This window comes from Gouania willdenowi, chromosome 5 (genome assembly GCF_900634775.1).
Source record: "Gouania willdenowi chromosome 5, fGouWil2.1, whole genome shotgun sequence".
Classification (NCBI taxonomy): domain Eukaryota; kingdom Metazoa; phylum Chordata; class Actinopteri; order Blenniiformes; family Gobiesocidae; genus Gouania; species Gouania willdenowi.
This window is the reverse complement of record NC_041048.1, coordinates 1,882,122-1,954,210: the sequence shown is the minus strand read 5'-3', so window position 1 is coordinate 1,954,210 and position 72,089 is coordinate 1,882,122. Positions and strand designations below refer to the sequence as shown.

The window sequence follows — 72,089 nt, the reverse complement described above, 5'->3', positions numbered from 1 at the left end:
GTAAGTAACACTGTGTTGTTGCTGCTGTTGAGTTTGCACATAGAAGCGCTGCAGTAATATGCTTTTAACAGCATGTTATATTACTGTGATGTTGCTGTTGGACTGTTAGCTTGTTAGCTCCTCTTAGGGAGGCACTTTGGAAAGTTTTGAGGCAGGGCAAAAGAGCAGTGGGGAGGGAGGGATCTGAGAGTTGCGGACTGCACCTTTAAGCGTTTCTATTCGCTTAGATGTAGCTTCCAGTAGGAAGCAATAATCCTCTCAGTAAATCATAAAAAAGAAAAAAGTTGCTGATTTCTGTGTTTTTAGTTTTATTTACAGATGGAGAGAGAAAATAAGACAAAAGCATGTGATGACATCACGTGTAGTTTATAGTTTAAACACTTGTCTGATGACATGGTTAATATCTGCTGAATAGTTACCTATTGGTTAACGTTAGCGTTGGTTGTTTGTGACGCAGCAGGAGATGCTAAAGATACAAGATTATGAGCTTTTTAACTGAGCGTAGAAAGTGATACAAATGAAAATAATCAACCAATAACTTCAGTTTATTAAGAATAAATGACATTTCCTTGTGAATACATTTTCAAAAAGTTGCTGTGGGACAAATAAAGTTCAGTTTAACAAGCATTTGTAGATTTTTTTAGTGACTCAAATGTTTTTTTGTCTAATTTTCATCAATAACATCAGGCTATTTTTTGCAGGATGAAACATTTTCTGTTTAGACGTATAGTATAAAAACAAAGCGTATATTGTTTTATTTTCTTCAGGCTAAAAACAGAACAGCTGATGTTTTCTTTCCACAGATTCAGTAGTTTTTCCAGAACATCCCATAATAACCAAACTCAAGCATTAAGGGAACAGAGGAGTGTGTGTTGGATGATGCGTTGGGTTTTCAGTGCACGTTGGATGAGGGCGACTCTACTTCTGTACATCCTGCAGCAGTTTGAGGGCGGAGCCGTTCTTTGGTTCCACCTGTAGCAACGAGTTCAGGTCGTCTACGCACGATTTCAGGTTCTACAGGAGGAGGAAATATTAACTGCATGAATACGGATTACACTGATTTTAATCCACTACGCTGTGATTTTAATCCCATACACTATTTTATTAATATGTTGTGATTTTAATCCCCTACACTGCGTTTCATCCGTAACAGTCCCAATATTACTGCTAGTCCCTCATAATACATCATTTTACTTTGAAAGCCTGAAATATCATTCATATCATCAAAACCTTTAGTGTAGCTTTTCTGAGGGAATCTGGGGTACATGAAGATAATTAAAGTGTTTTATTAGATTAACTTGTTTTATTATATTATTTATCATATCCTGTTTTATCAGATTATTTAATCAGATTATCCTGCATTTGATGAGATTATCTTGTGGTCTGAGGTTTGTTGAGAGTGAATTTGTCCTGACATCCGGTCAACCCTGCTCACCTTCAGCTCCTTGTGAGCCTGGGCCCGCCTGTAGAGTGCTTTGATGTTCCTGCTGTCCATGATCAAAGCCTGGTCACAGTCTCTGATGGCGTCTTTATACTGTTTGACTGAGAGGTAGCACAGAGCCCTACACACACACACACACACACACACACACACACTTTATTGACTTTATGGATGGACCCCATAAATGTCTCCCCTTAATAAAACTAAATGATTCTATGATTGAAGGTGAAGTTGTCCCAGCCCCGCCCACCTGTTGGTGTAGGTGGTGACCTCACTGGGGTTGAGTTTCATACTCTGACTGTATTTATCGATGGCTTTCTTATGTTCTCCTTTCTTCACCAGAGCGTTTCCTTCTTCTTTCAAACTCTGAGCTTTCTTTAAGTCTTTGTCGCTCTGAGCTGAGGAGACGTAAACATCAGAATCAGTGTGTGTGTGTGTGTGTGTGTGTGTGTGTGTGTGTGTGTGTGTGTGTACCTGGTTTGGTGGTGTGTGTGGGTCCGTTGTGTTGTGGGTTGATAGTAGCAGTGTGTTGTTGTTGTGTTAGTTTCTCTTTCACAGACAGAGGGACCGTGGGAATAGGAGGAAGTTTCTCTCTCCATGACGGACCGTCTGCTTCTGTCAGAGCTTTGCTCATTCTGGAGAAAAACAGAAATATACTGTATAACACACCAAAGATTACATCAATATTTTCATTTTTTCAGATTATCCTGTGTTTTATTGATAAACTATTTTATTTTGAACAAATGCAATAACACAATAAAGAACTTATTACTGCGTACACATACAGTGTTCAAAAAGGAGTGAATGGAATTATAAACTTATTAGTCCCGCCCCTTTTCCTAAATTACATTTACAAATAATTCATTTCCAGCATCTTGTTTTCCAGCCATTGCTGCTGTAAATTAATTAATTTTGTCACATCTTTATATGATTTAGATTAAATACACAAAAAAAACATATTACACACTTTCAAAATTGTCATACAACTTTAAAACGTTTTCTTTTATACTTCTTGATTTTTGTATCCTCTGTTTCTATGATTACTCGATCAGATTATCCTGTTTTTTTAGATTATTTTATGGACCTGTTGGTTCCGTCGTGAGCTGCTGCGATGTTACAGTCGATCTGTAGAGCCGTTTTATAGTCGATGTAGGCGTGTCTGTAACGCTCCAACGCCTCCAACGCTGCCGCTCGACGCAGCAGAGACTTCACGTTGTAGGGAAACAACTCCAGAGACCTGAGAGGAAGAAGGACCATCATCATCATCAAGTATGGACTGTATTTTTTACGTCGACACATTGTCCCGGCCCTAATCGTGACCAAATATCGTGATACGTGTCGTATTACAACATCCTTGCCAAAACTCACCCCTAGTGGGAAGAAGTACGTACTTGTTTAATCCCACCACCCTATCCATAAATCCCTTTTTTGTTAATTAACGAGCGTCTCATTCTAATAATTAAACTCTTCGTTTCCTCTTATGAAAAGTCATACAAATGATTTCAAAAACACTAAAAAGCACCATAAATGTATAGATAGGAATGTGTCCTCTTCATTAGAAGTGGGAGCCCTATAAATATTGTGGAGTTCTATTAAATTTGTGTATTTGGTTGGACTGAGATACAGTATCTACAACTGTAGGACATTTATACAATCATTGTTTTTTTCCATTTATTTTTGGTCTAAAAAGTGTTTATATGTAGAAACGTTTCCAGTTATTGGTACATTTCTAATGTAACTTTAAATGTGCTGTAGATGAAATAACAGACTTTAAAGGAGACATATCATGGTTTTAAATCCTTCCTTTTTACATATAAATCATACAGTTGTGGTCTATATAAAGCGGAACTGCAATGCTTGGGTCTGAATTCCTCATTATTATAGCTCCACCCCTTTTCTGATGTGCTTCTGAGAGCAACTCGTTTTGGTGCTGTCTCTTTAAATGCAAATGAGACACTTCATACCCCGCCCACTCTCCAGGTTTCAGAGGTGACACTTGGTTCAACTCCACCCTGTTCGGTCATTTTTGTAGTTTGATAGAAGAGATACGGCTATGTAGCGGCGCATAAACTTTTTATTCACACGTTATTTACAAAATGTCAACAACGTTAGACTTGTCCATCCAGCCTTACATGTTCCAGCCAGAGTCTGACCCAGTGGAGCGAGATGAAAATGAAGATGATGAACCTGCAGAACACTAACAAGTGAGCTAACACAAGCACCGAGCTAACGCTAGCGCCAAGCTAACGTCACAAAATGCATTTTAATACAGTCTTTTCTGAGACAAAAACGTCAAAATGAAATGACTAATGAAAACTTTAGACTAAATCACGTAGGCCATATCATCAAGGATCTAAAACGAGCACACAGCGGTAACATATGAAGACGGTGCAACTGCTAATGCTAACAAAACAATGACAGGGACGTCTTATCATCACACTTTTTAGCGTTATTTACAGCTTACCGAAGTGCTCTGTTCATCGTCTCCAAAGATAGAAGGAATTGAACCCTCAATCAGACAAAGTCTTTCTGTAAATCCTTCTTTATACTGGTGGAGGTTGATGAAGCAGTCATCATTGAAGTGCTTCACACACACAAAAATGACCTTATCCACAGATGTGGTACATTTCTATAAAAAATAAAACTCAACCAGGCACTTTGAAAAGGTTCTGATGCTGGGAGACGGTGTAATGAAGCGTGTGGGTTACTACATCCAACAACCCAACATTTTGACTTATCCTCTCGTAACTTCTGCATCCTGGAGCTTGGACTACAAAATAAAAGCGAGAAATAAAAATGGTGGATTGCTCGAAGTGATGGACCTGGAGTCGATGAACTAATTTGGCAGTTCTGCTGCAAATACTGTGATGTAATAGTTCAAAAAACGTAATAGAGAATCGAAAAATCAAAACAGATTGAAAAATATGACCAAAACAGAATATAAAGATATCTACGGAGCACCTGAAGAGACTAATTTAAACTTTTCTATACTTCTAAACACTCTAAATATACAACAAAATGCACTTAAGGGCTAAAAAAGTGGCTTTAGCATGATTTGTCTCCTTTAAAAGCTAGAATTACATTCTAACAATCAGGGAAAGTACATTTAAAATGACTTACGCGTTGCAGTCCTTCACACATTCTCCACAGTTTCCATCCTTCAGGTAACTCGCTGCACGGTTCGAGTACAAAATACCCAAATCCTCAGGATTCTTTTTACCTTCACACAGAAAAAAACAGCAAAGCTACTTTGACTCTATTCATTAAAATCACAGCAAACAGACGTGAGAGAAATCCTAAATAATGACAAATACTAACTAATCTTAGTCTACAGATATGTTAAACCTAGTTTTAATAATCTGCCAAAAAAAAAAAAAACAGACAAAATGATTCCAATAAGTTAAAACATTCCGACAGTAAAAATAAACAAAATGAGTCCAGAAGACACATTACAGAAAATAAACACACAGAATGACACCAATAACACACAAAACTAGAATAAAAAAACATTATAGAAGATACACACAAAAATACTCCCAAAACACAAAAACTCACAACAAATGACAATTAAACTGACACAAAACAACATACATTACAAAAATATATATACAAGAACACACAGAATGACTCAAACAACACACAAAACTAAAATAAATAACAGAATTACTCAAAAAAAAAAAAACATGTTACAGAAAACAGACAGACTCCAAAAACACAAAAATGACTAAAATAATAGAATTCATTTCAATAAGAATGAACAAAATGACTCAAAACAACATAGATTACAGAAAAATACTAAAAATGACTCCAGAAACGCACAAAACTAAACAGGAATAAACAAAAAAAACCACAAAAAATGTACAAAGCCTTAGTTTTTTCCCGCGTTAACGCTCTGATTGGTCATTATTCTAATCATTAATGTTGTTACTTTGACCCTCAGATCAGAAACATTCCCATTCCCGCTGTGATGAAGTTGTGGGGTTTACAGGTTCTCCTCACCTGATTTCTCCAGCTCTTTGATGGCGCGGCTGTAGATCGCCGTGGCCTCCCCGTACTGACCCTTCTTAAAACACTCGTTACCCGTTTGTTTCAAGTCCAACCACGACTTCGACTTCTGTTTGTGAGGCATCGTATCTTTTCACCTGTGGAAACAGGAAGTGCTAGCGCTGTTAGCTTAGCATCGTGGATAGCTGTAAAATTATAAAAAAATAAAACATTAATGCTCATATTCAGCACGTATGCACAGGTAGAGTTCCTCCTCACTAATTAATGTACCTAATGCTAATGCTAACATCAGAATATATGTCTGCTTTCCTTTCCATTACTATTATATCGTCCATATTGAGAGACAATTAATTAGTGCTCAATGTCTCTAAAATTGCATTAATTACTCTCATCATCATGAGATAATTATGAGATATATATATATATATATAACTCAGAATATCATTATTATGATTAATAGGGATGTAACGATTAATCGTAAGGCAGTTAAAAATCGATTCATAGGTATAACAATTCACATCAATGCTGTGAAAATTGAATCGCAGAACTTTTTTTAACCAGCAGAGGGCGCTAACCAGAAGTGTTGGCGGCGAGCGAAATCTGCTAATACTTTCTTTCTGGCTGCCTTCTACTCTTAAACATATTCATAAATGATTCATTACCCCTTTAGCACCGAAAGAATATCTGTAATATTACGTGAATATCTGTAAGTCACGTTTTTCTATTAGCTCTGTCTGCTAGCATAGCATCTCTTCTTCACTGCAAAATATCTGCATGCCAACTGACCACTGGGTTACCAGCGCCCTCTGCTGGTCCAAACAAATATCTGACGTAAATACTGTAAAATGACTGTTTTAAAGTTCAATTGTTAAGGCACAAAATACATTTTCAGTTGCACTTTTAAAAAGAAAAAGAACTATTATGCAGTTTTGTATTGTTTACTATAGAACCAGAATTTAAATAATAAGCTTCTTCTTCATTTGTATTATTCCTTTATTTATTTCATTCAAGATTTATTTTTAGTTAAATTGCATTGTTTTGAATAGTTTATCAAGGGATTCTTTTGACAATGAAAAATAGTATAGTATTTTCCCAAAAAAAAAAAGGAATATTTTTCAGTCATTTATATACAGTCCCATTTTGTAAAATAAATCGTGAGAGAATCATATCGTGAATCGAATCGTATCGGGAGTTGAGTGAATTGTTACATCCCTAATGATTAAGTATTTCATAAGTATATCTCAGTATCTCATTATTATGACTAAGAAGCTCAAGTATAACTCAGTATATCATCATTATGATTTATTACATCATAAATATAACTCAGAATCTCGTTATTATGACTTTATATTTCATAATTATTATTCAATATTAAACAAAACAAATCTTACATTATAAATTCAAAAATACAAAGACGTTTATAACAAACAATAATAAAACTATGAGTGAGGTACGAGATATGTAAATGAGTAATAAAATATGTAGATGAAGCTTTAGTGTGTTATGTAACGGCTTTATATAGTTAGAGGTTTACAGTAAAGCACATTAACATTGTCTTCTGTATAAAATGCGTTTATACTAATATTACATTTGCCTCGTCTTACGAAAATAAAGCTGAAATACATTATTAATAACATCAGTAATTGTTTATATCAGATGTATAAATGTGTATTTTAACTGGTGGCTACTCTAATGCTAATGCTAAATGCCTTCATTACCAGTGTATACTCGTGTTTTAGTGTATTAGCAGCACTGCTAGCTGCGTTAGCTCGTAAATGCTAGCACTACTTACCGGCTGCTACTGGTGCTAGCAAAGGTCTTTAAAGACAAACTCCAGACGGTTCCACAGACCGTGTCGGTGTGAACGTTAACCGGCGGGTGTGTCGCTCTTCTTTGGGACAAACCCGGGTCTATTCTGTCCGTCTTTGAAGGTTCTGGAGCCGGTGAGGACGGAAACAAGTTACCGGTGTCACTCGTAACTTTTCGCTTCGCTTCGTGGAAAAAACGACTCGACCGAGGTGCGTTTTCAACTGTCGGACTTTGTAAAACTTTCATTTTCAAAATGGGATTGTGACTTCATGTGTTGTAAATAAATTAATAATTGAAATGAAATGGGGAGGAATTAAATAGAGAATAATTGAATATACTGGCTTTCCTGGTCCCTGACTGTGTGTGTGTGTGTGTTTTTAATATGGAGAAATAGACAGCTGATTGCATGCAGCATTTGTTCCGCGTTGTAGTGAACGCACCATCGGATGGAGCACAGCAGTTGTTTCAGTTTCTATTTTTAGGAATCAAAAGCTGTGTCACAAACGAATTTTAGGGGTTTTACTTGATTAGTCTAATCCGTTCTTTATATATTACACATTATTGAATATAATTTCAGAGGGAAACTATATTTCAAGATAGAACAACACTGAACATAGCAGGGGTTAAATTATGGAACTGCATAAAGGCTGAAATGAAACAAAGCACTAACAGAAATCAGTTTAAAAAGCTTTTTAAATCATAAATCGTTCGTAAGTCAAAGGAAGAAGAACAACAACTTTACCAAGGACCACAATAATATATAATGTGTATATAATGGTAAATTGAAATATATGAATACTTACTGAATAAAAATATAAAATGGTATATATTGGGATAGAGTATATTATAAATGGAAATATTGCCACACTATATTTTGTATTTAATATGTGATCGATAAATGGTGTGGTAAATATAGAGTTTATTATTAATAATAATGTACATGTCATGTACATTCACGTGTATGAATGTATGTGTGTACGTATGTTTGATGTGCATGTATAAACTATATATATATATTAGTTTCCTAATGATTTTTTGTTAGACTAATGAGTGTTGTTTATTCTGTTTTTTTTTTTTCTTTTTCTGAAGACTCCCAAAATAATTTGAAAAATAACTTATAATGTATTAAAAAAAAAAAAGAAAAACTGGGAAAATATTGAAAAAAAAACAAAAAAAAAACAAAACAAAAAAAAAACGTGTTTCAAACACAATCAATGTACAAGTGCGTTATCTAATATGTAAACCCATGGTTTTTGTTGTGTTGGTTCACATTTTCACTGTTTTCTTCTCATAGTTAGGCAAGGTTTTTGTTTTTGTTTTAAAATGTAATATTAAATTTAAAAAATGTAAAATAATAATAATTCAGCCAATTGTGTTTTAATTTTAAAACAGAAAAACACTGCTAATCCGTTTTTTTGTTTTTTGTTTTTGTTTTTCTATATTTCTGTTTTCGTTTTTTAAAATAAAGTAAAACCAAATAACCACACTATTGATGTTGTTTTGGTTTTTTATTAAAGAACGAACGATAAACAGCAGATTCTAGTGAGTAATGGCTCCTCCTCCCTGCTGTTGCTCACCTGTCACAGGTGAAGATCATCATATTGATTAGGTCTTTATTTCAGCTGTGGATTCTCAGCTCGTGCCTCTGCACGTGACGTCACACTTCTCAGCTCTTCAACGCAGTAGGAGAATCTTTATTATTCTATAAAAGGTGTCACACTAGTGATGAGGCTGACACATTCAAACTGTATTGATACTGTATCGATAGTATCTGTGTAACTGCGGCTCAACACTGACACCTGCTGGTTCTTTTAGACGTCATCATAGACATACTTTATTTAAATGACATAATGATGCAAAAACCAAGTATGAAAAGTAGTATAATTTAAGATATTGTATTTCATATTGGATTATTTTATATCTTGAATAAAATACATTTGATATCTTAAATATACAGTTCATAAGGTGAATAATTAGGGCAAATAAAGTGAACGTTTTGTGATTGTGACGCTGCTATTGTTAATGTCTTTGAGGCTGATGCATGGCCATGATGAGTCACTTTAAACACAATGAGTCATGGTTTCACTACCACAACATTGGTTTTGTGTTTAAACTTTGCAACATGACTCAGCCATAAGCTGAGTTGTGGTTGAAACCAGTGGGCGTGTACTGTAGCTGCTCCACCCAACGTTCTTGAAGCCAAAATACGATGCTTAGGGGCGCTGCCATCTTGCTAATTTGATGTCTTTTGGAGCCAGAGTCTGCGCAGTAGGGTCCGGTGGGAGGAGCCTTGGTTACACGCCCCACCCATTTAGCGTACTGCCCTGATGACTTGCGTAGCCTAGCTACGTCAAGAACATAAATATCTTTACCTCTGAAAATTCTACCAACGTCTTGTTCAGATCATAAAGGTTAGTACAAATCCACCTTTTATTTACACTCTAATATCTAGTTTAAAGGCGTCTCAGCTTTCCTTCACGACGTAACTGATATTCACAAAGAGAGTTACGCAATACCCGCGGCTGTCAATCATCGTCATATATGACGTAAAATCCTGTTTTTCAACCTCAAATAACTTATTTAAAACAAACACAATGTATGGTAATAATAACTAATGATCACAGCAGAGTTTAGGTTTGGATAAAAATGATGTGATGAGTATTTTAACCTCAGCCCACCTGTTATCATTGAGGAGGCGGGGCTTATGACCTATACTGCAGCCAGTCAACAGGGGGAGCTCTAAAAATAAAAACGTCACTCTATGGTTCAAACCCCACAGTTCACCAAAGTGTTTTTGCTATGTCACGGTTTGCCTGTATTTTTTATGTCACGCTTTGCCTATATTTTTTGCGGTGTCATGTTTTGTCCATATGTTTTTGCTATGTCACGCTTTGCCTGTATTTTTGCTGTTAATGCTTTGATGCCTGTTTTTTGTAGTGTCATGGTTTAATGCCTGTAATTTTTTGCTGTGTCATGGTTTGATGCCTGTATTGCTGCTCTGTCATGGTTTGTGTAGTTGCAGCGTCATAGTTTGAGGGCTGTATTGTTGCTTTGTCATGTTGTCATATCACACCCATATGTTTTCAATGAGTGTTTTTCGACAATATGCTATTAATGCATAGTCATAGTTTCATATTGCTGACACATTTAACGTCTGTATCCTTCCAAAATTGCCTATTTCAGTGTTTTTGGGGACAAATGGTTTGAACCTTCAGTGTTTTTTGCTGAGTCGTGGTAGGTTTCCTTTGTCTCCACAAGATGTTTATCTAACTCCTGAGCATGTACTTTAAAAGACACGTACATTAGTTCATTTCCTAATTGAATTGTGTATATATAAAAGTATGTTTTTGTTCTACATTTGCTATGATGCAGCAGGTAAGTCTAAAAAATAAAAAACCTAGCTAAATGTACAGTAGTGGAATAAAACTGTACCAATAACGTTACATCGTTCACCAGCCAATGTGGAAAAGTTCATTTCATACACAAAATATTATAAAAGTTAAAAACTTTGGACTCCGAATGTTACGCGGAACATGAGGAAATGTTCATGTTCTGATGTACTGAAAGTATTAAGAAGAACTGTTGATGAACTCACTCACACGTGCTGTCCCTTAGAGGAGAAAAAGCCAAATGTGGCACATATTGTGCAACTGTTTAATAAATGTCTGTGTTGTATTTGCATCAGCACATTTAACCACATTGTCTTTCTGGTCAGACTTTATTTGAATTAAAATAATCTAGATCTATATTGTATAGCGCCATTTTGGAAGAAATATTGATATGAGTTTTGATCCGTATCGCCCAGCCCTATGTCCTACATTGCAAACAAAAACCAAAGAGCATTCGGCTTAAACTGAATGTTTTCTTTATTTTCTGACAGAGCAGAGAACATTCTCACCACCAGAGGACGCTGTAACGTCCAACACTCATTCTATAGAGTTTAAAAACAGGTTTCTGAAACATTGGGATTTTAGGAATTCATTCATTAATTCAAGCATTTTAATGAGCTATGTACAGAAGACTATTGCATTCACTGGGGAAAAAATAACCAGAAAAACAAACCAAAAAATGAGTCCAAAAAACATTTTTTTTAAAAATAGCCAGAAAAAAAAAAATTGTACGAAAAATAAAAACAAAAAAGTAGTAGGGAAAATTTTTGAAAAACTGTCATGAAAAACATAAAACAATAACATTTTAAAAATATAGCCAAAAAAATAAACAAAAAACACAAAAGCCATTATTCATAAAAAAAAAAAGATTTGTTTTTTCTTCAAGTGAATGCAACACTGTTCCATAGATTAACTCTACATCTTTACTTGACTTCACTTTAGTTTCCCTTTCTCTCACATATCCTCCAATAATATGTTAATGAAGGGTTTCTCCTGCTTTCATTCAGATTTGTTTGATGTAATTCATTAATTTATTTATTCCCTCCTACCATTAAATGTTTTAAAATGTTTTTTTCTCCACTTTCCTACATCAAAGTAACCCCTCATCTTAACAGGACCGCCACCCCCACTACCACCAGTTATACTCCAGTATCTTTAAGATTTACCCTCAATAGTAAAGAAACAATAGGTTCATGAAGAATGTGGGCAGATCAGGAAAAAACAACCCTGAAAACACACATTTTACTGCGATGATGTGAGACTGAGATGTTATGGTGTGACTGTGATGGGGCGGCTGGCTTTGATGTCTCTGAAGCCAGAACAATCCAAGTCGGCCATGAGGAGTCTGTTGCCTTTCTTGTACGGGTAGAAAAAGACTTTGATACGGACTTTGTTGTCTGGTTTTAAGTCGGGAAGTCTGTGGAAAACACGTGATTAGAAACAGTCTGAACACAACAATCCTTAGAAAATATTCTACTTTTGCACAAAAATGTGATTCACATTCATATTTATGTCAGCATTTAGAATAATGACCAATCTCAGCATTTAAACATTCGCCAAATATTTTGTATCATTTTGTTGTTGTTTGGTGATTTTTTTTTTAAGTTATCTAGTAAATCTTTGTGTATTTTTGTTGTCATTTTGTACATCTTTGTAATTTTTGTGCGTTTTTGTTAGTTTGTGTGTTTTAGTTGTAGTTATGTGTTATTTGAGTCATTTTCCATGTTTTTGCTGCTCTTTTATGGGTTTATCAAGTTGTTTTGAGCATTTTGATTGTCATTTTATGGGTTTTTTCATGTATGTTTTTTTTTTGGTAAATTTTGTGCATCTTTATTCTACTTTTGTGTTATTATGGTAATATTTTAAAAGTAAGATTTTAGAATAAAACATTTAGATTTAATCATAAAGATCAACTTCTATCGCAACAGGGGCCACAAAAATATCATCATCACATTAACGTTTATGTGTCAGCATTTAGAATAATGACCACTCTGAATATTAAAACATTTGCTGACATTTTGTATTATTCTGTTGTTGTTTGGTGAATTTTTCTGTTACATTGTATATTTTAATTGCTTTACATTTGTGTATTTTTGTTGCTTTGTGTGCTTTTGGAGCCATTTTGGGGTATTTTTTGTGTGTTTTAAAGTCATATTATTTTTATGTCGTTTCCATTTGTGTATTTTTGTTGTTTTTCCTTTGGTAGTTTTGTGTGTTTTTTAATGGGTTTTTGGAGTTGTTTTGAGCATTTTGATTGTCATTTTATGTATTTTTCCCGTGATGTATGCTTTCTTTGAAGATTTTGTTTATTTTTATTGTACTTTTGTGTAATATTGTAGATATTTTGTGTTTTTTGTTGTAAAAAGCTAAAAATTTACAGTGTGACGATTGAATAATCAAGGAACAACTTTATTTTTAATCACATAAACCAATTGTCTGTAGCATGAGGCTAATTTAGGCTCTATCTTTAAAATCACTTACTTAACGACGAACTCCTCTTTGAGCAGTCCACTTCCAGAGACGGTCAGGGAGCAGTCAGTCAGCGTTTCATCCACAGGGTTCTCAAAGGACACCTCGGCCATTACCCTTTCGTTGATTTTGGCTAGAGAAGGAACCTATAGAACACATGCAGAAACTCACTGATGAGGTCACATTCCACCACACTACGAGTGTTGTGGTGGTTTGGGTGAATGAGATGGAGTACAGCTTTAGGGTTGTTGGTCAGATGTGGATACAGGGTTTATTTGGTTTTGGGGAACAGATCAGTCTGGGATTAGTTTTTTTTCTATAAGAGGTATGAATTATAACAAGGTTGAACAGTTAAAGAACATTCTCTCGCTTTAGTTTTAGTTTTTTTTAAAAAATATATTTGACAGAAAAAATGCATGAATCAAAAATATTTATCAATTGACCAAGTTGTTTTCCTCATTATTACATTAGTAAAGTTGAAGCATAAATCAGTGAGAGTTCAGGATCTCTGAGATTCAGACAAGACTGAGTAAAGATGCTTTGAAGTCCGAGACAAAACCAAGACCTTTAGAATCTGGTCTGGAGTACTACAGTAGTACTGTAGTACAACACTACTGTACTACTGTACTACAACACTACTGTACTACTTCAGTACTACTGTACTACAGTACTACAACACTACTGTACTACTTCAGTACTACTGTACTACAGTACTACAACACTACTGTACTACTGTACTACAACACTACTGTACTACGGTACTACTTCAGTACTACAACACTACTGTACTACTGTACTACAACACTACTGTACTACTTCAGTACTACTGTACTACAGTACTACTTCAGTACTACTGTACTACAGTACTACTTCAGTACTACAACACTACTGTACTACTGTACTACAACACTACTATACTACTGTACTACTTCAGTACTACTGTACTACAGTACTACTTCAGTACTACACTACTGTACTACTGTACTACTACAGTACTACAACACTACTGTACTACAGTACTACTTCAGTACTACACTACTGTACTACTACAGTACTACAACACTACTGTACTACAGTACTACTTCAGTACTACACTACTGTACTACTGTACTACTTCAGTACTACTGTACTACAGTACTACTTCAGTACTACACTACTGTACTACTGTACTACTACAGTACTACAACACTACTGTACTACTTCAGTACTACACTACTGTACTACTGTACTACTACAGTACTACAACACTACTGTACTACAGTACTACAACACTACTCTTAATGCAATACAAGAAGCCACTTAACAACCCGTCATCCTGAAAAGTTTAAGAATTGTGTCAAACAATCAATCCAGTCTGGTTAAAAAACTGTAAAAGAAGCGTTTATTACCAAACTGTCTTAGAACTGAAGAAATAACAAGAGACGTTGCTCGGTTACACTTGTTTACTGTTATTGACTTTAAAAGGTTAGTGGATACTTTAAATACTCAGATTACTCCTAACCTTAAATGGAGACTTGTTCGTCTAGTTTGCACTACTTTCATTTCCTTAACGGTTTCTTTTATTATTTCATATATTGTTATGAGACAGTTTCTAAACCTGTGTTTCTGACTCAATTAGAATTTAGCGCAATAATCTGTATCTATTATTAGGGATTATTCACTTTATAATGTTATAAATATAAAAGTAAAACAATAAATGCTGTCAAAATAGTGAACAGAAAATGTCTCAATGACCATCATTTCTTTTATTGTTAGCATTTCTGCTAACTGTGTGTCTTCCTGTAAAACCGTGAGCTTTCCTTCAATATCACAATAATTATCGTACCGTGAGGTTACTACCGTGATTATACCGTGAGATTTAGATGTTGTTACATCCAGGGGTGAAAGTAACAGATTACAAGTACTCACATTACTGTAATTGAGTTGCTTTTATGGGCACTTGTACTTTTCCAGTCGTTGAAGTACGTTTTAAAAGTAATTCATTACATTTCTACACACAACTGTTACTGAGTAAATTATTATTTTTTGTTTCAAAATGATCAACACATTGTGAAACTAGAAAACATGAAATGACCAGATAACCATTAAATGCAACACATCATAGCCGACCAATCAGATTAAACGTAACACATCTCGTTAAAACAGCATTGAATGGAGGTTATTTTCTCAGTTCTAGAGTTCATAAATGTATCTATTCTTAGTCCAGTTCCAAATGTAGTAGATTGTGTCTCTTCCTTTTTAAGTTTCTACATGAAAGTTTACTGTATGTAAAGAAACTGTACCAAGATTTATTACCAACAATAAACGTGGGGGGGAAGTAACTATAGTAACTTTTACATTGAGTACAGTCGTCCCTCGCAATATCGCGGTTCACCTTTCACGGCCTCAGTGTTTCGCAGATTTTTTTACAGTGCAATTTTGCATGCATTTTTTTACAGTGTATGAACACGCATTGTGTTCTGCGTCCTGATTGGCTAATGCTGCGTTCACCCACCAGTGATACATCCAACTCGCTTCACTGTCTGCTGTAGGGAGGAGCTGTGCTCCTTTTTCTCCTCTCATAAACCACCAGTGAAAAAAGCCGGTGTGATTAGCGGCTAATGCTATGCTAGCTCAGTGCTACAGAGAGATCTTTCACCTGCTACTACCACCTCCTCACTGATTCTCCTCCACACCTAATCCTTCCTAGTCCGGTCCTGGTTATAAGGGGCGTGTCCTACAGCTCCAGGTGTTCACACAGCTTCTACGCCATGGTTTAATGGATGAACAGACCAGTGTCTGTGTTGATGTGACGTCATCATCAACAAAGACTCTGAATGCGTTCGGCATCGATGTCTGATCACTAGCAGTGATTCTGAAGTGTTGTATGTTTGAAAACAGGTTTATGTTTTAAAATCTCTGAATGTTTGAACTTTAAGAATGTTTAAACAAGAGAGAAATGTTCATTCCTGTCTGAGAAAAGTGTATAAAGTGTGTGGTGAGGGTTTTACAGCCTTAAAACAATATAATAATAGTAAAAATAAAACTGACTACTTTGCGGATTTTGCCAATTGCAGGTTATTTTTAGAACGTAACCCCTGCGATAAACGTGGGACTATTGTACTTTTTAACTGAGCTACTTTTTACTTGTACTTGAGTATTTTATGGATGACTTACTTGTATTTGAGTACAATTTCAATCAAGTAACTGTATTTGTACTTAAGTAGCATATATCAGTAATCTACACCTGTGGCTACATCACTAGTGTTTAACTCTCAATCCCAGACCAGGTCTGTTCCCCAAAACACTTTGACAAAATAAACTTTGTGTTCACATCTGACCAGCAACCCTAAAGCTGTACCCCGTCTCATTGATCCAAACCACCACACTAGGAGAACAGTAAGAGTTAGTATTTGCACTGACTGCGATGGACATGGGAGGATCCAACAGAACCACGTCAAACTGGGTCAGGAAGGGCTGATCTGGAGTTTCTTTCTCTGAAACCACGGCTTGGATCCTCATGACGTTGTTGTCCACCATGTGTTCATGGTAGACCATGTATGGGATGACCACGTCCATGAAAAACTCTGAAGGAGGTTAAGACACCAGTGATTAGTTATTGATTACACTATCAATCGGTAAGGTCAGGGTTCACCTTCTCCAGGAGGAAGAGTCTTGGTGACTTCCTCTTCCTGGATGAGTGCAGCCGGTGAGCCGTTGTGTCTCATGGCCTGGACGCTGATGTCGATGACCACCACCTCAGCTTTAAGGCTCCGAGTGCGCAGCTGCAGTTTTAGATAAACGTCGCTTCCATTGATTGGTTGGTTCACCTGCAGCACGCACAGAAACAGGCTTTAAATTGAGTCTTTTTGTTGATTTCGCTTTTAGTGTTGCGTGTTATTTAAGTCATTTTGTGTTTGTTTCCATTTTGTGTATTTTTGTTGTTTTCTTTCTTTTTAGTCATTTTTTGCATTCTCTTTGTAGTTTTGTGTGATATTTGAGTTATTTTGTCATTTTATGTATTTTTCTGTGATGTATGTTTTTTTGTTGTTATGTATGTTAATGGAGTCAATTTGTGTGTTTTTTTTTTTGCCCTTTCATGGGTTTTTGGAGTTGTTTTGAGCATCTTGTCATTTTATGTACGGTATTTTTCCTCTGATGTATGTTTTGTAGATTTTGTGTATTTTCATTGTACTTTAGTTTGTTATTATGGTTCTTTTTTGTAATGTCCTCATTTTGTGTATTTTTCTGGAATGTATGTATGTTGTTTTTGTCATTTGTGTGTTGTTGACCACACATAATGAGTTAACTGGTGGTATTTACAGTACCTCTTGAAAGCCACCAGTCACATCTGGCACTGCAGGAGCAACATCTGCTGTGGTCAGTATTGTCAGTGGCTGCTCAACTTCTTCTTCTTCGGTCTCTGATTCTGTTTCGTCGTCATAATTTGGCTCCGGTCCGTCGCCTCTGCTGTAGTCTCTGGTTATAGCGTGCATGAACACCATCCTCTCCTCTGGTGTTCCTGTCGTTTACACACAACCATGGAGAGAGGGAAGAATTACACCCAACTAACGTAGTGGAATATGTGCCAGTATTTAAGCCTGGTTTAAAAGTCTCTCATTCTGTTTAAGAGCCTTAGAAATATTGATATTATTACATCCTCACTATTGTATTAGTTATTATCATTAATTCATTATAGTATTTTGTTTTTCTGTCCTGCGTTAACTACTCCCACACCAATTGTCCCATTTGGACAAATAAGATATTTAAGTTATTCTAAGCTAATGCTAATCCTTAACTAAGGCTAATATAATTTTAATGCTTCAATGCTGAGTTTATCCTAATGCTTTGCTTATGCTATGCTAATTTTATTGGTATAAAATGATTATGCTAGGTTAGTGCTAATTACAGATGTAACGATTAATCGGAAGGCAGTTAAAAATCGATTCATAGGTGTCAAGGTTCAAATCGATGCTCTGAAAATTGAATCTTTTTTTTAAACATATTTACTTTATATATTTATCACTTCTCTTGTCCAGAAGTGTTGGCAGCGGGCGGAATCTCCTAATACTTTCTTTCTGGCCGCCTTCTACTCTTAAACATGTTCATAAATGATTCCTTACCCCTTTAGCACCGAAAGAATATCTGTAAAAGTCACATTTTTCTATTAGCTCTGTCTGCTAGCGCATAGCATCTCTTCTTCACTGCACTTATCTGCATTCCAACCGACCACTGGGTTACCAGCGCCCTCTGCTGGTCCAAACAAATATCTGACGTAAATCAGTGCAAAGACTTTTTTTTTCCAATTGTTAAGGCACAAAATAAATTTTCAGTTGCATATTTAAAAAGAAAAATAACTATTATGCAGTTTTGCATTGTTTACTATAGAACCAGAATTTAAATTAATAGGCTTCTTCTTCATTTGTATTATTCCTTTATTTCATTCAAGATTTATTTTGAGTTAAATTGCATTGTTTTGAATAGTTTATCAAGGGATTCTTTTGACAATGAAAAACAAAAAGGAAAATAGTACAGTAATTTCTAGTAAAATAAAGGAATATTTTTCAGTTATCATTTGTCTACAGTGCCATTTTGTAAAATACATTGTGAGAGAATCGTATCGTGAACCAAGTATCGTGAATCGAATCGTATTGGGAGATGAGTGAATCGTTACATCCCTAGTGCTAATGCTAATTAATGCAATGCAAAGTTTAAACTAATGCTTTTGGTAGGTTAATGCTCAGTTCATGCTAATGCTAGGTTAATGCTAACAATAGCTAATGCTAATTTTAGGCTAATGTTAATGTTATGCTAATGCTAGGCTAAGGCATGAGGTGATTGCTATCTGCTCCACAGTGACACACACCTTCTTGAGGCTTGTAATTTTCAGTGATGTCCTTCCTGTATTTCACGCCCGCATAATTCGTAGAGATGTTCTGTCCGATTTTCTTTGTGTCGGAGAACAGACGCCACTTATCAACGTCCCCGTCACTGAGAATCTGATGGGAACCAGTCAACCATTAATGGATAGAAATTAAATTTCTCTAAGAGATTATAGACGACATCATCTGTTCAAACCAATCAGATTAAAAACACATGGTTTTGACATCGACTGATGGAGACCCTCAGTCTAATTTGTGTTACCCCCAAAGTAAACACACAAAATAACATCAAAATACAGTTAAACTGCAAAGGTGCAAACAGAGTACAAATATTACACAAAAATGGCAGACAAATAAACAAAAAAGGACAACTATAAAAAAATAACTGGAAAATATACAAAACGACAACAACAAAATATCACCAAATGATAAATATACAAAATGAATACAAAACACAGAAAAACACAAAATAACTTCACCAAAAATACAAAAAAGGACTCCAAAAACATACAAAACAACAAAGAAAAAACACACAAGACCACATAAATATACAGAATGACAGAAAATATACAAAATCAACACACAAAAAAAAACTGACTCCATAAACAGACAAACACCAAAAACATATGAAATGACACCAAAAACTACAAACTCAATGTGATCATTATTCTAAATGCTAACATTATTATTGATCATGTGACCATCAAATTAGATTAAATCACATTTTTTGTGACCCTCGCTGTGATAAACTCTGCCTCAGATGTTGAATAAATGTTAGAAATGAATGCTACGAACCAGCCAATCGATGCAGTCTGCATTAACCTCAGCAAAAACAAAGGGGGTGTCATATTGCAGATGAGTTTTTCCTTTCCGGATGGCTTTGACTGGAGCTGGACCGCAGCGGAAAACACCTGTGGTGGAGAACGTAAAACTCAACGTTTAGATCCTAATACTTAACGATAATAACAAACAGGAGCCGTACCGCCGCTTGTTTCCTGTGGCGTTGGATCTAAAACCTGCCATCCATCATAGTTTCCATGTTCAGCCAGGTCAGGACGTTTAAACCAACATTCCACCCAGATGTGGAAGTTCCTGAAACCAAAAAACAAAGCAGTCTTTGAGGCTCTGAAGGGAATTATTGGTATAGCGCATTTCATACACAAGGCAATTGAATGTGCTTTACACTAAAATCAGTAATAAAAACATTTAAAACCAACTGTACAAACATTTACTCGGTGCACTGTTTAAGGGAGCGTAAAGGTCCCTTAGGAAAGCTCTTCTTCTCTGCTTCATTGTCTACCAAACAGCAGAGTTGTAACTGTCACCCCCTGCATTCAGATTTTTTTTTTTTTTGGGTTTGAGGGCGACCGTGGCTCAGGTGGTAGAGGGTCGTCTTCTGATCGAGTGGTTGGGGGTTCGATCCCAGTACCTGACTATGTGTCGAAGTGTCCTTGGGCAAGACACTGAACCCTAAGTTGCTCCCAGTGGTCGACTAGCGCCTTGCATGGCAGTCCTGTCCCACTGGTGTGTGAATGTGAGAGTGAATGGGTGAATGAGCTGATATGTAAAGCGCTTTGAGACTGTTTCAGTGGTGATAAAGCTCTATATAAAATCAAGTCCATTCAAGTCCATTTAACTGTTGTAATCCTCTTTCTGTAAACAAAATAGGTTCACATCCACATATTTAACTTTTCCTGTTTTTTTTAAAAGCAACCAAAAGCAGCACAAGTTGTTATTATGACTGAAACATCTACTAAATGATCTATAAATCAGGCTGAATGTTTCACTCCAATAGAAAACAATGGGATGTTTACAGGCAGTGGGACCGTGTGACATCATCAATCACATGATTTCAAGATGGAGGAACACATTGTAAAATGAATATGGTGCATAATACTGTATTTTGTTAGACATAGATCTACTAATAAGGACTTTTCAAAAATTTTAGGCCAAACTTGTAAAAAAAAGTAAAAGTGGAGGATCATTTTAATGAATTGTAAAGAAAGTGAATCTCACCAAATGCTGTCGGGGCTGGGTCTGCTCTCCACTCCATGAACGCTGTGGAACGTGTCGATGACCAGGTTTCTGTCCACGTCGTGAGCAGAGTTATAGTTTGTGACCGCACGGCACGGGATTCCCAGCAAACGCATCACTAAAAACAAACTTTTTTACTCGGGCTGTACATTGTCATCACTGTGACGACACGATACGATTCACCATTTGCATATTACGAAACAATATATATCCTAATAATAAACAATACGATATACATCGCGATATATCGCAATATCAATAATTACAAATTTCACCTTTACAAGTACAAAATAAAATGAACTAGAATTTATTTCATTCTTTAAAACTTGCGAGAACAAGTAAATTATAACTAACTGTAGTTCAAGTAAGAAAATATCAAAAACAAGTAGTATGTTTATCAAAATGTCAAATTAAAGTTTAAATTTTGCTTCTACAACAGATTCTGACTCTGTTAAGGTGCTAAGTTACTACATACATCTATAAAAGTGCCCAGTATGTTTTATGAAAATAAAACTAAAATGCTGAGTTGTGAGGTAGTTTAACAAGGTCTGATGGTGCGTTCACTGACACCTAGTGACCGGGAGTTTAGGTGCTATGTATATGTTGGCACAATTAAATTGTTTTTCTCGTTAAAAACAAGATTAAAAAGATAGATTTTGACATTTATTGGATCAACAAGTTAATCGCACAGTAAAATATTGCGATACATCGGCAAATAAATATTGTCTTACACTATTATTACCCTTTTATAACTTATTAGTATTTCTGTGAGCATGTTGGTTCCTCTTTTAATCCCATTTTTGGTGGAGTAATGAAGTGTGTGTGTGTGTGTGTGTGCGTGTGTGCGTGTGTGCGTGTGTGCGTGCGTGCGTGCGTGCGTGCGTGCGTGCGTGCGTGCGTGTGTGCGTGTGTACCTGAGCACATAACGCAGGCAAACACCCAGCACTGTCCATATTTGACCTCCTGACCTCCGCTCTGGAACCACCTGTTGAGAATAACGTAGCTGCCCGTCCAGTGAGAGGGGAAGATGCCGTCCCTATAATCACCGTCCCATCTTCCCTTCAGGACTCCTTGGACGTCCTCACTGTTGATCTGAAACAACACACACACACACACACACACACACACACACACACACACACACACACACACACACACACACACACACACACACACACACACACACACACACACACACACACACACACAGTCAGGTGACCCTAACTTCATTATAACTACAGCCAATCAGTGTTCACGTATCATGTCAGAGTTTAGTCTTTGGCTGCTTCCAAACAGTCCCTCCTATCTCCTTTCCTATCCACTTTTCCTTAACCCCGTGGATGAGGTCACAGGGTTAAGGAAAGGAGTTAGGAGACTTCCTCAAGGAGTTAAGGAAAGGCCATCACATTGGTGAAATAATCCAATGGTGGTGAAGGTTAGTGACATCTGCCGTGTTAAAAAAAAAAAAAAAATAGACTGAAAAGCACATTTAAAAAAATAAGTAGGATTTTATGAAATTGTTACATTTATGCAAGATATATGTCTCTAAAATGTTGTAGGTAATACACATGTACAACCACACAAAGCATTCCTCAGTGAATAAAATATGTTGGATAAAACATAATGTTGCTAAAAACGTCTCTGATCCAGAGTCTTTGTGAGTTTCCGTGAACACTCAGATGAGAGGGTCCCTTTAAATGTTGTCACCACAAGGAATTGTGGGTCAACATTATGTGGTCTCCTTTAGTACAGGATGTATCAGTGTTTCCTAGGTTACAGGAGATTATAAAGGAAGCATTGAGCCTCCTTTCCTTAGCTTTAAGAGAATTGGAATGTTCCTTATCAAGGCTGCCACTTAAACACTTCCAGGGTTAAGGAAAAGTGGATAGGAAAGGAGATAGGAGGGACTATTCGGACGCACCTTTTGTATCTCTGCTCCTATAGAAAGTCTCTGGTGAAATAACATTTCAATCAAACAGTTTAGGGCGTGTGCGACTGTGCACGTGTCTCCCACGCATTAAATACACAACAATGGTGGCACCCGTGCAGAAAAGCGTCAGTGGTGAAACAGTGATTAAAAGCACTTTTAATGGCAAAAAACATTTGGAAATAATATACAATATTCACTACATTCACAGATTTTGATTTTAAATGAGCTTTTTTTAAAAAAAAAATAATATTTAGAATGCTTTAACGTTAAAAATTTGAAATAGTTTTTGGCCTGTGTCATGTTTTAATTAACAAATTTTTTAAATGGGTAAAAAAATAAAAGGTCTTGGCTTTTCTTCTTCATATCTCATATAAATAACATAAAATGTGAAATAACATATTTTAGAACACCAATAACGTTCTTTAATAACGAAGCGCTGGGAAAGAAAACATTTTCTATTTTTCCTGATTAAGGTTCATCAAGGCCCCCGTCATAACGTGGAATTTAATTTTTAAATATGCTCTACTGTGTAAAATGTAGCTAATTATTGTCTCCAGTGATAAAATGGCTACGACAGCATAAAATAAGCCTGCTTTAATAAATTACAAGAAAATATAGTATTTTATTAAGCAATAGTACTGTTTAAAAAATAGCCTAAAAAGGAACTATAGGTGCTCTTGTACCCCTGGAGGTATGCGTACCCCTGTTTGGGGTAGTATCTCTAACTAGGGATGTAACGATTAATCGTAAGGCAGTTAAAAATCGATTCATAGGTATAACGATTCACATCGATGCTGCGAAAATTGAATCGCAGTACTTTTTTTAACCAGCAGAGGGCGCTACCCAGAAGTGTTGGCGGCGAGCGAAATCTGCTAATACTTTCTTTCTGGCTGCCTTCTACTCTTAAACATATTCATAAATGATTTCTTACCCCTTTAGCACCGAAAGAATATCTGTAATATTACGTGAATATCTGTAAAAGTCACGTTTTTCTATTAGCTCTGTCTGCTAGCATAGCATCTCTTCTTCACTGCAAAATATCTGCATTCCAACCGACCACTGGGTTACCAGCGCCCTCTGCTGGTCCAAACAAATATCTGACCTAAATACAGTAAAATGACTGTTTTTTTTTTGTTAAGACACAAAATACATTTTCAGTTGCACTTTTAAAAAGAAAAAGAATTATTATGCAGTTTTGTATTGTTTACTATAGAACCAGAATTTAAATAATAAGCTTCATCTTCATTTGTATTATTCCTTTATTTATTTCATTCAAGATTTATTTTTAGTTAAATTGCATTGTTTTGAATAGTTTATCAAGGGATTCTTTTGACAATGAAAAATATTATAGTATTTTCCCCAAAAAAATAAAGGAATATTTTTCAGTCATTTATATACAGTCCCATTTTGTAAAATAAATCGCGAGAGAATCGTATTGTGAACCCAGTATAGTGAATCGAATCGTATCGGGAGTTGAGTGAATCGTTACATCCCTATCTCTAACAGTAGTAAAGCAGCCCCACCATGGAGCTGATGACCCTGCTGACGTGTACGGGGTCACAGCGAGCAGCAGCATCCGCTGATGGATCCTTCTGGAAACTCAGGCTTTTATCCAGAAGCAGAAAACAAATGTCCACCATGTTCTCCTCAAACTGTGCAGAAAGAGACAAAAATATGGTTAAACAAAAAGAGCAACGCTACCATAAAACAGATCAAAGCCGAGATTAAGAAGTATGGAAACATATAGTTGTCCTTTCGTAAACATGATCACATCTACATCTAAGAAGTCTGTCATTACACAGAAATATATTCACCAATTTAAAGGAACGGTGAGATTATTTCTCCCATTGGTGTGTGTGAATGAACTAATATTGTTAAGCGCTTTGGGACGACCTCAGTGGTTATAAAGCACAGACATTGGTTGGTTAAATGAACAACATGTTGGTATTTTAGAGGAAATTCTGTAAATCAAAGTGTTCCACTGACATAAATAAATGGTTACATTTCTTCTATTTTAAACATTGAACGAAATGGAGACAATTGAGAAAAAACAGCAACAAACTATAATGTGGCAACAAAAAAAAATAGTTATACTGTTTATTCCATTGTAACTATTTAGTAAAAAAAATATTTTGTGCATTTTCCTGTTTTTTTGTAATTGTTTGTTTTAAGTGATTCTGCTTTGTTTTAATTTATATATTGTATAGTATATTTTTCAGTTTTGAAAATTAATGACAAATAAAATTTCAAATTAAAGCTAAATGTGTGTGTGTGTGTGCGTGTGTGTGCGTGTGCGTGCGTGTGTGTGCGTGTGTGTGCGTGTGTGTGCGTGTGTGTGCGTGTGTGTGTGTGCGTGTGTGTGTGTGTGTGTGTACTTGTCCAAAGTCCCAGTCTTCACTCAGGATGTAGTCTGTGGTGCCTTTGTAGATCACGCCTTGTTCACTTAACACGTATTCAAGCTTCTTCAGCTCAGAAATCAGATAAACGGAATCATCTACAGAGTCCAGAAAAAGTACAGTACTTTTATTTTGAAAGACACTTATTCATCATATATATTTTAAAACCTAATAATGACATTAATAATATAATAACAATACTAATGATGATGATAATAATATTGATGATGATGATGATGATACTACCAACAATAATAATAAGCTTAGCATTAACATTATCATTAACTAGCATTAGCATTAACCTAGCATTAGCTGAACATCAGTAATAAGATAGAAATATGTTTGCTTCACAGAAACATCTATATTATGTATAATAAACGTACCTGTGCACCAGGGGTTGAAAAGCACCACCACAACCACTTTAAACTCCTCCTCCTTATACGTGATGGTCAGATTGTATTTTCCGATGGGGCAGTCAGCGGGGGGCGTAATGTTCAGGGTCAGAGCACCCTTTAGTAGCGATGAGTTCATCAGTAGCTTAGCTTCCCAAACCGCCTTCGCTGACATTGACCTTTTCACATTTTCTGGAATTCCAAAGAGTGACAAAGTCCCAAGTTCCTGCTGTGGATCCGTTCCTGTACGGACACACAGACACGAGGTGTTCAGGGACTCCTTTAACCCTCCTTTTATCCTTGGGGTCACTTTGACCCCATTTAATGTTATTGTAAAGTGTTACCAAATAAGGTAAGTTGACTTTGTCGTTGTTTTGCTTCATATTTCATGACTTTTCCTTAATTTGATAGATTTTTATTTTTTTTAATGTGCTGAACACATTGCATGTATTGGTGTTCCTCTGGGGTCAATGTGACCCCAAGCTGTTTTAGCTGTGTAAAACTAGTCTTTCTGTGTGTGACCCATGTATGACCTGAAGGTGGCGCTGCAGGAAAGGTCAAAGGTCATCATCACTACAACCAATAGAGATCACACTTCATACTAATGTTGTCAGTAATTTTGAGAAGATTTGGATGAAAACTTTTCAAGATAAATTCATTCTAATATAAAAGTTTGTCCTGATGGTGGCGCTAGAGAACAGGTCAAAGTTTCATTATCAAGGGATGATTTATTGATTCAACAAATAAACAAAGTGTCTGACACTAAAACTTGGTCAAAAATTTTCTGAAAATCATTTTCTGGAGGAAATTTTTCAGATTTTTGTGTTTTTATGTTGTCTCGTGTTTTCGAAACCTTTTTGTGCATTTACTGTATGTGTAACTTATTGTGTATTTATGTTTTCATTTTGTATCATTCTCTGTTAATTTTGTAAAATTGTGTATTTTTGTTTATGTTCCTGTCATTTTCATTTATTTTTGTTGTTTCGTATTTTTGTGCATTTGTGTGACAGGAGTCACATATCCACCCACTGTGACACTGTGTACACACTTTATGTATGTGTATATATATATATATATTACCCAGATGTTGCACATTTATGTAAATAAATGTTTTCACACTTTGTATCTTAATTTCTTCACATTTATCTGTATATTTTTTATCTTATATTCTTATGTCATTCAGCGTGGAGAGAAAACAGTTTTTCATTGTACAGGGAAATATATATCTTTCCACACATGACAATAAATGCTTTGAATGTTTAATTTAATCTCATCTAGGAGCTTCACATATCTCCACCCAAACAAAGCTAACTATGCTATCCACCCTGCCGTGCACCCATGGGTGTGTTTAATGGAATTGTTTCCACAGGCCTTTGAAAGTAAAGCCATGAATGAAGCTCAGGTGATGAACAATGCAGCTGTAATGTTGTTTTAAGAAGACAGACTGTCATTAAAATGATTAAAAGCACCTGTAAAATGACTTAATCAGGCTTTATTTAACATGTCACTCATGTGTCAGTGATTAGATCTCAAAGAGCAGGTATTAAAGGTATATAAACAAAAATGTGTTTAATGTATATATATATATATGTGTGTGTGTGTGTGTGTGTAAACACATTAAAAGGACTTTTTAGAAAGATTTTATACCTTGGGACATAAACTACGGAGAGTCGCTATTTATTTTGTTCAGGATGTTACATACGTTCGGTGATTCCAGTTAGATGTTGCTAGGCAACAATGTTCCGCTGGTCTACAGTTTCTAAACAATGGTGGATTGTAAAGCAATTGGTTGCTATAACAACAAGAGAAAACCCCACAAAAACATTTATTTTGCGTCTCTGAGCCAAATAACGACACTAAGTCAGAGTTATCCAGACGTTAGCGCTACAATATCGCGACGGGTTACACACTGAAAACGTTTACGTTAGGACGAAAGTCGGGGATATGCATGGACCACTTCAAGCCGAGCTGCTATGAAAGGGATCTATGGGCTAAGCTAATGGGCTAAGCTAATGGGCACCAAGTCAAAGTTACGTCTAAAATCAGATGTGGTCACGACATCATTTCTTCACAGAAAGTCCTTGAATGCATCTTGTAAACGTACTTGTTCAGAGCACTACTACGTTTCTGCTTACATGGATGGGTGTCATGGCACTAACCACACCCCCACCAGAGTGTTCCCTCTTACTTTCTTGATGCTAAATGTTGCGCTGTTACCTTTTCATCCATGAACAGAAATCCTTTCACGCAGCTTTCATCACAGTTTCTAACCATATTTGTGCACTTCCAACACCTAACTACTCAGCCATGACTCGTTTCTGCTGCTAACAGCTCTGTCCGTTAGGTTCATTCTGCATGTTAAGTCGGCACAGGGCCACATAAGAAGCAGGAAGTTGGTGAGAAAGGTGATGTTTAATCTTCTCCGAACAAACAACCTGGATGCTGCACTTTATCACTAGACATGGCTGCTTAGCGCCGAGAGCTAACAGAAAAACTACACTTCTCACTGTGTAAACAGACCTGTTGCTGCGTAAGTTAAAGAGACAGGATGTGCCGATGAACGAAAGTGTGAAATATCCTGACGATTCTCAATAATTTAATGCCCGACAGCATAAAATCTTTCTAAAAAGTCCTTTTAATGTTGTTTTTTATACAAACAGATTTTGTTTAATGGAAATAGATGAAACACATTTTTTGTGATATACATTTTCACTACAGGTACAGATTAAAGATCCACTACAGAGAGAAGGAAGGAGGAGACCCACCTGTCTGAGCGCTGAAAGTTAGCGGCTCCACGTCGGGGTTGAAGGCCTGAGTAAGTCTGACAGTAATGAGGAAGGGTTGTCCTCGTCTCACTATCAGCTTCTCCTCTGTGATCTCATTGGTGTGGTGGGCAAAGTTATTGTCCCGACATTTCAGATCCACTTCTTTAAAAACTGTACGAACAAAAAGATACGCTGAGGGTTAACGTTAGAGTTAAATACTCACATCCTCCAACGACTGAATAATTAAAGAGAATAGAATGTTAAACGATGTAATAATGTCTAGATTAAATGTTAAGTGTTTCACACATCATGTGCTATAAATGTTCAACTGCTCACCTGATAATGTACAACTCTGCACACGCAGGTGGCCAGAGGAAGACTAGGGCCTTATACAATTCATTTTATTTATTTTTCCAAAATTTGTTTTATTTTTTTTCCAAATTTCATTTTTTAAGCATTTTTTTTTTTTTAGAATTTTTTTTTTTTTTAGAAATAATTTTTTTCTAAATATTAGTTTTTAACTCCTGTGAGGAAACCAAATAAAAATGAAATAATTCAACAAAAATCAAAATCAAAAGGTAAATATAAGTTGTACTGACATGGATTATTCTGACTGCTCCTTTTTAATTATTTATGTCATATAAAGATGTATGAGAACAGCATTAATATCATCCACTCTCAGGGATCAATAGTATTCTGAATCTGATCAGGTTAATTGATTATGTTTTAATTCAAATTAACCTAATTTAAATCATCCCGATGACATCATTCCAGACTGTAATAATTAAACAAAAATAAATGGACTCAAGGATACATCAGTTATTTCACCACTTGGGGTCAGAATCTTTTACAGTATCAGAAGTTATCAATAATCTACGATGTTTCATACTCTACAATCCCTGGTATCGATGGTCTCGTCCACAACAACAGAAGAACTTCATCCACAGATCTTCTGTAGCTCTGATCAGATGTTTAAACACTGAGCAGGTGAAGATGATTAAAGCTGAGTCATGTTTTCACAGAGTGATGCAGCGATTCACAGACACAGTAAAGTTAAATAGGAACTGGTGGTTCTGTATTTAGGAGTCAGTTTTTTGGCAGTTTAGACGGTGTTTTGGGGGTTTTAGATCAGTGGTTCCCAAATGATGTGCCCCGTCACACTGGTGTGTGGGTGTGCCGTGGGATTTTGTGACAATCATACATTATTGCAATATACGACTACACAACATTAATTATTTTCATTTACTACTTTGTATGCACTTATTTCATAATACTGTGTCAAACTCTATATCTTAATTTTTTGGTCTGCATCCACTCACTCGTAAAATTAAAAATTAAAAAAAAAAAAAAACAGCAGACCGGACAACTTCGGGCCAACCAGACAGACATTAAAAATACAGAAATAAACCTTTAAATAGGAAAAAAAAACTGCAGTTTTGGAGAAACCTCAACCATTAAACAATAAACTTAAATCCCTCACTTTGTCCATGTTTCCTACATCCAACACATGACACTAATGAACAGGTTTATAGAAAACATTTAAAGGATAAATAAATGACATCAGAATTCCTTTATTTTTGTTACAGCCGCAGAAAAAAAATCACAAATAAAAGAATAAAAATATTAACAAGATGAAAGAAAGAATAAACAATAAATAAGTGTATAATTAAGTAAAAGAGTACTCAGTTTAGGTTCACAGTGAGTTAGTACTTGACTAGTGAAGTAGTGTCATTAGTAGAACTAAGACTTATATGCAAATAATAATCATGTTTGCCATCGGCAAAATATTCCAACCAATCAGGGAGCTGGATTTAGTTATAATCCCTCCTACTTTATTAGCATTACTAGTGAATCTTTTGGCTATGGTGCGACTAGTGACTGAAAACATTGTACTCGTTGTAAATATATATATATATAATAAATTAAGTTCCATTTGTGGTAGATTTGGTTTGTTTCTTGTTAAGTTTCTACATGAGATGTTTACTGTATGTAAGGGAACCAAGATTTATTACCAACAATAAATGTGGGGCTGAAAGTAACTATAGTAACTTTTACTTTGAGTACTATTAAATTGAGCTACTTTTTACTGATTTTAATGACTTACATGTACTTTAATCTAGTAGCAGTACTTCTACCTGAGTAGAATATATCTTTACACCACTGGCTTTTTGTGATGAAAGCTAAGCAGGACATCATGGTCCGCTAATAACAGATGAAGAGGCTAAATCTCCAAAGCCAATGAGACGAGACAAAAACCAAAAGAGTGATATTATCTCTAAAGAGAAGAAGTCAATCATCCAAACACTGGATCAGAGGAAGGAGGAGACGTTAAATCTGGTTTCATACTTACAGGAGGGTTTGGTCTGCGCTGCCATTGTTGCAGGGTTTTGATTGTTTCTCACCAAAGTAAAGCAGTTGTTCACTTCTACTCTGCAGCTTTCAAACAGGTGACACAACCTGTGGGTTTAAAGTATGTGTGTGGCCCATCCCAGTCTGAGATATGCTGAATGATTTAACCATTTCCTGGAACAACAAAATCACATTTATGTCAAAGACAAATGTCATTGTCTCACTAAACTGTCTTAGCCGTGGCTAGAGCAGAGATAGACCACTTTAACCAGGGGGTCACATGATCAACATTCATGTCAGCATTAGAATAATGACCAATGTTAGCATTAACAAGGGAAACAAAGAGTTTCTGTGTGTTTTGTCATCATTTGTTTTGTTTTTTTAATCTCATTTTGTGTACATTTGTTGTTGTTTTTCTTTTTTTTTGTATTTTTTTTGTATTTTCCTTGTAATTTTGGGTGTTTTTAAAGTATGTTTGTGAATTTCTGTTGTTGTTTTAGGGCCAGAGGTGTAAAGAGTACTAATATAACCCACTCAAGTAGAAATACAGTTACTTGATTAAAATTGTATTCAAGTACAAGTAAATCATACATCAAATACTCATGTACAAGTTAAAAGTGGCTCAATTAAATAGTACTCAAAGTAATTATTATACTGTAGTTACTTTCACCCCCCACTTTTATTTTTGGTAATAAATCTTGGTACGGTTCCCTTACATACTCATGCAGGAACTTAAAAAGGAAGAGATGAGATCTTCCATTGATAATTTTAAAACAATAAATAATAATTTACTCAGTCACGGTTGGGTGTAGAAATGTAATGAATTACTTTACTTCTTTTAAAACATACTTAAGTACCAGTAAAATTACCGATTTAGAAATATACTAAAAAAAAGTACAAGTACCCATAAAAGCAACTCAGTTACAGTAATGTGAGTACGTTACCTCTAATAATGTGATCAATAACACAGGAAACAACAAAGGGTTTCCGTATGTTTTTGTCATCATTTGGTTTATTATTTTTTTTATCTCATTTTGTGTACATTGTTTTTTGTTTTTAAATATTTGTCTATTTTTTGAGTCTATTTGTGTATTTTATTGTTGTTTAGTAAATTTTTCTGTCATTTTGTGTGTTTTCTGTGTATATTGCATGATGAATCTGTATATATTTTGTCTACGATCAATAAACCCTGGAAGCTCTAGTTTTAGCTTAATTAAACTCAACTCAGTCAGTTATCCTGGATGAGTTAATCCTACTTTAGTGCAACAGGCCTCAGCATTAGTTAGATTCATCATTAAGGATATTTTAAAGTCATTAGTGTAATTACCTACTTACAAAGTCTTTAAAGAAATGACTGTAAATTTCCCATTTAGATTCTCTGTTGATAATGTTCTATTTCATTCTTCCTGACCGCCAGAGGCAGTGCATAATTATGGATTATATCCTTGGTGGACGCGTAGGTCGAGTGTGTATACAAACAGTCACATGTGACCCAGGATAACCCTCCCTCTCCTATAAAGGACCGGTGTTATCCTGTCATCATTCATTTTTTATCTTCTTGCAAAGTAAGTTTGCGTTACAAGTCTAGAGACTGTTATCTACGTGCACGCAATACTTCCAGTAGTCAATGACACATCACGTTTTGAGTCTCGTAACTGTGGTTGGAGCTGCGTGCCAAGGCAACGTCCTCCAGAGGCTGTGTCTGGTTGTCTATTAGGCTGATAGTGATCAGGAGTGTCCGGTTGGAGCAGCGTGTAGCTTCCAGCTGATCTGGTCACCTGCCTAAAAGCAAAAACGTGCCTCGGGACGAGAAACAATTGTGCACGAAGTGGACTTTGAACGGTAATAAAAACAAAGTTAGGTAATATACTGTAGCGTGGAGTGGCTGCGTTCCTGTTGCGATGTTTTGTTTTTTCTATAGGTGGTTGTTTGGCTCCCGGTCTTTTTTTCAGTTACTTGTATGACGTGAACTCGCTCTCTTTTAAGTAAGGTTAAGCGATCATCATCATCATCCTTAAACGACAGATCTACGCAGTGAAGAATGAACTCGCTCCGAACCCATTCAGTGAGTTGGTTTGGTGTGAGTTGTATTACAGCCTGTCTTTAAAGGAAGCAGGCGTATTAATATTTACCTTTGTTGAAGTTAATCTCATTGGTGGGTAAAGATTCCATAAGCAGCAGGAGTTGGTTTTGCAATGCTGCGGCCCGCATGGGTCGTCTGGGTACTACACTCTCCCACCACATGTTGTCTTCTACAGTCACTGCAGGACCCCAATAGGGACCCCTCAAGTACTCAAGGCCTCAGTGATGCTTCACTGCAGTCTTTCGCCTTTATGCTACACCGAGTCCAACATGGCAACCACAGTCTCCTATTGGTGGCCCCAAACTGGCCCGTTCGGCCGTGGTTTCCAGTCCTACACGGGCTCCTAGACAGGGTCCCATGGAAACTCCCGAAGAGGCGAGACCTCCTTTTCCAACTGGAAGAACACATTTAGCATCCGAATCCAGACCACCTACAATTATGGGTTTGGCCTCTGAAGGGCCAGAGCCACTTTTAAGGGAACGTGTCTGTTGTCGATACCATTTTAAACTGTAGAGCAGCTTCCACTAGATTACAGTATGCAAATAGGTGAAAATTGTTCACACAGTGGTGTAGCCAACAGTGGGAGGCACCAGAGCAGTGCTCAGTGCCGATTATACTACGTTTCCTGCAAGCGTTACTTGACCAAAATTGCTCGGCCTCAACCCTGAAAGTCTATGTTGCAGCCATCTTGGCCCATGGAGCAAAGATGAGGAATCAGACTATTGGGTCAATGACGTTAGTTACTCGCTTCCTAAAAGGGGCGCAGTGAAAAAAAAAAAAAACCCATTCACGCAGTACGGGTACCCCCCTGGGATCTACCGGTTGTATTACAAGCGCTCTGCAGTCCTCAGTTTGAGCCCCTTGAACAGGCTGAACTAAAATGGTTATCGGCCATAACATCGGCTAAGAGAGTGAGTGAACTCCATGCACTCTGTTTCACCATCCTGCATGCGCTGGAAAGCAGATGGTTCTGGGGTCACGCTGTTGCCAAACCCCTCATTTCTACTAAAGACGCTACCGCCCCCACACGTCAACCAGGCAATGGAGTTGGCGGCATACAACCTTGCACACATTACCGGCGGGGAGGATGAAAGTGCACAACAGCTCTGTTCGCTTCGATTGCTCCAAAGGTAGCAACATCCACATTTCGCCGGTCAGACGCAGGGTCAGTTTTCCACAGTGGGCCCAGATAGGGTTTAGCCTTGTCAGCAATGCGGCTTTCTAAGTGGGTTGGGGAGACGATTGCTGGTGGATACAGGGCCAAGGGACTTCCTGTACCTCTGTCAAGGGTCATTCAACCAGGGGGGTTGCTGCATCCAGGGCTTTATTGAGAGGAGTGCTTCTTAATGAGATATGTGCGGCAGCTTCCTGGGCTTCACCGGGCACCTTCACCCAATTCTACAGGGTCAACATAGCAGTACCACAGGCCTTTGCTGCAGCAATGCTACCGCTACTGCCTATTGGTCCACAGTGAGGTGAGTGCAGATTTGTCATGACAAGGTTGGCATAAGTCATCCATAACTATCCACTGCCTCTGGCATAAAACAAAAGTTACGCATGTACCTACGGTTCTATTAACTCTGGATGACCGCCAGAGCTTCTCGGTCAGAATCAGGAGGGATGAAAAGATTTTCACATGAATGATGACAGGATAACACCAGTCCTTTATAGGAGAGGGAGGGTTATCCTGGGTCACATGTGACTTTGTTTGTATACACACTCGATCTATGCGTCCGCGGAGGAAATAATCCATAATTATGCACTGCCTCTGGCGGTCAGGAAGAATTCATAGAACCTTAGTTACATGCGTAACTTTTGTTTGTGTCCTCCAAAGTGGTCTGTGCCAACATTGCTGCTCATTTTAGGATGTTGTTGATTAATACTGCAGTAAATATCTAGTGAATGGTAATAATCATGTTATGGTTGTGGCTGATTTCATGTATTGCATGACTTGCATTAACACAAAGAGGTTGTTATGTAACTGTGCAGTATTATTACATAAGACTCCCAAAGTGTCAATCAAAGAAGCTTATTTAACATAAATCACTGCAGTGTTTTTATAAAGGTGGGAAAAGGACAAAATAGTGTTTCCCACATTAAGTCGGGTCAGGTGAACTGGAGCTGAGGATGTAGGAACTATTTTTGATCCATTCTTAAAGGTATTGATCTAAAGGTGAATATTAGTGGTTATATTGACCTCTGGTAGAAAGACATTATGTCTAAACGACAAACACAGCTGGACAACAGGGGGGCTAACGGCTAATATGGAAACACTGGATGTTAGCGACGACATCTAAAACACTTTACACTTAACACTAGCTTTACTTTATTTGTCTGTGAACAGTCTGACTCAAAACTAATGGACTGATTGGGGATGATCCAGATCAATAAACTGATTCTGGATCTGTTTGGAAAATCCAAAATCACTCTCTCTTATTATTAGAAAAATAAAAAATAAAAATAATAATATATATGTCTGGTTAGTTCCTTAAACACTCCAAGTTTAACCCAAATCAGATCCAGATTCATAGCAATTCTTCAAAAAAAAAAGAGGTGTCCGTACATTGTGAATCTATGGTTATTAATGGGGATAGACATTTATTCCAATCCTTTAAAGTGTGAATTATGATGGTACTATAATCAGGATCATTCATCCAAATAACGGACGATATATGGAGCTTGGCAAAGTTTTGACTCCAGTGCTGATTTTAGGGCCCGAACACCAAAGGTGGCGCGAAGGCCCTTTTGTTTCTGTACGGATTATATTTATTATTATTATGACACTTTACTTGGATTTTTGAGGCCCTTTCCTGGAGTGCAATTTCTCACAATTTAGCCGAACGATATAGTTTGATGAAAAACTTAATGTGTAGTTTTTTGATACAATTTCAGGACTTGTTAGCGCCACCTAGAGTTTGTAACTTTCCACTGGTTTGAACTAACTGGATGGCATTCAGTAGGTACAGTGTATGCATTGGACTGTGACAGCAAAGATGTAATTTGGACCTATAACTTAAATCCAAAGATAAATCTGCAGTTTTTAATTTAGCGTAGGGTGACCAGATTTTTAAAACTCAAAACCAGGACAGTAATTTATGCAGAAGACGACAGATTTTCAAAATAAACTATTTGTAATGAAAAAGGTCAGATTAACAACATTTCTTTTTTCTTCCTTTTGGATGAAATGTATTATCGTAACGGCTGAACCAAATATAAAATGGCCATCAGTAAAAAAAAAAATCAGTAAAATAATTTTAAATAATCAAAAAAACTTGCTTTTCTTTTTGGCATGTTGAAGGAGGAAGCGAACGAGTAATGTTGTCAATGCCATCAAGTGGAAGACTTTTGAGCTTTTTAATTGGTTTATAATGCAAGTGCTACCATGGCAACTGTTGTGATTGACAGCTCAGAGTCCACAGAGATCATGTTTTTAAGCTAAATGCTTCTTTCAGGGTCTATTTTGTCAGTAGCAACAGACTAAACTTGTGACAAACTGGGACAAATCAATGGTTTTGGTGAAAATCAACTGGGACACAGGACGTAACCCTGAAAACCAGGACTATCACGGTAAATTGGGACGTCTGGTCATCCTAGATTTTCTCTCAGAGAGCTTTTCTTTTATTGTTTGTGAGTGCATTCATGAAATTTCTTTAGAAACATTTACTTATTCACTCTTTGGAAGTTACATGAATTTAATACAAGTTAAACATTTAAATCAGTTGGTTTTCTTCTCGTTAATCTCTCCAAACCAGTTTGACTCAACACTGATAAAACAAGCAATGTAAGCTAACGCAAGACATGTTTAAATGTCACCCTCTGTGATGACAAAAACAATCATATTTTCCAGTTTGTCTTTATTTTTCACTTGTTCCTCTTTAATTAAACTAATGTTGGATGATTTTCCAGATGGAAGTGGAGCTTCTCTTTTAGCTTGAAGGCAAACGTCGCAGTAACAAAGCTTCTACAGTTTGAAATCACTGTGGGGTGTTGGCAGTGTGCCATGTTGCATGAGGACATGATGAAAGGTTTGTCCTTTGGCATTTCTCTGGATATGAAAACCAGTCTGAATGTGTTGGCAATGCCCAACCGTGCACAGTAGCTACTCCAGGTCCAGAGTGAGTGTGAGGGTTTCAGTGAACTTGGTGGTTTCCAACCAAAGCTCAAACATTCATCATCCATACTCATTGTTTTTATAAACAAATAAAACAATTATTGATACATTCCAGAGCCAAAATGTCAATAAAACCTCAATAAATGTCTTTAAATCCTAATAATAGTGTTGAGGGACACATTCTAACACGACGATGCTACGTTTGGAGCAGAGAGAGCTACAGTAGAAACATGTCATTTGTAACATGCTATGCAGCAGTTATTTTAACTGGTGAAGTTGTGAAAGCTCAAAGCCGTAAACAATCCATTCCTTAACCTGAAAACTCCTACAAAAACTCCTGCATTGTTCCTGTCTATCGGGTTGTTTCATGTCATTTCAACAAATGTCCCAATGCACGTTGGTCTCAAAAAGTTCTGAGATTTTTACCAATTGTTCCATGATTATTCTCTAGACAAAGTGTACATTTTTATTTTGATTGTATGAAAATGTTTTGAGATATGGACAATTTATTTTTCCACCATTTTCAGCTTCCAATATCTCAAGAACTACATCACGTAGGAAACTGTAATGTGGTATAATAATATAGCTCCACCCACTCTCTCAAAATATAGAAAAACATCTGCTATACATCCTATCTGGTGGACATGTCAGCTCCTTTAAATAGGTCTGGAACATGTTTGGTCCTTTATTAAACTACTTAGCATATGTCTCAGCTCCCTGTAATGTGATCAGCTTAGAGCTATGAACATAGACTGTTCACATCACTAATGATTAGTCACATATATGCGTTGGTTCTCGGCTCACACGCTCTGGAAATCAGGAAAAAAAAACTTTTTTTTTTTTTAAACTATTTCCATTAGTCCATAACTACATGTGGGAATGTAAGAAAATATTCTGATCTTGTTTTAATTTATAGTATAAATGCTACTCTTTCTTGGGATGTAAAAAAAACAAAAAACATTTCTTTATGCAACTTTTTTTTTTGGACCCCAACTTTGGGTTATTTCACTAATCACAAATAATGAAAATCCTTTACATGAGGCCTTTGTAGCTCGGCTCTGTCTAATAATAATTTATCGTTTATTAGTTTTTTCCATTTTCCCACTAGTAACGTAAAGAAAATCTAACCATTGCATCAGAAAAACATTTAAATTTGAAAACATATCTTTCTCTTTTTTGGGGTCAGATGTCAGACTTTTTTTTAGAATGAAGTGCGTGTCCTGAAAATGTGTTGAAATAGAACAACCCTATACAGTAGGTATGATTTGAAGCTTTCTCCAGTTATTGCACGTTTCTGCTGTTCCTGTTTACCTGCATGTGTGTGTGATTCAGCTTTCTTCTGTTTTCACTCAGGTGATGCACATCTTTTAATTACCTTCCCTCACAATTTAAACGAGTGTTTGGACTCTAGAATTGCTGTTTTTCTTACCTGGCCCGTCTCCGTCAATCACTTACCATTTATAGTTTGTTGGCTTTTAAATAAATTGACTGTATGTTGGAATATACTCTGCTTGATCCTCTCTTTTTAAAGATGCATTATTATGAAAACATAACCCCATCATGGTTGGGCCAAAGTTGATAAAGTTCTGTTTCCTCCCTCCATTGTTATTTCATATTTTGTAAAAAGTCAGGTCTAAACAGGCCAGTTGGATTTTTCCCCAATATTACGTCATAAGGCACCGAACGGTTTGCCAGAATCTCTTCGAGGCCGACCGATAGTCCTCTTGCATGGCTTCTCCGAACTCCTCCCAGACCCGAGTTTTTGCATCTGCGACCGCGCGGGCTGCAGCACGCTTGGCCTGCCGGTACCTCTCGGCTGCCTCCGGAGTCCTACCAGCCAAAAAGGCCAGGTAGGTCTCCTTTTTCAGCTTGACGGCATCCCTTACTTCCGGGCGCCACCACCGGGTTCGGGGATTGCCGCCGCGACAGGCACCAGAGACTTTACGGCCACAGCTGCGAACGGCTGCATCGACAATGGAGGAGGAGAACATGGTCCACTCGGACTCCATGTCTCCCACCTCCCTCGGGATCTGGGAGAAGCTGGGAGTTGAAGACCCCACTGACAGAGAGATCCACCAGACGTTCCCAACAGACCCTCACCACACGTTTGGACCTGCCAGGTCTGACCGGCTTCCTCCCCTTCCAGCGGATCCAGCTCACTACCGGGTGGTGATCAGTTGACAGCTCAGCCCCTCTCTTCACCCAAATGTCCGAGACGGAGATCAGGTGATACAACTACAAAGTCGATTATCGACCTCCGGCCTAGAGTGTCCTGGTGCCACGTGCACTTATGGACACCCTTGTGCTCGAACATGGTGACAAACTGTAACTAGCACAGAAGTCTAATAACAAAACACCACTCGGGTTCAGATCGAGGAGGCCGTTCTTCCCAATCACCCCTGTCCAGTTCTCACTGTCGCGGCCCACGAGGGCGTTGAAGTCCCCCAGTAGAACAATGGAGTCCCCAGTCGGGACACCGTCTAGTACCCTTCCCAGGGACTCCAAGAAGGCCGGGTACTCTGCGCCGATGTTGGGCCCGTAGGCCGAAACAACGGTGAGAGACCTGTCCCCAATCCGAAGGCGTAGGGACGCGACCCTCTCGTTCACTGGGGTAAACTCCAACACGTGGCGGCTGAGCTGGGGGGCAATAAGCAAGCCCACCCCAGCCCGCCGCCTCTTCCCGCGGGCAACGCCAGAGAAGTGGAGCGTCCAGCCTCTCTCCAGGAGTTGGAGCCCAGAGCCCAAGCTGTGCGTGGAGATGAGCCCGACTATATCTAGCCGGTACCTCTCAACCTCCCGCACAAGCTCAGGCTCCTTCCCCCCCATCGAGGTGACGTTCCATGTCCCAACAGCCAGAAGCTGTGGACGCGGACTGGGCGCCGAGGCAACCCCCCTCGACCGCCACCCAATCCTCTCTGCACCCGACCCCTACGGATCCCTCTGCGGGTGGTGGGTCCACAGGAGGGCAGGCCCACATTGTCCTTTCGGGCAAAGGCCCAACCACCAGGCGCTCGCATTCGAGCCCCAGCCCCAGGCCTGGCTCCAGGGTGGGGCCCCGGCTGTGCCATACCGAACGACGTCAAGGTCCTTGCTTTTATAATGTCCATAGAGGGTCTTCTGAACTGCGCTTAGTCTGACCCGTCACCAAGGACCTGTTTGACATGGGAGACTCTACCAGGGGCATAATGCCCCAGACAACATAGCTCCTTGGATCATTCGGGCACTCACACAACCCCACCATGTTATGGTGGCAGTTCACGGGGTTTTTTTGACCAAATGATGCCACAAAAAAAAAAAAAAAAAAAAACTTACATACTGCAGCTTTAAGCCTGTCAGTCTGAGGATATGTTTCTCACGCAGCTTGTGAAAAATCTTAGTACGAGACAAATTCTGTCATCGTGTTTTAAAATGATCCTCAATGCAAATCATTCTTGATTTATTGAACATTTTTATTGAATTGTAGCCAAACTGTTCAGAAAGTAGCCCAGCCAGTGGAGCTATGTGGGAGGTTATGTAATCATTGTTCAGGTTGCAGCAGGTTTTCATGTTCAAACAGGAATCATTTCTCTTCTTATTCACTCTGTGTTTAATACAACCACAACTGCTCGTTTGTACTTTTTAACAGATCCATAAAAATCTACACATGGCAGCAGCCAATCACAAGCTGTCCTGCTGAATGAGGTCTCTGGCTTTCTGAAGGTTATGGTCCACGGCTCCGTCTAAGAACTGAACCCAGGTCAGCTCAGATTCACCACACACGTGACTGGACCTGGTGGAACCATCACAGAATACCAATCAGATCAAAGTGAAGTGTTTTCAGAAACAGAAATCAGCTTTGATGAAGATAAAATACTAATTCATGAGACAGTGAAGTTGACTGCTTTCCAAACTTCATCCGACACACCCGACAAACTTTGCCTGAGGATGATTGACGCACCCACAGAATAAACATGTTTATATATGTCAACTGTACAAAATCAGATAGAGTTACATAACGTGAGTGTACCTGATCAACCCCAACACATTCTTTAAAAGCGCTGCCAGTTCAAACGCCTGTGGAGAAGGAAGAGTTATTAATCAGCTGTGAGAGGCTAAGTCTAATAGTGAACCAGTACAATATGTCTATGGGAATATATTCACCTTTACACTGAAACATACTTATTAAAAATACAACGTGCAACATGAGCCTTTTGACTTAACGCTTCAACACCTTAACCCTTTAGCATCTACCGCGTCGCCGGCGACACATCCTGGTTTGCACACATTCACATGTTACACGTTACTGACAACCTACAAACATTACGGTATTTATACCTTTTAAATTTTATATTTTTGTTCAAAAAAATCTGTTATTCATTTGAGCTTTCATTGTTTTCTTCCTACTAAATCTAAAAAAAAAACCTCTTTAGTTTTAGTGTTTTTCTTCATTTGAAACTGATATTATACTGGTTGAACATGTAATAACTGTAAAAAACTGAAGAAGTCTGAAATGTTCTGGAAAACAGGGTAAAAGCACTTCCTCACATGACATTTATTGATCATTTTATAAACAAAATGAGCACAAAAAAAATAAAAAAACAGGCAAAAAAGTTAATATTACAGGTGTTAAAAAGTGAATACAGACATGGGAAACTGTTCTATGCACTAACACTAAATACTTTAATATGTTACTGCCACATAATGTTAACATTTTACAAAAGATCCATTCAAAAATAAAGGATTGTTTATTAAAAATGTTTTTATTTGACTGTGGAAAAAGGGCTCGTCTAAATGTAAATCAGTCACTAACACATATTTAGGTTCCGACCCACAGGTTGAGAAGAACCTCCTCTGACTAAAGAGCTCACATACATCTAAACAAGTCACACTCACACGTGCTGTCCCTTAGAGGAGAAACATGTGAAGCTCAAACATGAGTGTAGAGATTTCTGATGTCAGATTAAAAAACTAAAATAAAACCAGTCGTGGTAAATTCAGACTCTGTTACTGGAGTTCTAGAGCGACACTTCTAAGCCCCGCCCCCTTTTTCAATGCTTACGTTGCTTTCCACGTCACTGTATTCCATTGGAGGATAGAGACACAGAGCCAGCTCATCAACACTGAGGAGAAACACAAACTGTATATTATTTAATTTTAAAAACACATCATCATCTGTTAATGATATTTCAAGTACGCTCTAGGAATTAATGATTCATAAAATATTTTTTACAGCTTTAATACATTTTTAATACTTGTTGAACAAAATACTAAGACAGTTCTGTCATATATTGTCTTTTTTAATTATGTAATGATACATATATTTTATTCATGTTGTGTAATGTCTGTATTTATTAGAATAAAAATATTTCTGATGCATATAAAGACTTTTTTATTTATTCCCATGTTTTCTTTATTAATGTTTGATTTGATTTAATTAAAAATGAAAGTTGAGATTTTTACTTGCTGATATGAAAGAGGGGGATCCTCCACTGTTTGTACAAATGTGACCTAAAATCTTTATTAGTAGATCTATGTCTAACAGAACCCTTTAATACGCTCCATATTCATTTTATTTACTTTTATAAATTAAAGTACTTTACAGTTTTAGAGTCTGTTTTCCTCCATCTTAAAATCACGTTCTAAAACTGTAAACTAGTCCCATTTTAAAAAGGCTATTAAATGAATATAGTGCATAATAATGTATTATGTTATAACATAGACATAACATAGATCTACTAATAAAGACACTTTTACATGTGTAAAAATATTTTGACTGCTTCAAACACACACATCCAGTTTAGGCCTGTAACAGCCTGGAGGTAAAAAGAGCTTTTTTAACCACCGTGTAGATCGTAAATAACCAGTGAACACACCCTGCTGCGTGCTGTGCATATCTTTGAGAATCACCGCCACACGCTGATCACAACAGCAACAGATACGTTGCGTTAAAATTGTAATTAATTACCAATTACGTGATGAAACAGTAATAATTGACCCCCACCCTGCTGAACGTACCAGGGACTGATTTCCTTGCTGACGTGGGCCAGCTGGTCTAACTGCGCCACGTTTTGACCATCGCTGAAATCCCCGTTGGTTTTCACGGCCGACGTCAGTTTCCTGATGCACGCCGCCGACGCTTTCATCAAACCTTGGCACGGACCAATCACAAGCCGGTCTCTGGCTGACCAATGAACGTCCTGATCATCACCAGGATCATTGTCGTCGTCGAACTCATCATTAGAAGGATTCTCAGCGTCCGAGAGAGCCTGAAGGGGTTAAAAAAATAGGTTCCAGTAGATTCCACGCTATTATTACACGTCTAAAGGTTGATGGTGCAATATTTGGTAGCAAGTATATTTCACGCCAAGCCTGGTGATAATTTTATGAACCTGGGATCATCAAATTGTAATTGTTTTTTCTTAAAGGGATCCTCCACTGTTTTACAAGTTTGGCCTAAAATCTTTCAAATGTACTTTTTAGTAGATCTATGTCTAACAAAACACATTATTTTGCATCATATTCATTTTATTAACATTGAAAAATGGGACTACTTTACAGTTTTAGAGCCTGTGTTCCTCCATCTTAAAAATCATGTGATTGATGATGTCACACGGCCCCACTTCCTGTAAACATCCCATTGTTTTCTATTGGAGTGAAACATTCAGCCTGATTTTTAGACCATTTGGCAGTTTTTTACATCATTTAATAGTTTTTTACATCATTTAGTAGATTTTTAAGTCAAAATAACAACTTGTGCTGCTTTTTGTTGATCTAAATCAGTGTTTCTAAATCACAGACAGTTAAAGACACACAAACCCTGAGGATAAAAGTCTTTTTGGGTGTGAGTCCTTCAACATTCCATGATTAATGGCTAACTTCAGCCACCAGAGTGTGTCGGTGCACTATTTAAGGGACAGTAAAGGTCCCTGAGGAGAGCTCTTCTTCTCTGCTTCATTGTCTACTACAGAGTTGGAACTGTCGCCCCCTGCGGTCACAGCTTCTTTTCAGGCCACAACTGTTTTTATTGTCTTTCCGTGAACTTTTATCATAAAATCTACTAAATGATCTAGAAGGTTTTTCAGTAGAAGGAAACCAATGTTCAGATCTTATAGTTTTCAATAAAGCAAATTGCTTCAAAGTCACTGACAGATTTTTTTTTTTTTGAAAGCCTTTTTTTCTCAGCTTTTTGTAAAAACAATGGAGGATCCCTTTGAAGAACTAAATTGGAACATTCCATGGAGTGAATACTTTTGACAATAAGTGTAAAGTCTTCAGTCTCCACACCGATATCTTCTTCTATTAAAGGAAAGCTTTCACAATGTCGTGCACTGTGTAACATACCTGTTGGATTTCATCGATGGCGTCTTTTACGACTCCAACCTGTGAGGAAAGAACCACCAGCACCGCCGCTTTATTGTCTGTGAGAAACAAACAAATAAATAAATAAATCCATCAGCACACACCACATTAAAAAAAACCTGAAAACGAGCAACATTTCTGCTAAATTTTCACGTGATATTCAACTCAGGAATTAAAAAAGTAGATCAACTTTTCATGGGAATTATTGATTGAAAATAATCTGAAAGTGGAAGTATAATTAATGCTGATATTTTAATTAATGCTAAAACCTATTTAACGTCCCTGTTGAGGACCAACTTTGAATTGTGAAAATGACCCGAAAATTCCCAGAATTTTGGAACCCATGTTGAAATGTTCCTCAATGCAAATATTTATATTTGGATATTGATAGTTATTTAAAATGACTCCAAAAGACCAGTTAATTTAAAAAAAAATAATTCCCATGAAAAGTTAATTTTTTTGAATATCTCCAAAATTCCCGAGGTTCAGCTTCTGTGGAAACCTACAGGAAACGTTCCGCAGCTTTACAACCCAACCTGATGGTATTGGTGATAATTATGAATACTTTAATATCTGATGTTTCAGTCAGAATATGAACTGCTGTATATTCCTGATGGTTTAATTAAAAATAGACAACATTAAAGATTCCATGTAAGGATGAGGAAACAACAGCACCACCTGCAGGCTGTTAGTTTAATCGATTCGTTACCATGACGATAAAACAGTCTGAATTCACAGAAAAGAATCAAAGCCATCCAGTAGTTCTTTATTTAAATCTATTCAAACAGAACATGTTATAGATTTGGATTAAACGTATTATTAAATATAACCATTTGATGCATTTGTCCAGTAGTTTTAATTTTATTTAATTTTAACAATAATTTTTAATGTAATTTTAGTCTCAGTCGCTCACCAAAGTTCGGACTCAGTTCTAGTCACATAGTCAGTGGAAATTAGTTTTAGTCTCAACTTTAGTCTAATTGTAGTATTTTTTATTTAATTTAATCTGTAATAAATTCAATATTTAAATATTTGGAATGACAGATTTTTCTTTTTATATTTTTTTTGTCTTTTTTTTAAAATTGATTTAATCAATTTAATATCTTTTCAGTTCAATATTTGGTTAAAATTATCCAGACAGATAAACTACCATAGTCACAAAAACTTCCACTCATTTTTCATCTTTTTTTGTCTCATTTTCGTCTCTTTTTTTGAGTAATTTGTAGTACTTTGACAGGTTTTTTTATGCTGTAATTGTTATTTTTCTGTATATTTGAACAACCTGAAAAAGAATGAAAGCTCAATTTCCAAGAGTTTAAATGTTGTTTTAATTGTTGTTGTGGGTAATTCTTTATTTTCCGTTCTACATTTGTTTATATTAGGCGTAAACGTTTGTTTTTATTAGCCGTAAACGTTTGTTTTTATTAGCCGTAAACGTTTGTTTTTATTAGCCGTAAACATGGTTTATTATTAGCCGTAAACATTGTTTTTTATTAGCCGTAAACATTTGTTTTTATTAGCCGTAAACATTTGTTTTTATTAGCCGTAAACATTTGTTTTTATTAGCCGTAAACATTTGTTTTTATTAGCCGTAAACATTGGTTTTTATTAGCCGTAAACATTGGTTTTTATTAGCCGTAAACATTGGTTTTTATTAGCCGTAAACATTGGTTTTTATTAGCCGTAAACATTGGTTTTTATTAGCCGTAAACATTGGTTTTGATTAGCCGTAAACATTGGTTTTGATTAGCCGTAAACATTTGTTTTGATTAGCCGTAAACATTTGTTTTTAGTAGCCGTAAACATTGGTTTTTAGTAGCCGTAAACATTTGTTTTTATTAGCTGTAAACATTTGTATTTATTAGCTGTAAACATTTGTTTTTATTAGCCGTAAACATTTGTTTTTATTAGCCGTAAACATTTGTTTTTATTAGCCGTAAACATTTGTTTTTATTAGCCGTAAACATTTGTTTTTATTAGCTGTAAACATTTGTATTTATTAGCTGTAAACATTTGTATTTATTAGCCGTAAACATTTGTTTTTATTAGCCGTAAACATTTGTTTTTATTAGCCGTAAACATTTGTTTTTATTAGCCGTAAACATTTGTTTTTATTAGCCGTAAACATTTGTTTTTATTAGCTGTAAACATTTGTTTTTATTAGCTGTAAACATTTGTTTTTATTAGCTGTAAACATTTGTATTTATTAGCTGTAAACATTTGTATTTATTAGCTGTAAACATTTGTTTTTATTAGCTGTAAACATTTGTTTTTACCTCGTGGCAGATGAACAAAGTGGTCGCATGCGGCCCAAACGCCTCCTGTTGACGTCAGCTGTTCCTGACTCACACTGTTTAAGCTGAAGTTAGACACAAACAAAGCTTTATTTCTTTACTTTTTCATTCTTTAAGTGAAACAGTGATTTATGAATAGAAGCATTGGCACAATAATAATATTAATTAAAAAACAGATGAAAATGATCAGTTATTTATTTTAACTGTCAGTGATCATTAAAGTTACTGTAGACGATAATTATTTGATCAGATAAAAACACAGTGTAGGTCTCATGGATCAAATAATTAAAGGAAGGAAAAAAAGATGGAAAAGGTTGAAATGACTTGATTTCTTTGATCTGTAAAGTTTTTCCATTGCATTGTGGGATGTGGAGTCCTGTAAACAGACTCATAGAACTCATAGTTTCCTCCACCCAATAATTATGTGAATGTCAAAGGAGAAATTTAGTTTGTCATTTAGATTAATTTTGATCATCTGTTACACAAAGAAGACAGTTTTTACTTTAACTGTAATGTTTAGTCATTTTTATTTCTAAAAATGCTTTATCAGATAAAACTTTAGTAAAAATTTGGCGTAGATTTGAAGAAAACCACAAAGGGACGAGAGACGCCCTGAAATAATGGCTTTTATTTTGTTTACAAGAGCAACAATCCTGTCCAAGTGAGTTCCTGAACGTAAGAGCATTTAATCTATTAAAAATGATTTTTATTTCATTTTAAATTAAATGAAACATTTCATTTCCTTTTAATCATTATTTATTTTAATATGTAAGCAATGAAATATTTAAAATCATCCCAATAGATAAAGTGGTTGGAAAAACAACTGATGTCATTGGTGAATTTTACAGTTATCACTCTAACATAATCAGAAATCATGGTGAAAGTGTTATTTTGATGACAGGGCTCAGGTTTGTCCCTGGGATTGTGTTTAAAAATAAATGTGTTGTGATCAGCGTCTGATAATTATGGATCTTTCCAGTCCAACCTTTGTAAAGGTGAGCTGAGAATAGCCTCCAGCAGCTGTGTGACGCCCTGTAGAACCGCCACTGTAGCGTCTTTAACCTGTCCACGTAGAATCAGACCTGAAACACACACACAGGACAAACATGTACACGACAACAGGAAAAAAAGACTCATTTAAAGTAGTTTTTTTCACTTTAAAGAGGAACTCAACCCCAAAACTGAATACAAATGTATTTGGGTATCAAAGTATTTTAATTTGTCACAATGAGTTGTAAAATGTGAGAGTGACTGCCCTCTATGGGTTGAAACCAGGATATTATAATTGATTCTTATTATTGGCCGAGAACAAGATCATGTGACGTTTTGGGACCATTTTGGGGGGGGGGGGGGGGGGGGGGGGGGGGGGGGGGCATTTTGCAAAAATGATGCTATATGTTGACTTTAGGTGAATTATATTAGTGTAACTGTGGCTTTTCTTTTGTCTATTTTGTAGCACTTTTCTTAGCATGATGTGTTTTCTCACCTTGTTTTTGTTTGCATGATGCATTTACAAGTTGAAATCTGGTATTCATAATAATGATGACAAATAATTGAGCATCATTATCAGTTTACCTCTTTCCAGTGTAAAATGTACCAACTTACAGTATAGCAGTAGTATGGGGGCGTGGTCTGTTAGTAGTCCTCTGTAGAATGCTGTCTGCATGATTTACATCATTTATGTGTAGTTTGTAGTTGGTTTTGGTAATATATTTAGTTGTATCAATGCACAATAATATTCATAATATATCTTACATATACCCTTACATTTGTGATTTTTGTAACCCAGTACCCTGGACGCAGGACTTTTAATTCATGATTCATGATGATATTAATCAATGTTTTAAAAAATTACATATTCAATTCTACAGAGATTTTTCTCTCTATAGAGAAAAATCTACTTTTTTCAAATTTGGTCTGAATTGTCACCAGCGACTCTTTTCTTTGTTGAATCTTTCTTAAAGATAATGTTTATTTAATTTAGTTGAATTCATTAATGTTAAGATTTATTATATTATTGGGGAAATTATTAGAAAGAATCATTATTTTCCTTCAGTTGCAGCCGCCAGATATTAGTTTGGACCAGCAGAGGGCGCTGGTAACCCAGTGTTTGGTTGGGATGCAGCTATTCTGTGCAGTGAAGAAGAGATGCTATGCTAGCAGACAGAGCTAATAGAAAAACCTGACTTTTATAGATATTCACATAATATTACAGATATTCTTTCGGTGCTAAAGGGGTCAGGATGCCGTCTATGAAACAGCAGAGTTGGAACTGTCGCTCCCTGTGGTCACAGATTTTTTCGGGGCACGGATTTTCTTTATCAAATTTCGGTAAACAAAAGAGGTTTACGTTGACTTTTTAAACTTTTACTGATTTTTAGATCAACCCAAAGCAGCACAAGTTGTTATTTTGACTGAAAAATCAGCTAAATGATCCTGAATGCTTCACCTCCTATAAAACTCAATGGACTGAAAGGGCGATTAGCGTCATCAATAACGTCATTTCAAGATGACGGAACACGGCGTAAAATAGTCCCAGTTTTAAAAGTTCATAGAACAAATGTGGTGCAAAATAATGTGTTTTTGTTTGGCTTTCCAAACACAAACATGTGTGTGTTACCTTGACTCTTTGGTAACCAATAATACATGGTAGACAGAGTGAGGACACTGTTTAACGTGGACTCGGCCAATTTCTCTCCATTCTGAAAGTAGAAAAGCAAAAACAACACAATAAAACACACACAAAAGTTAACCTGCCATTAGATTATTGAAAACAGTGTGACCTGCAGTGACGGGAAAGGAGATTTGGAGAAAGCCACACTCAGTTTAGTGGCTTCCTGAGAAACTGCCTTTGCTGCTTGGTCTGAAACACACACACACACACACACACACACACACACACACACACACACACACACACACACACACACACACACACACACACACACACACACACACACACACACACACACACACACACACACACACACACACACACACACACACACACACACACACACACACACACACACACACACACACATCTGTTCAGAGCAGCCGAAAAACAAAATTGGAAAAAAAAAAAAAAAACACCTGGATTTGACAGAAAAATACACAAAAACTATTCCAAAAACACAATATGACAACAATTGAAGAAGGTGATACTCAACTCAGAGTGTCCCAAAAGTTTGGAAGGTTAAACTCTCCGTCAGACTGGTTTGGCTCCTCGTCTGCAGAACAAAATAAATATTATGATGTTAGAAAGTAGAAAAGCTCACGTCAAACACAAATCAACACTGGTGTAGGTGGAAACTTTAAGAACTAAATGAGATATGTGTGTATTTTAGGTTTTCATTTTGTATATTTTACTCTACTTTTGTGTATTTGATTCAGGATTTTGTGTTACTTTTTCTTCTTTACATTTTAGCATTTTTGTTTTTTTTTTAAATATTTCTTTCGTTTTGTGTGTTATTGGTGTCATTTTGTTCTATATTTTTGTTTTGTGCATTTTTTTTAATAATTTCATATGTTTTACTCTTATTTGTATATTTTTCACTCATTCTGTTAGATTTTGGAGTCGCTTTTAAATTTCTGATGTCCTTTAGTTTGTTTTTGGAGTTATTTTGTGTGTTTTTGAAATAATTTTGGCCTTTACTTTGTTTTGTGATTTTGTTGTCATTTCATATATTTGATTTTTGTCAGCATTTTCATTTCATAATTTTTTCTAATGTTTTATTTCTTTCTTTAATTCTATATGATTTTGTTTTTATTTTTCTTTCATCCTGTATGTTTTTATGTTATGTTAAGTCGTTGTGTGTTATTTGGAGTCATTTTGTTGATTTTTGTTGCCCTTAGTGTGTTTATGGAGTTATTTTGTGTGTTTATGGAGTTATTTTGTGCATGTCTGAAAGCCAACACAGAGTAATTGGTGACATTTATCCACCTCATTTAGGTAAACATGAGTTTCAATAAGATAAGTTTATAAAGTGGCTCCTAAACGCTGTCAACATGTCAACAAATAAATAATATTGGACAGAAACATTATTCAAATGTCCACTGGTGAATACTTTTATGCGTGCACACAGGCTTTAGCGACGTTTAAACCAAAGCTCTCAAGTCTGATACATTGGGTGTGAGACACACGCATTTCAACCTGTTCACACGCTCACACCATGTATATCTCACGCAGAGATATACTCGAATAATAGTGATGTGTCGGTCGCTAACGAAACGGCTCTGAATTTACACAAATCAATGAAAGTCCACAAAAAGACAAGAAAAACATAAAAATGACTCAGCAAACCCACATAAACTAACAAACAAGCAAACCGACAATAGAAATACACAAAAATTACTTTAAAAAAATAAAAACGCAAAATGGCAGCACAAATACACCATGTGACTGAAAAAAAAACATATTTTACAGGACAAATACACAAAAGGACAACAGAAATGCATAAAATGCTTCACAAAGAGTAAGTGAACAACAAACATACACAAAATGACAGAAAAACACAACATTGCTATAAAAACGTTTTGTTCTTTCCTGTATTAATGCTCAGATTGGTCATTATTCTAAATGCTGACATGAATATTGATCATGTGACCCTCTGATCAAACAAACACATCTCTATGGCCCTGCTGTGATAAAAGTGTCCTACCTCTGGTCGAAAGCATGAGTCATGATGTAGTTACAGTAAATAAACAGTATAAAGTATTTTATCCGCTTTCTGTGAAGTGTCTTATGATAACACGTGTTATGAATTAATGCTATACAAATAAAGATTGAGTGATTAGTGGAGTTATTTGATGACGTATTGGCCTCTTTCAATGGCAAAATAACGAAAATAAAAAAGCAAGAATCAACAGAAGAAAATCCATTTGTAGTTCTAAACATATTTAAGTGTTTTTTTACTCTCTCTCCCTGGAGGTTATTTTTCTCCTGCAGCGTCTATTACAATAACATGCAAATAGGAATGAATCAAATTAGGCAATGACGTCAATTCCCATGTGACGTAGACCTCAAAACCTGCCACTAAACATCTACATTAAACAACATTAACCATAAACACACACACAGTAAGAAATGTTAAATGCTGAATAAATAGTTTAATTTGTATAAATGTATGTCTTTTATCAGATTGTACACTAACCGCCGCTGCTGCCAAAGTCTCACTCTGAACTGAGTTCAAAACTTCAGATCCCTGTTTAAACTTAAAGCTTTTTTTATACTTGCTGTTGATTTATTCAGGTTTAATTTACATTAAAAAAGTAGTTTAACTGTATATATTTTTAGAAAGCAGCAAAAACGACCAGTTTTCTGAACCTAAACGGACTGTATTTCACTGAACATGTCGCTAATGGTGGTTAGCATCTTAAATAATTAATAAACGCATAAATCCGACATATTTACCTCTGACTCGGTCTCGTATGCATTGAACAGAGTTGAGGAGATTCCGTAAAGGAATAGAAACGTTTTCTTCACAAGAACCAGCGCTCATGTTTCCACAAGTTGAGTTAGCGACAGTGTGGAACTGAGAATGTTGTGGAACAAAAAGACAGACCGGAAGTTGTTCCCGGGGACCATAATAAACAAAACAACAGGGCAGGAAATGACGAACGTCATATTAACTTATTATTTAAAAAAAAAAAAAAAATATTAAGAATGTGGAATAGTTTTTTAATCATTTTATTATTAAAAAAAATTCTCGTAATTTAATTTGGGATAGTTGTAATTTAGGTACATTTATTGTCAAAGCATCTGAATTTTGTAAAATTATTTTGCAATAACATAGAATAGAGTTTATTGTCATATGGACAAATTTAAAAGGACAATTAAATTATTGTGGATGTCCCAAAGTTCGATTGTTTGTTTGTTAACAAACAACAATTACAAACAACAAATCAGCCAAGACAGTCTAAGTAAAGGTACAAAAACAAGGAAATAAAATAATATACTTTACAAAAAGATAAATATATAAATAAATAAATAAAACTCATATTGCACATAGGAGAGCTTGTGAGCTAAATTGTCCAGTATGGGGGATTCATTTTTCAGTTTCTCAGGTATTTGCCCTCTTTAATGTCCTGTGCCACGAGCCTGACAGCAGTTAAGAAAAATAAAAGTATTAGATTAAATAAGGGAATTGGAATTGCACTGCATACTTTTTGTAATTTCTCAATGAACAATTTATGTCAAATTCATGTTTAAAGTCTGATAGGTTTATACGTTTTCCTGCTCATTTAATAGATCTGGAACAAATATAAAATAATTTTCATACCAACTGGTTATGAACAAAGTTTTCCTGTTAATTGTGATGGTTCTGTTGTTCCACCAGGTGAAGCCATGTAAACTAACGTTGTGGGCAGAACCTGTTTATGAGAATCTGATCATTTCATAGGCCTTTTGCAGATTTTGTAAAATCACTATTTTGTAAAAATTTGATGAAACCAGATGGAATCAAGCTTTGCTAAAAATGCTTTAATCCAAATTAATTATATTCAAAATCCAATTATTTATTACCACCTAATTCACAATCTTTTACGAGTTGTGATTTTTTAATATAATGTGTTTAATTCTGCCAGATAAATTTATGTATTATTTAACATCTTTTTGGGGACTTTTATTAAAGTTCCTACTTGTTTTGCTGTTCACCCACTGGGAGGCACTATGTGCATGTTGTATAGTTGCTCCATCATGGCTTTTTGGGCAATTTCACAGCAACTTCCTGCTCTAGATCTGAAGGAAAAACAGATGAAAAATAATCCTCTTCCACCTATACTGTATAGGTGGATCGATAAATAGAAAAATAAATGAATGAATAAATGAATGAATGAATAAATAAATAAATAAATAAATAAATAAATAAATAAATGGATGGATGGATGAATGAATAAATATAAAAATAAATAAATAGATACATGAATTAATACATGGATAAATTAATAAAAAAGGATAAATGGATAATAAATAAATACATGAATTAATAGATAAACAAACAAATAAACAGACAGACAAGTGAATAAATAAATAGATGAACAAACAAATTAAGAAATGAATAAATACATAGGTTTTTTTTTTTACACCAAATTGTTCATTTCAAGGTAAATCCATTTAAATATTAAGAGAGAAACACAGTAATGTAACTAGTAACTGCTGTAGACATGTTGGCACGTGGACTTCAGGGTTAGAAAATGTTATTTAGTGGCTTTTTTATCAAGTGCAGAAATCTGGAGAAATGATTTTTTTTTTAGCTTTAAAATACTAGAATAGAAAAAAATTAAATAGATAAATGAACAAATAAAGAGACATATGAATAAATAAATACATAAATAAATGAATAAATAAATATATAAAAAAGATAAATACATGTGAATAAATAGATAAATGAATACATAAATATATATATAAAAAAGTAAATATATAAATGAATAAAGAAATAAATAGATATATAAAAAGATAAATAAATAAAAAGGTAAATATATAAATGAAAAAATAGATAAATAAATAAATAAATAAAAAGATAACTATATAAATGAATAAATAGATAAATAAATAAATAAATAACACATTTGATCAAATTGTGCAGTTCAGGGTAAATGATAAGTCACTCTTTTAAAATCATAAATACATTTGAAAAGTTAAATGCTGTATTTTTTATTTCCCGAATGATATACTTTATAACATCTTTAGAGGAATGTGACTCATGTTTGTACCTAAAACATACATAAATATGCAATAAAAAATATCCTTTAATGTAGCAGAGAGAACACAGTAATGTAACTAATAACTAATAACTAGTAACTAATAACTCTAATAACTAATAACTCTAATAACTAATAACTCTAATAACTAATAACTCTAATAACTAATAACTATTAACTAGTAACTTTAATAACTCGTTGGCAACTGGACTTCAGACTCTCTTCAAGTGCAGAAATGTGGTGAAATGATTTTTTGAGATTTCATAACACTATTTTTTTTCTGTGAGTTGATGACCTGAAAACAGTTTTCAGAACATCAAAATCAAATAGTGCCCTCAGCAGTTCAGACGTGGTAAACAACTTGTGTTTGGGTGAAAAGAAGTGAGAAAAGTTGAAGCACTGCAGAGGTTGTTTTTTCTTTTTTTAGGAGGGCACAGACATGACGTCACCAGTAGTGGTGCAGCAGAACACTGGCTATGCAGTGATTTAAAGGACAAATGTTAGGGTTTGTTTCAAATGTATCAACCACATGCTACTCCTATATAAAATATAGACTTTATAACTGAAACATGATGTTTAAACTGTAGATGTCTGGCATTTTATAGTCATAAAAAATAAGAATTTAGATTTAAGAACTTTTCCCTTTTTTCATCTAGTCTCAGCTTTTTTATTTCAACACTTGAGAATTTTTTTAGGTGCATCATCTTATCACCTTTTTTTTTTATCTTCTTCTCCAGTCTATCATCTCATTTTATTTTTTTTGTCTCTGGCTCGCTGAGGTGTGATCTGTGGTGGGAGTCACTGTCTAGACAACCGATTATAGAGAATAATGAGACAGAGGGGGAGGGACAGCAGTAGAAATGGGTGCAAATGTAATGTCAGACAGGAAGAGGAGGGAGGAAAAAGTGATGGAGCAGCAGTGAAGGAGGACAGGAAGGAAGGGAGGGAAGAAAGAGAGGAAGTATAATATTATTCATGAAGCACTTTCCTAAATTTTCAGATTGTGATTCCAAAAATAAAAATGGGTTTTAGATGAAAGAAAGAAAGAAAGAAAGAAAGAAAGAAAGAAAGAAAGAAAGAAAGAAAGAAAGAAAGAAAGAAAGAAAGAAAGAAAGAAAGAAAGAAAGAGAAGAATGGACACACGCCGTGTGTGTGTGTGTGTGTGTGTGTGTGTGTGTGTGTGTGTGTGTGTGTGTGTGTGTGTGTGTGTGTGTGTGTGTGTGTGTGTGTGTGTGTGTGTTATGAGATTATCTGCTGCTGCAGTTTCCATTTTTTTCAGTCTTTAAATTGGTTTTTTTCTTCCTCTGCTGTTAGGATGAAGGGATCTATTATACTGACTACAGTAACACAATAGTAACACAACAGTAACACAATAGTAACACAACAGTAACACAATAGTAACAACAGTAACACAATAGTAACACAATAGTAACACAACATGAACACAACAGCAACACAACATGTACACAATAGTAACACAACATGAACACAACGGTAACACAACATGGACACAACAGTAACACAACATGGACACAGTAGTAACACAATAGTAACACAACAGTAACACAACAGTAACACAATAGTAACACAACATAGACACAGTAGTAACACAACATGAACACAACGGTAACACAACAGTAACACAACAGTAACACAACATGGACACAGTAGTAACACAATAGTAACACAACAGTAACACAACAGTAACACAATAGTAACACAACATGAACACAACAGTAACACAACATGAACACAACGGTAACACAATAGTAACACAACATGGACACAGTAGTAACACAATAGTAACACAACAGTAACACAACAGTAACACAACAGTAACACAATAGTAACACAACATGAACACAACAGTAGCATAACAGTAACACAACAGTAACACTAAAGTCTTATTAAAGGTCCAGTATTTTGCTATTTTTCATTCATCTCTATTTGTTCTAATAATCTCAAAAACACAATATTTCAGGTTTATTTTCCCAAACTCGCCTGTTTTCCAGAGTTTTATCCACTGAAAAGTGACTTTAATGACGCTTCTAAAAACAGGCTGTTTTTGGGCCTTCATGCATATGCATGAGTGGGCGTGTCTGTAGACGCTGACTTCACACCATAGCTTTATTACCATTATTATTCACACACTGTTATTGTTTTCAACCTAAAACTGTACATTACATGTAAACATGGATATTTAAGCTGCTATTGTGATTGTGAGTCCGTCTCAGCACTGCCTCAGCGTGTGTTTATCACAGCAGCAGCAGCAGCAGCAGCAGCGGAGTCAATCAGCTGTTTCAGTTGTTTCAAACACTCATTGGAGCTGCTACGTCACTTTCTTCTCCTCCTCACCACTACTGATTACAGGAATAGTCCATTCTAGACCACAGTCTATTGTTTTGTCCAACTGCTGCGTCGCATTGTGTCACAAACACGTCAGATCATCTCAAAGACGATACGAGGCGATATAACGGCTACGAAAAATGGAACTGATTGTAACTGCTCCCTGGATGCTACACCGTTGCTGCCCACTGCAGCTGGTTTAATAAAGAGAACACATTTTGTGTTTGTAGCTTTACATTTATGACAATAAAGTATAATGTATATTCTATATTAACCCACAGTGTTTGTTTTAGCTGTGAGCTAGTTTGAGAGGGAGGAGCTCACATTCTTATAGGGTAGGAGGAGCCAGGATTGTCAGGAGGAGGAGTTTCCATAATGTGACATCACAATGTGAGAAATATCCAACTGGCCCGTTTGAAGCTGACTTATCATATCATATGTGATGGTTAGCTTACGGCTGATGGTTATACACATACATGGAATATTGATAGTGCCGTATTTTCCGGGTTATTGAACGCACCCCTGTATTGTCTGCATTCCAATAAATTTACAATTTTACAAGAGAAATCCCTGTAAAAGCCTCTCCATCACATAGGCTGCACCCTATTGGCTGATGAGGTTGTCCTTCAAAAGACTCAGCCAATCAGAACAGGCAGGTAGGCGGGCTGCTATACTGCCATTCAGTTTAACGGAAATTTCTGTGTATTCTGATGAGTTTTTCTTCGCATCAACCACCAACTTAAATTCCTTGTACTGTTTTTAAACTGTACTTGGCAAATAAAACTTTTGTAATTTTGATTCTGATTTTCAACTGATAAGTTTCCATTACCACAGGAAGTCTCCTCCTCACTGCTCCATGTCTGCATATCTGTCCATTTACAGCTTTTTATGGTCACTGTTCACTGGAACCAGACTGATACACACCACCCTCCCTTCTTTTTACTGTGAACAACTGTATATCAGCCTCAGGAGAGATCACGTCTAGTTCAGAGTCTGAGTCAGAATCCAGACGCAATAGTAGCTTATTTTCAAAATGTAAACTTTAATCTTCTCTTTCAACTTTACTCTTCATTTGCCCAAATTTATCAAAATTGGTCCAAATCCTCCCCAAAAAGCGTAGGTCAAGATTACTGGAAGAAGTACTGTTGATGTAATTCTGCGAACAGACAAATAAATAAAATAAAAGTTTGTGTTTTCTCTTACTTTGTCTACTCATAACTCAATCATCTAATTAGTTCTGGTTTTCATTTTATTCTGACAGGCACAGGAACTCAGAGAGCAAAGTTGTGCGTGGTAAAGAAGGTTGAGAAGATTAATTAATTAATAAACTAAATTTCAATTACTGCGATTGGCCACTCCAGAGCACAAAGAATATCCTCATTTTGGAACAGCTCTTTCACAGTGAAAGTGACACAGGACTTTATAGTGAATAACCTCAAATATTTTACAAAAAGGAGATAAAAATAAGTAAATAAATATTTTTATGAGTGGAAAGCGGGGGGTTCCCAACATCAATCAATATGGTTCATTCTGTGAGAATCATAAATCTGCACTGCAAGTTTGACCTGATGGTGGTGCTGCAGGAAAGGTCAAAGGTCATCTCATCACCACAACCAATAGGGTTCATACTCTATTGCTCATTAAAGCTGATATCTGGAGTTTCTGAGAAATCTATGTTTATGTATGATTCTTTTGAAATGTGAAAAAATACCTAACTAGTCTTTTACTGTGGTCTACTGCCTGTGATCATTCCTATACATTAATGTATATAAGTCCCTCCTTTGTCCTATAGACCCCGCTACAAATGGAAACGATTGCCGAGTGCGCACAGCCAATAGGCTTCGACTTCCTGTTTTTGAGACTGTCAATCAAAGTGAATGTGGAACTATGCACAGAAACAAGGCTTCGCGTCACAACAGCAAACAGGTCTATATGATTTTGGCTCTGACCTGATCCATAGATATATATCAATGTGACCCGATGTGACCTTGTTATGTTCCGTGATGCACATGCAGAAAAGTAGAGGCGTGGCTTCTGGTAGATTGCAGAGGCAGGGGGAGGAAGTGGAGCTGTTGAGGGCGGGACATGGAGATGTTTCTCAGAAACTCTAGATATCAGCTTCAGTGTTGTTAGTAAATTTGTGAAGATTTGGATGAAAACTCTTCAAGATAAAAATAATTCTAATTTAAAAGTTTGTAGAGAACAGGTCAAGGTTTCATTATCAAGTGATTATTTATGGATTCAACAAATAAACAAAGTGTCTGACACTGGAGGCAAATATCCATGGGGTCAAATTGACCCCATGGATAAAATATGTGACTAATATTTGAGGATAATAGGAGGATTAATGTAACAGAGTTTATTAATTTAGATCAGTTCACTTCTTTCCAACACCAGCTTTCTTTCTTTCTTTCTTTCTTTCTTTCTTTCTTTCTTTCTTTCTTTTTGTTGCTTCGACTTTGTTCTGTTTCTATGGTTCCATGTGATTTCTCGCTACCTCTCGCCTGTTTCCTTCCTCTCTTTGTTTATGACACTGTGTCGTCTTGTCAGAGGACAATTTTAATAGTCAGCTGCGTCTCGCCTCAAAACAGCAGCTGGAGGAAAAGGGTCGAGTGAGCATGGAACAAACATGAGCAGACAGAGAGAGAGAGAGGGAGAGAGAGAGAGGGTGAGAAAATGAGATAGAAAAAGGATGAAGTGGATTTGCCATTCTTACAGAGTGTTGCACAGTCAGAGCCAGTCAGACATTACCTCACTGTGTGTGTGTGTGTGTGTGTGTGTGTGTGTGTGTGTGTGTGTGTGTGTGTGTGTGTGTGTGTGTGTGTGTGTGTGTGTGTGTGTGTGTGTGTGTGTGTGTGTGTGTGTGTGTGTGTACACATCGCAATGCTTGCTCAGAGGAAAGGAGATGTTTCAGTTCAACGCCTCATTGTTTATTCCTGTTGATCAGGTAAAGTCAGCAGATTAGTTTAAGTTGATCCACGTTGACCTGATCAATCAAACACTATAAATCTATATGTGGAGCAACAAACCACGTTTAAAAAACTACTTACTTTTGAGCAGATTTACAGCAATATTTGACAAATTTGTGATTTTTTTCTCATAAAAAATATGTTAATGTTAAATACAAATCTAATTGTTAAATATCAGATCTAAATCTACATGTTAAATGTTAAAAAATTAAGTCTAAATCTAAATATAAACCTAAATCTAAATGTCAAATATTAAATATGAAGTCTAAATCTAAATGTTGAATCTAAATCTAAATGTTAAATATTAAATCTAAATCTAAATGTCAAATCTAAATTTTAAATGTAAATCTTAAATGTTAAATTTTAAATGTAAATCTTAAATGTTAAATTTAAGTCTAAATCTAAATGTTGAATCTGAATGTTAAATGTAAATCTTAAATGTTAAATTTAAATGTAAATTTTCAATGTGAATTATAAATCTAAATGTTAAATGTAAATCTAAATGTTAAATCTACATTTTAAATGTTAAATCTACATTTTAAATGTTAAATCTACATTTTAAATGTTAAATCTAAATGTTAAATCTAAATGTTAAATCTAAATATTAAATCTAAATGTTAAATATTAAATCTAAATCTAAATGTTAAATCTGAATGTTAAATGTAAATCTTAAATGTTAAATTTAAATGTAAATTTAAATGTAAATTTTAAATGTTAAATTTAAATGTAAATTTTAAATGTTAAATTTAAATGTAAATTTTAAATGTTAAATTTAAATGTAAATTTTAAATGTGAATTATAAATGTAAATTTTAAATGTGAATTATAAATCTAAATGTTAAATCTACATTTTAAATGTTAAATCTAAATGTTAAATCTACATTTTAAATGTTAAATCTAAATGTTAAATCTAACTGTTTCAGGTGAAACTAAGTATTTAGCTAATATGAAAATTCACCATTTAGATTTAGCATTTTATATTTAGATTTAACATCAGACTGTTGTTATCAGCATCAAACTGATTAGCTCTAGATTTAACTTCAGACAGCCGTGTGGTCTATGTTGACGGAGGACTAGATGTAACTACAGTGTCGACGTGACACAGAAACATAAATCACACTTAATGCTCCGTCATCTCTTCTCAGAAAATGCTTTAGTGCTCAGATTTTTTGAATTACAGACGCTCTTTGAGTCCAAGGAGAAGTTGGCCCGTTTCCAGACAAGCCGCAGAGTTTGTTTGCGTCATCACAAGATCCTGTTTCCGTCGACTTTTTTCGGTGCGAAAAGTGTTTCGGTCAAAAACTGAAAGTGCATTTTTGGGCCATTTTCGGTGGCTGGAATTTTTGGGCATCACTAGTAAATAGGGTTCTTGTGTTGAAGTTAACCAGTCAGAATGAAGGTCTCTGAAAAGCTCAGAAATGTCAGTGTGAAATGAGTTTTATAAATGAAATGAGCACATGTTGATTTTCTACTTGGTCACTTTCTCACTTCAAATATTTTCAGAACTTTCAAATTAAAGGTGGAGAATCAACAGAGACATTTAGCCTCAATGTGCTTCAGGTTTTTGTCTTTGTAGGTTCCAAATGCATCTTGGGAAACTTGGAAGTATACAGTATATACTCATTGAGTGTGTAGTATGTTAGTGAGCAATATCCAACACAGCCCATGTCTCACATGAAGTCTCTGCTTCTGATTGGCTCGTTTGTGTGGCGTAACGAGCCGTTTAAAAGGGTGTGGTTTCACCGCTTCATTGATTTCTGCTTCCACCTGATCTCCAGCCTGGCCTCGTAACCCGGTCACTCTCTGGCGTAGATAAAACAGAAACACACCCACAATGAACACACACGATGCCTTAGCAGAAATGTACAGAGATTTCTCAAGTCTGCTGGATTTCAATGCAGGGCTAAAGTCAGATTAGTTCCACTCTGTCTGTTTGCTTTCATAGAAGAACATCCCTAAACCTGCTCTAATCCCACCTGCAACAGGATTGGCCACCTCTGAAGATTATGATAGTGACGTCCGATGTTGACGTTAGATGGAGACGTCCTGTCACCTTTCAAACACTGAGCTCATCTATGAATTCAATCAGATTCAGAGTGAAAACCCAAGAGAGATGAGATGGATGTGATTAAAATGATTAAACAGGCTATATTTCTGCTAAAGGATTGTGGGTTATGATCGTTTTGGTCTCGTTGAGTGTATTATGTAGCTTTAACACCTTAAAGCATGTGTACTTATCTTAAAGTCGTTGATCTGGTTTTGGGTGGGACGATATATACAAAGTAAATGAAACGATAATGATACGAGACAATATTTGGCTAACTCTAGCCATACTTACATATACTGTATAACATTGATATAAATCACAATGACAAATCATAGAGCGGTTAGGATTTGTGTGCTTGGATAGTTGTTAGGTCGGTGTGAACACACACACAAAGGTTGTGTTTGAAAATCGCACACTAACGTACTACACACGACTCACTCAATGAGTATATACTGTCTACTATATACTGTAAGTATGAATAGGATGATGAGCGTTCCCACTGAAATATACAGGAATTCAAAGTTTCCCAAGATGCATCTGGAACCCACAGCGTTAAAAACATTGATCACATTGAGGCTAAATCTCTCTGTTGATTCTCCACCTTTACTTTGAAAGATGTGAAAACCTTTGAAGTGAGAAAGTGACTAAGTAGAATATCAACATGTGCTCATTTGATCCATAAACCTCCCGTAGACACATGTTATTCACACATTTTCAAAGACCTTTCATTGTGCCACTGACTAAACTTCTGGTTAACTCCAACACAAGAACACTATTTACTAGTGATGCCCCGAAATTCCGGCCAACAAAAATGGACGGAAACAGGATGTTGTGACGATGCGGTCAACACTCGGCTTGTCTGGAAAAGGGCCAACTTCTCCCAGAGACACATTTAATTCACACATTTTCAAAGACCCTCTATTGTGCTACTGACGAAACTTCCTTTTAACTTCAAAATAAGAGCCCTATTTACAAAACAGTTAAAACTAATGGAAGACAAGAAGAGATGCTCTTATTTTGAAAAGGGGATGTTTGATTTTTAGCTTGAAGCTGGTCCCAGGACCATTTCATATTCTGCTCGCAATGCATCATGGGATGGTTGAGTATGACTAATGTGCCCACCGTACATTATGTCCACATATATTATACATTCGGGTATTTCTCGCGTACTCAATCTTTTCATACTATCTAAAGTGAACGCACTACATACTCATTTTGACATCAGACTTAGTATTGTAGCAGATCAAACACAGGAAGTATTGGCGATGACGTAGAGTGCAGGTTATTGTGGGTGATCAGGAGAACCGGCGACAGGGCTTTAAGACCAAAAGCAGGACAACTTGTTGTTGAATGTTGGTAAAGATCATATGGAGGAGGAAGAAGTTTCTGAGTCCTCTACAGTGCTGGCTTTGACCCAGAGATCAGAGCCTCTTCTTCAGGTCTCTCCTCCAGTACCAACATCCTCAAGCAGTTACAATTCCAGCAAATTCATTTTGTCTTCTTTTTTTAAAAATAATATGTTAAGCTTTCATTTGTTCAGACTTTTTTCAGGAAATTTACTTTGATCTGCTGACATGTTTTGACTATCAACTGTCTTGGCTTGGCCAACTTAAGAACATCAACAGGTATGGAGGAACATTTTTACCTTCCCTCACCTGGGATTATCTTCTCCGGAGACCATCGGGCAGCAGGGGGCGTGGCCTCTCAGGTTGGCCACTCCCAGAAGGAACTTATGAGTTGAAACCCCATTTTAATTCAAGGCAACCCTACACTGTATCCCGACCCCAAGGTTGAAAAACACAGGTTTAGGGTGTATTTACACTTGAAGTAATTAAAAAGTAATCCTGCAAATAAATAAATACTTAAATAAATACATGCTGGTAATGATGTTAGCTCATTGGTGGAGGTAAAGATAAAAAAGGCTTGTGTCTGTCATCATTTTTTGAGGCAAGGTTAAAAGTTTAATCTTACGATGCACTAATGCGTCCCATCCACCACGGCCAGCCCCCATAATTACAGTAAAATAAAACCCCTGAAGTGATTTCACAATCTATCACTCAACGTTCACTTCCTGGATTCTATTTCATCTTCTCACTAATTCCAGTAAAACCTTCCCCTTCCATTGTAGCATCACTGGTTTGTGTCTGAGTTCCAGAGATATAAAGATAGAGTCACTGAGTCCTTGATCCTGTGATTCACCAACTTCAGCCTTCAAAGAGCAGCTGTGATGAAGAGGAGGAAGACGAGGGGACGGACGCAAAGCCTGACCGCACCTGCAGTGCATTTCACTGACTCAGCGTTTTCTCAGAAGTTGACTCATCGCCAGCGTGAATGTCAGCATCAGCATCAGCATCAGGAGAAGGACAACCCAGAGAATAATAGGGCTTTGTGTTTGGAGGCAATAAGAGACAAAGGTGTGAATCTAGGTCACAATCCATTGGTTGCTTTGTTTGATTTTAAACATCACTGGATCAACATTTTCTTCTTTACAGGATTTGAAAACATTTTCTCAGTTGGAGCTAAAACAGATGAAGAACAGCAGCTCACAATTCACCTCATAATGTAAAGTCACATTAATGTGAGAATGTTGCTTAGCTTAGATTTATATACGTTTACCAAGAGTTAAAATAGTTTCACAGATAATAACAGACGTCTGTGTGTGAGGAAGATCAAAGGAAATAAAAGAATAAAATCATAAGGGATGGAAAAAGACGAGTTTTCACTTCTTTCTTTCTTTCTTTCTTTCTCTCTGCTTGTTGTCCTACAGGAATTAAATGCATTTATTTTTCAAGGTATTGACAGTATCTCGTATGTCTTGTATCGTCCTGTCGTGTTCTTTCTTCTCTTGTCTTGTCCTGTCTTGTATCAACTTGCTGTCTTATCTTATTTTATCTTGTCTGATCTTGTCTTGTCTTGTCTTGTCTTGTCTTGTCGACCGTGGCTCAGGTGGTAGAGGGGTCATCTTCTGATCAAGAGATTGGGGGTTTGATCCCAGTCTATGTGTCGACTGTCCTTGGGCTAGATACTGAACCCTGTTGCTCCCAGTGGTCGACTATTGCTTTGCATGGCAGCTCAGTCCTATTGGTGTGTGAATGTGTGAATGAGTTGATATTATAAAGTGCTTTGGGACTACTTCAGTGTAGGGATAAAAGCGCTATATTCCAAAAGTCCATTTACCATTTGTCTTGTCTTGTCTTGTCTAAATCTGATGTGTGAAGCCTATTTTTCCCAAGCACAATTGTGATTAGCTCAGAGCTATAGACACAATATGATCGATGTGGTTTAGTGGTGGACTGGGTCCTAATGGGTGGAGAACAGCTGATCATTTGATCCTAGTCTTGGTTTAAGTTCAGAAAACAACTTCTGATCTGCTCCAAGCAGCCTCTGGTGCAGTTCCATGAGCTAACTAGTTACTGTAACTAGTTACTGTAACTAGTTACTGTAACTAGTTATAGCAGTTTGGAGGTCGGCTGTGGCTGCAGAGACTCACGTTAGCAAAGAATATATATTGGCAGATAACTCAGTCAGTTCTAATAATTTCTCAGTGAACCTGCAGCGTAGTTACTGTAAAATAGAATACGACCAACAGGCAATCTTAGATTTAGGCAAATCAAACAGTTATAGTCCGTTAGCTGAGACTACTGTACTCCCTGGCCTGTGGAGCAACGGAGCCTCGTACCAGCGGTGTCCGCCAGCAGAGGAGACGTAAGCGGTGTGATCAGAAGCAGGGGCGGGGCTAGCAACCGAGCTAAAAGCTAATCCTCAGAGAACGCCGCTTTCTTCCATCCTGTGTTCTAATGTCTGTTCCCTGGAGAACAAACAGGACCTGAAGCTGGATTTAAATGTAAGATAGGAGATGATGGTGTTTACATGCACAACAATAACCACTGTTGTAACAACGATGAGCTAGTCTCATGTTACTGTTCTCCTGATGTACAACTACTGACTATAAAATACAGACATTGTTCTTCCCTGATTTGTAATAACTTTTGTTTTTCACGGTCTGACTGATTAGTTCAGTCAAAAACACGGCAATAATTCACCATTTCCTCTCAAAATTTGGGATTTGCTTGTTTGTGTGTTGTTTGTAAACTGGCTGCTTATCTCCAAAATGGTGACTTCCGGGTTGATGACGCGGTTGATGACACTCTGTGAAAACCCTCTGTGCTTCTAAATCAGTTATTTTACTTGTACAAGTATGTTTTACATTTCTATACCCAACCATTACTGAGGAAATTATTATTATTATTATTTTGTTTTAAAATGATCAACGGACATTGTGAAACTACAAAAACTGAAATGACCAGACATAAATCAAATGCATCACATCATAGCCGACCAATCAGATTAAACGTAATGCACCACGCCAAAAACAGCATTAATTGGAGGTTATTTTTGCAGTTTTAAAAATAATAAATGTATCTATACAGCCTGATATTTTTATTTTTATTTTTATTTGAAATCATTGGTTTTATTTTATTTAAAAAATTATATTTTGACAAACCTTTTATTTTATACAGAAGCCTTTGTGGAAAATAAATAAAGTTAACCTCCTTTTTAAATGTATACATTAGATGTTTACTGTATGCAAGGAAACCATACCAAGATTTATTATTGAAAGTAACTAGTAACTTTTACTTTGAGTACTATTAAATCAGCTACTTTTGAAATGTAATGAGTTTTTTTTTTTTTTTCTCATGTATGACTTCTACTTGAGTAGGTTTCTTTTAAACACGCAACTGGTATTTCCACAGTGTCACCAGTAGGAGGCAGCAGAGACACTGGTTGGTTTGAATGGCGACCACTACCTGCCTTTTCTGTGTTAGTCTCTAAAACTATGACATATTAAAATGAGTTTTTGCCTCTTTATTACCTTTACCTAAAGGTTTAGTTTGTGCTAGAGTTATTTTATGTCTGTAAAGAGTCTAAAAACAAAAACAAATGGACAGATTTTGATAAAATAATCAGGAAATATCAGAAATGGGATATAGAACAAGTGATTAGATTTTGGGGATAATCCGGATCAATAACACACTGATTTAGATATGGAGGACTGCTACTGTAAAGCAAAGTTCTGCAATGAGTGCTTTCTAGTTATAAGTATTCATATCAAACCATGAAACTACAAATATAAGTTGATTAATGATTGGATAGGCAGTACCAGCTTTTGTCATTTTTTCATTTGAAAAAAATTATTATAACAAAATGTTATTCTCAGGGGCATTGGAGGGGTTTTGAATCTTGACAAACATACGGTATTGTCTTTCTTTTTGCTTAGATTTGACATTTAGATTTATATTGAACATTAAGATTTAGATTTATTTTTCATGTGTACACATTTTTTTTTACAATAATAGAGAATTTGCTGTTTAACATGAACTTCTGTGTCAAATGAAAGAAAATAAAGAAAATACTGCATGTTTGGGCCAGTGTGGATGGACACTGTTGTCATATATGATGAATTGGTCCTAGTCAGCTTCTGTAGATTTGACTTTTTTTTAGCAACCCTTCGACTTGAAACACGATATTGTATTTTGAGTTCATTCTCGACATTTCAACTTTATTCTTGTATTTCTGACTTTTTTTTATTTTATTTATTTCATCTTTAATCTAGACATTCAGACTTTATCTAATTTTTTCAACTTTATTTTTGAAACTTTTATCACAAATATTGTATTGTGAGTTTATCTTGTTTTGTTTTTTTTGTTGTTGTTTTTTTAAATTTTAATTATATTATATTTAACATTTCTTTTCGACGTTAATCTCGACATTTTTTCAATTTCATTCTTGAAATTTCAACTTTAACCTTTAGACTTTAATCCCGGTGGTATTGATTCTCGTAATTTCTAACTTTAATCTTGACATTATAATACACTTTATTCTATTGCACAAAATCATGTATTTTTTTCTCCATCCAAAATGACTCTGATCCACTTCTGTTAAACACAGATAGAAATGCAATGTTATGGTTGAAATAAAGTAACAATAAAGTTTTAATCATCATGAAAGTATTTTTTTTTAATTTTTTAATTTTTTTAAGTGCGGATTGATCTGGCAGTGCTCGTGCTGTGCACAGCCTTGGTGGTGAACGCACGCGCACACGCTCATATGTCGACAGAAATAAAAGTGTCGGTTTCCTACGGGGGGGGGGGGGAGAGGGGGGGGGGTTCCCCTTTAATTTGCCGTTTCCTCCCAGTCTGTCTGAAAGTGTGCGCGCGCGTGAGTGCGTCTGTGTCTGCGCGCGCGTGTGCCAAAAAAGCAGAGAGAGAGAGAGAGAGAGAGAGAGAGAGAGAGAGAGAGAGAGATCCTCAGACACAGACAGAGAACAGGTCACAGATCCACAACAAGGCTGGAATAGGACGATGAACCCGACAGAAGTGCGTTATATAGATCATAGACTACAGATAGATAGATAGATAGATAGATAGATAGATAGATAGATAGATAGATAGATAGATAGATAGATAGATAGATAGATAGAAATAAGGAGAGACGACCAGCGACAGCAGAAAAAGGAGGACTTTGCTGCTTTTCTTTTTGGTTTTGTTGAATTGTTGAAGCTCTCTCTCTCCTGGAGTCTTTATGTCTGCTTTTGGACACTTCAGATGTTGAACTTGATGGGTGTTTTAAACGCCACCGCCGCCAATGTCTCCTGTACTTGTAACTGTAAGCGCCTCAGCTCCCTCCAGACCATGGAAATCAGTGAGTAATTCACTTTATTACATCTTTATTTATTTATTAGGAATCATCTAATGCAACTTTTCACAGTCATGCAGACATTTACCCTAAAGCCATGATGTGCCTCCTTTAGTCCTGCTCACTTAATATACACTATCATATACAATGTAGCCCTACAGTGTAATTTGACCAATCCTGTTATGGAATAGTTTATAACATGAATAATAATCTGTAAGCTCACTATAAAACATCTTACTCAGAATTACCACATAATGATTGAATATATACCAGTAATAGCTACATACAGGCTGGGCGATATGGACCAAAACTCATATCTCTATATTTTTTCTCAAAATGGTGATATACTAATATAAATCTCACTATTTTTAATTCAAATAAAGTCTGAGCAGAAAGACAATTCTGCAATAAATTTGCTGATGCAAAATGCCAGATTTATTTATTAACAAACAGCTGATCAATATGTGCCACGCTTTTCCTCCTATAAGGGACAGCACATGTGAGTGAGTTCTGTAGTGTGGCTTTTTTTTAAATGTATAATAATCCATATAACTGTGCTTTTAATGCTGTTTTTTTGGGGGGTAGTGAAAGCAACGACTCTTAAAACAAGTATTTTGTTTAATAAAAAGCTATAAAATATATATGTATATTGATTATAGGCGATATTGTTATTAGTAAAATAGAACACTCAATGTCTCATGAATATCGATATATCGCCCAGCTCTAAACTTCATACAACTTTAATGAGAGGCTGAGGTTAAGAGGAACATACATAGCTCTATAATGTTTGGCTAAATTTGAGTGTTGACTGTTTTTTTTCCAGTATTTTGTTTTCATGTTTATCAAAGCTGAAAATCCACTGCTCTATTTTAAATTCTAGTTTCCAATGTTGTCACGCTGTTTGTTCTTTTCTTTTATTTACAAACCCCAATGACAGTTTGCGTACCCCTGGGGGTACCCATACCCCACTTTGAGAACCTATAGTCTCTAATGTCATCACTTCAAAGAAACAAACAATGTGTTTCCTAATGCCTTATCATTTCTTGAAGTTACGTGATTAATTCTTTGACTCTCTTTATTCCACACGTATGAATTATTTAGTATTAAAGTGTCTTTAAAGTCAATCAAATGATCATTTTTAGAGTCTTTACAGCATATTTTGACTGTTTTTAGAAGAAAGTGTGATTCTATGACTGTTTTATGTCACTATTTTGGCTTTGATGTTGAACTACAAAGGCAGAACTCTCACATTTTCTGTCCATTCGCTCATTGTCTATAATTTGCTTTTCCAGGATATTTCTTCACTATTTTTTTTACAGATTTGGGCTTAGAATCAGGTTTACATAGGAAATGCTTTGACACCTATTCTGATTTGGTTAGATTTGGGTTTACATTGATCATGGTTCCATTGATTCAGATTAGAGTTATTTGATGTATTTCCTGAACTGGGTTTAAATGAGGCTTTAATTCTGATAGAGTTGTGTTTAGTTGGAGTTTAACGTTCATGTTGTGTTCACATTTAGTCCTCTGTTCTTCCATTTGTTTTAACTAATGACTTTGTTGTTGTTTTTAGTTTAGATTTACAATATGTTGTGTGTGGTTCACTTTGGGTTTGAAACTGGTTTGCCATCCCACACTGAGCTACAACACAATGGTTCCTGTTCTAACACCTAATGTCCTTCATTGGCTTTAAAATGGATACGTTTGATGGTAACGAAGTGGAAAGAAAAAGCAAAAGTGCTGAAAATCGTCAAAAAAAACCCAGCAGAATTAGAAAGCTATGATTTTTCTGCTTTATTAAGTAAAACACACTTGATATTTCCTTGATATTCAAGGTTTTCTGAAACAATATATAAAAAAGTTTTGAGTCCAGACATTCAGTTCACCAAATGTGCCTCTAATGAAAACTTAAACAACATATAGTCCCTGCTGCCAAACACTGAGACGGCCTATTTGAAGTTATTAATCCAGTCTGGCAGCTCCTAATAAGCGTCTGCTTAAAACAAATGTGGTGCCAGGAAGGCAATATGGAGAACAAATGACTGGTGACACCCGCAGAAAAAAAAGAAAACCATTCCTACAAGAGATCAGACAAACACATTACTCACTCGCCAGCTTGGAAATGATCTCCGCGTTTAAATCCAAACAGCAAATATATGAAAACTCTCCTGCGACGCAAATTTTCAAACAAATGGCTTCTACGGTTGTAGAAGTAGTGCATTTTTGTGCAATAGTTTAGACTTGCATGGAGCAAATCAGATTAGCCTGGCTTTGCAGAATTTATCCAGTTTGCACATGAAACCATTGATGCATAAAGCATCTTTTTATAGGAAGAAATCGATGCTAGAAACATGAAAACAACCTGAAACTGAAGAAATAACTTTTACTATTGGTCAATATTTGTCAGTGATAGCTTTTCCTTTAGCATAGCTTAGAGCTAGAGAAGCTACTGTCATCTGCTTTGGCTGCAGCTGAGTCTGCAAAATATACAATTTACTTTGACACACTTTTTATGAACACACTGCATTTCTACAGACAGTCTTCAAGTGCAACTATTGTAGGCTTATTTTATGAAAATGTGTTTTTGAAGAGCCAAAGACAAAACCACAACACAACATTTTGACACCTTCTTATGTGTTGTAAAGTCTCCTCTTCACCTGAAACACACTGACGTGGTAACGTCTGAAAGGTGGATTAAGAGAAGACTTTTTTAACTGAAACGTTGAGTATTTAGATGATATGTGGAGCATGTTCTCCTTGTGATTGTGTTTGTTTTTTCTGGGTTCTTTGGCTTCTGCCAACACGTCTAAAAGAAACATGTTTGTTAGGTAACAGAACTCAATTTATTTTAGTTTCACACCAGTAGGACATCGTTCCTAAACATATCTCGGTCGTGTTCAGACTGATGAAGACGATGGCCGAGTTAGAAAGGTCAGAAAATAAACCAGTAGAAATAGCGATAAACATGATCTCATAAAGGAGAAGAAGAAAAAGGGAAAGTGTTGTAAATGTCAAACTAACATTCAACTCATACTAAGTGTGTAGTGCGTTCAACATCATAGTATGAAAAGGTTGAGTATGTGAGAATTACCCTGATGTATACTATACGGGGACAGTTTTTTAAGTATGCACGGTGGGCACACTAGTTATATTCGAGCAATCACAGCGATCACACCCCCTTTTCAAAACAAAAGCATCTCTTCTTGTCTTCTGATAGTTTTTAACTCTTTTGTTTTGAAGTTAACAGGAAGTTTAGTCAGTATCACAATGGAGGGTCTCTGGAAATCTCCAAAATGTGTGAATGCAATGTGTATACGTGAGTTTTATAGAACAAATGAACACATGCTGATATTAGGGCTGGGCGATATGGACCAAAACTTATATTGCGATATTTTTTCTCAAAATTGCGATAGAAGATGTAAAACTTGATATTTTTTAATACAAATAAAGCCTGACCAGAAATACAATTTGCTGATGAAAAATGCCAAACAAGCACATTTATTAACAATCAGCGGCACAATGTGTCACTTTTGGATTTTTCTCCTCTAAGGGACAGCACGTGTGAGTAAAATCAGTGTAGGATCGCGATAGGAATGAAATAATATTGCTAGTGGTTTCTCAATAAGATACTTTCTACCGTACTATGTTTACTCTCCACTTCT

General features: G+C 36.1%; 4 protein-coding genes across 5 annotated transcripts in view; 1 reads left to right on the top strand and 3 right to left on the bottom strand.

Moving 5' to 3' along the window:
- Window positions 1-527: 527 nt before the first annotated feature.
- tomm34 (translocase of outer mitochondrial membrane 34) lies at window positions 528-7,463 on the bottom strand. The gene is made up of 8 exons (XM_028447120.1): window positions 7,239-7,463; window positions 5,441-5,583; window positions 4,562-4,661; window positions 2,526-2,678; window positions 1,916-2,076; window positions 1,692-1,839; window positions 1,436-1,562; window positions 528-1,014 (listed from the first exon to the last, which is right to left on the bottom strand). Exons 2-8 carry the CDS (start codon window positions 5,568-5,570, stop codon window positions 919-921), a joined length of 915 nt encoding a protein of 304 aa, XP_028302921.1. The 5' UTR covers window positions 5,571-5,583; window positions 7,239-7,463; the 3' UTR covers window positions 528-918.
- A 3,953-nt stretch (window positions 7,464-11,416) lies between these two features.
- tgm8 (transglutaminase 8) lies at window positions 11,417-30,972 on the bottom strand. Its single transcript, XM_028447539.1, has 15 exons — window positions 30,842-30,972; window positions 28,492-28,662; window positions 25,718-25,969; window positions 25,314-25,432; window positions 24,462-24,590; window positions 21,923-22,100; window positions 20,991-21,126; window positions 19,957-20,066; window positions 19,770-19,885; window positions 18,959-19,091; window positions 17,421-17,614; window positions 16,748-16,922; window positions 16,516-16,679; window positions 13,126-13,259; window positions 11,417-12,061 (listed from the first exon to the last, which is right to left on the bottom strand). The coding sequence occupies exons 1-15, from the start codon at window positions 30,864-30,866 to the stop codon at window positions 11,914-11,916; spliced, it is 2,184 nt and encodes a 727-aa protein (XP_028303340.1). The 5' UTR covers window positions 30,867-30,972; the 3' UTR covers window positions 11,417-11,913.
- A 9,630-nt stretch (window positions 30,973-40,602) lies between these two features.
- Window positions 40,603-52,239, bottom strand: ccndbp1 (cyclin D-type binding-protein 1). Its single transcript, XM_028446934.1, has 11 exons — window positions 52,080-52,239; window positions 49,837-49,896; window positions 49,450-49,529; window positions 49,287-49,368; window positions 47,652-47,748; window positions 46,649-46,731; window positions 44,355-44,431; window positions 43,029-43,279; window positions 42,073-42,133; window positions 41,041-41,087; window positions 40,603-40,803 (listed from the first exon to the last, which is right to left on the bottom strand). Exons 1-11 carry the CDS (start codon window positions 52,165-52,167, stop codon window positions 40,692-40,694), a joined length of 1,038 nt encoding a protein of 345 aa, XP_028302735.1. The 5' UTR covers window positions 52,168-52,239; the 3' UTR covers window positions 40,603-40,691.
- Window positions 52,240-68,044: 15,805 nt separating this feature from the next.
- LOC114463610 (protein TMEPAI-like) overlaps window positions 68,045-72,089 on the top strand; it is a 41,996-nt gene continuing 37,951 nt past the window's right edge. For both annotated transcript variants that reach the window (XM_028447270.1, XM_028447269.1), the window contains exon 1: window positions 68,045-68,433. In XM_028447270.1, coding sequence (XP_028303071.1) covers window positions 68,337-68,433 — 97 coding nt within the window. In that variant the 5' untranslated portion in view covers window positions 68,045-68,336. The remainder of the gene's footprint in view (window positions 68,434-72,089) is intronic.

Bases quoted from the DNA above. Each gene is read 5' to 3' on its own strand.
- ccndbp1 (XM_028446934.1), bottom strand. From the start codon at position 52,167: ATGAGCGCTGGTTCTTGTGAAGAAAACGTTTCTATTCCTTTACGGAAT. The intron at 49,897-52,079 runs GTAAATATGTCG...TTTGTTCTGCAG, and splicing joins CATACGAGACCGAGTCAGAG to ACGAGGAGCCAAACCAGTCT. The intron at 41,088-42,072 runs GTAAGCATTGAA...CCTTCTCCACAG, and splicing joins ACAGTGACGTGGAAAGCAAC to GCGTTTGAACTGGCAGCGCT.
- tgm8 (XM_028447539.1), bottom strand. From the start codon at position 30,866: ATGGCAGCGCAGACCAAACCCTCCT. The intron at 22,101-24,461 runs GTGGGGCTGCTT...GTGTTGTTTCAG, and splicing joins GCAGGGTCATCAGCTCCATG to ATCAACAGTGAGGACGTCCA. The intron at 17,615-18,958 runs GTGTGTGTCACT...TGTAAACGACAG, and splicing joins AAATTACAAGCCTCAAGAAG to GAACACCAGAGGAGAGGATG.
- tomm34 (XM_028447120.1), bottom strand. From the start codon at position 5,570: ATGCCTCACAAACAGAAGTCGAAGTCGTGGTTGGACTTGAAACAAACG. The intron at 2,679-4,561 runs GTAAGTCATTTT...TCTTCCTCTCAG, and splicing joins TGTGTGAAGGACTGCAACGC to GTCTCTGGAGTTGTTTCCCT. The intron at 1,563-1,691 runs GTGGGCGGGGCT...GTGTGTGTGTAG, and splicing joins GTCACCACCTACACCAACAG to GGCTCTGTGCTACCTCTCAG.